At 41.3% G+C, this 72,089-nt stretch overlaps 4 protein-coding genes and 1 long non-coding RNA gene across 6 annotated transcripts; 3 read left to right on the forward strand and 2 right to left on the reverse strand.

The window, feature by feature from the left end:
• Positions 1–3,627: 3,627 nt before the first annotated feature.
• Positions 3,628–4,032, forward strand: LOC143857414 (uncharacterized). The gene has a single exon (XM_077367840.1). It carries the CDS (start codon positions 3,628–3,630, stop codon positions 4,030–4,032), a length of 405 nt encoding a protein of 134 aa, XP_077223955.1.
• Positions 4,033–15,065: 11,033 nt separating this feature from the next.
• On the reverse strand, positions 15,066–37,232 carry LOC143857377 (F-box/FBD/LRR-repeat protein At1g13570-like). 2 transcript variants are annotated; one of them, XM_077367809.1, is made up of 4 exons: positions 37,034–37,214; positions 15,901–16,658; positions 15,665–15,820; positions 15,066–15,599 (listed from the first exon to the last, which is right to left on the reverse strand). In XM_077367809.1, the coding sequence occupies exons 2-4, from the start codon at positions 15,964–15,966 to the stop codon at positions 15,315–15,317; spliced, it is 507 nt and encodes a 168-aa protein (XP_077223924.1). In that variant the 5' UTR covers positions 15,967–16,658; positions 37,034–37,214; the 3' UTR covers positions 15,066–15,314. The 2 variants fall into 2 exon arrangements, with proteins under 2 accessions (XP_077223924.1, XP_077223923.1); XM_077367808.1 differs by lacking the exons at positions 15,066–15,599; positions 15,665–15,820; positions 15,901–16,658 and adding exons at positions 23,805–26,741; positions 26,984–28,206 and having other exon boundaries at positions 37,034–37,232.
• On the reverse strand, positions 16,094–16,630 carry LOC143857415 (F-box/FBD/LRR-repeat protein At1g13570-like). Its single transcript, XM_077367841.1, has one exon. It carries the CDS (start codon positions 16,628–16,630, stop codon positions 16,094–16,096), a length of 537 nt encoding a protein of 178 aa, XP_077223956.1.
• Positions 37,233–55,598: 18,366 nt separating the features above from the next.
• On the forward strand, positions 55,599–58,195 carry LOC143857416 (uncharacterized). Its single transcript, XM_077367842.1, has 2 exons — positions 55,599–57,799; positions 57,883–58,195. The coding sequence occupies exons 1-2, from the start codon at positions 55,599–55,601 to the stop codon at positions 58,193–58,195; spliced, it is 2,514 nt and encodes an 837-aa protein (XP_077223957.1).
• Positions 58,196–62,900: 4,705 nt separating this feature from the next.
• Positions 62,901–63,513, forward strand: LOC143856900 (uncharacterized). Its single transcript, XR_013238423.1, has 3 exons — positions 62,901–62,937; positions 63,027–63,097; positions 63,381–63,513. It is a non-coding gene; the product is annotated as an uncharacterized LOC143856900 (long non-coding RNA).
• Positions 63,514–72,089: the final 8,576 nt, after the last annotated feature.

Here is a 72,089-nt window from a genome sequence, read left to right on the forward strand (position 1 = left end):
CCTGGTTCCCTACTGGTTGCACCCTGGTTCCCTGCTGGTTGCACCCTGGTTCCCTATTGGTTCGCACCCTGGTTCGATATTGGTTCGCACCCTGGTTCCCTGCTGGTTCGCACTCTGGTTAGACCCTGGTTGCACCCAGGTTCGCTGCTGGTTGCACCCAGGTTCCCTGCTGGTTGCACCCTGGTTCCCCTGCTGGTTCGCACCCTGGTTCCCTGCTGGTTTGCACCCAGGTTCGCTGCTGGTTGCACCCAGGTTCCCTGCTGGTTGCACCCTGGTTCCCCTGCTGGTTGCACCCTGGTTCCCCTGCTGGTTCGCACCCTGGTTCCCTGCTGGTTGCACCCTGGTTCCCCTGCTGGTTCGCACCCTGGTTCCCTGCTGGTTCGCACCCTGGTTCCCTGCTGGTTCGCACCCTGGTGCACCCTGGTCCGCACCCTGGTTTGTACCCTGCTTCCTCCTAGTTAGACCATGGCTAGTCTCGGGTTTGCTCATAACTTAGACCCGACTCACTTGACCCTAACCATTAACCCAATCCAACCAAGTCATATCCCAACACAATCCGAGTCGCATGTCTGAATCCATTTGGCCGAATCTCATAAGCCCGCCCACTTTGAATTCCGAAAATTCAAACCCTTGATGATTCCAATATGCTCAATTCTTTGATGCAAATTCCCAATTCCAAAATCCCATTGCTATATCAATGTTTTTGAATCTCAAGTCCAATGCTCAAATACAAACCCGATTCCTGATCCAAATACCAAACCTGTTTTCCAAAATCCAAGCAACCTCCCCAGTGGAACTACGTGTGGCTTGATCCCCATCACGGGGTACGTAGGCAATTTGGCACTCCCAAGTTCAGTCGCACCTTTCTCTATCTTTCCCATTCCCTCACACTATTCATCATCTCGATTCATCTCGTGTCTCTCGGAACCATTGGATTATGGTTTCCGTCGTAAGAACCCTTAGAGCCCAATTTAGGAACAATGGTGTCGTGTCGTGTTGTGTCCTAAGTTTTAGGGAGTCCTAGAGTTAGGAGTCCAGCCTCATCACGGACGCTTGCTATGTATAGCAACCGTGCCATAGGTCAAGTTACACTAGTCATCCAGTTTTTCCCTAGGACAAGCCTAGTAAACTAGGATGTAGGCTAACCTGCATTAGTCTAAGGGACAACTTGCATTTAGATAGGATCATATAGCATCTTCGATGAAATCCTAAGATAATAAAATCCTCAACTTGAATTAAATAACTTCTCTTAAAACTGTTGAAACAGTCAATCCCGTCTAGGTCGGTGTCTTAGTTGAGTTAGGCATATGTAACTTAGCTTAGGTGCACCGAACTACGTCGACTCTGATCCCAGTGAGGCTTGGGTACGTAGGCAGCTTGGATGTCTGATGGCATACCACCCGCGAGTCGGCACCACAACAAATTGTGGTGTTTTGTATATTAATTTTCTTGTAAATACTTAATCAAATCACTTAGGACTTTCCATGAAATTAGAATTCTAGGAGAACCTTCACTTAGATTGAATCCAGACAAATTAATAAATCAAGATACACATTTAGGATTCTCATTGAAATTAGATCATAGGATGCATGTCACTTAGTTCGCACATTAACATAGAGTTGAATGAGCCATTTAAAATAAATTTAAAAGAGTTAGCTTTTGGAATCGAAGACCGATTATCGGGCAGGAATGGTGCATGTGGCGGATAACTCCCCATACCTTCCATTCTCGTAACCAGGTAGCGAGTCTAGATTTCTGGTTAATTTTGGGTCCTAGATCCCACATCTAGGTGGCGACTCTGTCAGTCTCTTTCGTGTGGAATTCGGATTGCCTTAGTGATCCCAAGTTCACATGAAAGACGAATTCAAATCAATAATTAAATGCACACGCCAATCGCGTGGGTACGGGAGACCAAGAGAGAGAGCGTGGCGGCTCGCGCCCCACCCCTCTCGCGGGATCAGGTACCACACGTAGATGTCTTTTGTGGGTCCCTGTGAACATGCCTGGCATAAATTCCAAAATCAACACTCATAAACTCGGTGTTGATCCCACTTGCAAGCCTGAAAAGCAAAAAAGAAGACATTTCGCCCCAGAGAGGTGACAAGCCATCAAAGAGGAAGTGGAGAGGCTCTTGAGGGCCGACTTCATTCAAAAAATCCAGTATCCTAACTGGCTCGCAAACGTTGTCATGGTAAAGAAAGCCAACGGCAAATGGAGAACTTGCATCAACTTCACTGATTTGAACAAGGCCTGCCCGAAAGACAGTTACCCGCTTTCAAAAATCGATCAATTAATCGATGCGACCGCAGGTCATGAGCTACTGAGCTTTATGGACGCCTTTTCCGGGTACAATCATATCAGAATGTACGAATCGGACATACTGAAAACATCCTTCGTTACAGATCAGGGGACGTACTATTATCGCATCATGTCATTCGGTCTAAAAAATGCCGGAGCAACATACCAGAGACTCATAAACAAACTCTTCAGGGACCAGATCGGAAGGAATATGGAGGTTTACGTTGATGACATGTTGGTCAAAAGCAAAAAGGCGTCGGATCACATATCCGACTTGAAGGAGACATTCCAAATTCTAAGAGAACACAATATGAAGCTCAACCCGACCAAGTGCACGTTCGGAGTTACCGCTGGGAAGTTCCTGGTCTTCATTGTAAGCCAAAGGGGAATCGAGGCAAACCCTGAGAAAATCAAGGCGCTGGTTGGACTGAGCCTGCCGACCACAATAAGGAAAGTTCAGCGGCTTTCTGGAATGATGGCCCCGCTAGGACGCTTTGTTTCAAAATCCGCGGAAAGATGCCTCCCATTCTTTAATGCTATTAAGGGGATCAAAACAGCCCCCTGGACACTGGAGTGCCAAGTCGCGTTTGAAGAACTGAAGCAGTACCTAGCTTCCCCACCACTGTTGACCAAGCCCAAGCCGGGAGAAGAGTTAGTATTGTATCTATCCGTGAGCCCCCTGGCGCTAGCAGCAGTGTTGATCCGAGAGGAGCATAACCAACAAAAACCAATCTACTACGTCAGCAAGGTCCTACATGAAGCCAAGACCAGATACCAGCAGGTGGAAAAATTGGCGTATGCCCTTATCATGGCGGCCAAAAAACTAAGGCCGTATTTTCAAGCGCACACAATAAAGGTCCTGACGGATCAGCCACTCCGACAAATCCTTCACAGACCAGACACATCGGGGCGACTTGTAAAGTGGGCCGTGGAACTCAGCGAGTTCGACATCCGATACCTTCCGAGGCTGGCAATAAAAGCCCAAGTACTGCAGACTTTGTCGCGGAGTGCACCATGCCCACATTGGATGCTACGCCAGGAACAGAGACAATCCAACCTCCAGGTGGAGAATTAACTACACTTGGGAGGCAAGTCCGGACAGAGGAAGCTCATCCCGTGGACTTGGAAATGGCGATTGCACCCGAAGAGCAGAATCCATCGCATGAACAACCGCTCTGGAAATTGTATGTGGACGGGTCTTCAAACAAGCTAGGCAATGGCACTAGCCTGATTCTCACCGGACTCGAAGACTTCGTTGTGGATTATGCAGTAAGGTTCAGATTCCGTGCATCTAACAACGAGGCGGAGTAAGAAGCTCTTATTACCAGAATGAACTTAGCAGTACAGACTCATGCCCAGAGGCTCAATGCTTACTCCGATTCTCAGCTGGTCGTCAACCAAGTTCAGGTAACGTACGAAGCCCGCGATGAGCGGATGATCAGGTACCTAGCAAAGGTCTGCCAGCTAGTTGACAAGTTTAAAAACTTTGAGGTCGTCAGGATCCCCAGAACGGAAAATACAAAAGCAGATGTACTTTCCAAACTAGCAGCCTCAGGCTACACCGCTCTCGGGAATATATGCATGGAATTCCTGAAGAATTCCATCATTGAATGCGAGGTTGTCGAAGTAATGCAGGTCGATAATGAGCCATGTTGGATGGACGAAATAATCGACTACCTGCGTGAAGGGAAGCTTCCTGGAGATAAGAAAGAAGCCTGCGAGGTTCTCCCATGATGGTGAGAACCTGTACAAAAGGTCATATAGCCTCCCCTACTTGAAATGCCTCCGGCCCGGCGACGCATCGTACTCTTTACAAGAAACACACGAGGTAATCTGCGGGGAACACTTGGGGGGCAAGGCCCTGGCCATCAAGGTGCTTTTGCGAGGCCTATATTGGCCGACCTTAAGGCAAGACGTGTTGGACCTTGTCAAAAAATACGAGAAGTGTCAGAAGTTCTCTCCCACCATTCATCAACCGGTTGTGCTAATGGCCGCGATCGTCAGTTCACTCACTTTTACAGTATGGGGGATGGACATCCTAAGACCTTTCCCACCAGCCTCCGGAGGACGCGAATTTGTCGTAGTCTCTATAGACTACTTCACCAAGTGGGCGGAGGCTGAACCTCTGGCCAAGATCACGGAGCAAAATATACAGACATTCTTCTGGAAGTCGGTGGTTTGCAGGTTCAGGGTACCTCGCATCCTGATAACAGACAACGACAAGCAGTTTGACAGCCGCAGCTTCAGAAAGTTTTGTTCGGATCTGAAAATCGAGCAGAGGTTCACGTCTATAGCGTACCCCCAAACCAATGGGCAGACAGAAGTCACAAACAGGATTATCCTCCAGGGGATCAAAAAGAGGTTGGATGATAAAGCGGAACGATGGGCAGAGGAGCTGTACCATGTCCTGTGGGCCTACCGAACCACTCTGCGTACAGCAACTGGGGAGCCACCCTTCAACTTGACTTTTGGAACCGAGGCAGTAATCCCAATTGACATCGTGTCCCTTCCCCCCTGGTCAACAACTTCAGTGAGCAGTTAAACGAGGACGGGCCCCGCACGAACTTAGATCTGCTAGAAGAAGTCCGAGAGGAATCCTTCATCAGAGTAGCAGCCTATAAACAGAAAGTGTCTAATTACCACGACGCGAAAATACGCCCAAGAGAACATCGCGTGGGTGATCTAGTCTTGAGAAAGGCGGTTGTATCCCAACCCAGGAGGGTGGGCAAACTCTCCTCGACCTGGGAGGGGCCATACCAAGTAAAAGAAGTCATACGACCAAGAAGTTACAGACTGGAGACACTAGACGAGCACCAGCTCCCCCACACCTGGAATTCAAAAAACCTGAGGAGATACTACCAATAGACTGGAGACACAAGGCGATCACCAGATCCCATTGTAATTCCACCAAAACTTGTAGTAAATGAAAAAGGATACATCTGTTGCAAGCTCTCTATGTGTTTCAGTGCGGGTTAACTGCTTGGTCCACTCCGGTTCATCCTAGTAGGACCGGGAGTCAACTCCTGGTCGGGAACAAATCGTGGCAGAAAACCAACATTCCAAATGAAAATCCAAGTTCTTAAGCTCGGGTTAACTGCTTGGTCCACTCCGGTTCATCCCAGTAAGACCGGGAGTCAACTCTTGGTCGGGAACAAACCGTGGTAGAAAATCAACATCCCAAATGAAAATCCAAGTTCTTAAGCTAGGGTTAACTGCTTGGTCCACTCCGATTCATCCCAGTAAGACCGGGAGACAACTTTTGGTCAGAAACAAACCATGGCAGAAAACCAACATCCCAAATGAAAATCCAAGTTCTTAAGCTTGGGTTAACTGCTTGGTCCACTCCGGTTCATCCCAGTAAGACCGGAAGTCAACTCCTGGTCAGGAACAAACCGTGGCAGAAAACCAACATCCCAAATGAAAATCCAAGTTATTAAGCTCGGGTTAACAGCTTGGTTCACTCCGGTTCATCCCAGTAAGATCGGGAGTCAACTCCTGGTCGGGAACAAACCGGGGCAGAAAACCAACATTCCAAATAAAAATCCAAGTTATTAAGCTTGGGTTAACTGCTTGGTTCACTCTTGTTCATCCTAGTAAGCCCTCTTGGTCGGGAACAAACCGTGGCAGAACCAACATTCTAATAGGATTTAAGTTCTTAAGCTCGGGTTAACTGCTTGGTTCACTCCGGGAGTGAACCAAGTGTGATCAGTTTTGAGCGTATACGATCACAAGCGAAAGCAAAGAAGTCCAGCACTTGTAAGACATTCAGAACATTCTCTATTCATAAAAGCCCAGACGGGCAGATGTACAAAAAATGACCCCCCAAGGGCAGTAACAAAAAGAATTCACCACATGGGTCAAGACAGGCAAAAAGAGAACGAGAAGATCAGGGATCCTCATGACTCGTTCCCCTGAGGGTCATTTGCCTCCGAAACACCCCTGGCTGGAAGGGTGTTCTGCTCGTCCGCCTCCCCGGCCTCCATCTCTGGCATGGTAATGCCTTCTAGGATGACATTTGGGTTAGCCCCCTTGACCTGATCGAGGCAGTCTATGAAACCCAGCTTGTACGACTCAGTGGACAGATTGATGAGCTTGTCTTCCTTCTTCTGAACGGCCTCCCTCTGCCTATTTTGGGCTCTCTCTGCTTGTGGAGGGCGTCAAGAGCCTTCTCCCCTTGGGCGGTCATTTCACTGTTTAGCCTCTTGATCTCCTTGTCCCTCTCATCAATGGACCTTTTCAGCTCCTTGGCTTCCTGCTTCAGCCTACCGTTTTCAGCCTCGGATCGGGTGATTGTTGTGGAGAAGCCCTTGCTCTTCTCGCAGATGTCATTATAGTAACATCCGATCTGTGAATAAAAGGAAAAAGATATGAGCAATAGGACATGCAGCAAACGAACATGAGCAATAGGATTTAAGTTTTCAGCTCCTTGCCTCCTCGGCCGTGCCTGGAGGCTCTTTCAGGACCTTGAGGTTGTCCTCCTTCAGCAAGCCCTTGGTGATTAACTCCCCAGCAACCCAGCTGTCCCCCAAGCCAGTGTTGCTTTTCTGAACGGCCCAGTTGGGGCGGAAAACATTGTCCCCGGGCCGTACAGGAGTAGACGGGACGCCAAGGACAGCGCTCTGCCCGGATCCAGCTCCCCAGCCATAGACGCCGACGATCTTTATAGTTGGCTTACTCCCTTTGGGCGGTGCGTCCTGGACTGGTGCAGGACTGGAAGTTTCGGGAGCCTTCCTTTTCTGGCCCCTGCCAAAGGCATTCTGTCTCACCTTCTCCAGTGCGGATCGCTTCTGCATCTCTGAAATTCAACAGGAACAAAGCCAACGTCAGTAACAATGAAAGAAAAAGAAAGCTTAGGAATAAGGCTAGCCTAAAGCCACCTACGTGCCCGGGTCACAGTACTAATGCCCAGCTCGACCAGGATCTCTTCCCTTGAGAACTCCGAGCAATAGATCAGGCCCTCTCATTGCAGCTCCTCATAGATTTGGGCAAACATGAGCTTATCCTCGCCCTCCAGTAACGGCTTGCGACTCAACACAAGCATGTCAAGGGTGGACCATTTTAAGGGAACCAGCCAGGGCCTAGTAGGCTCGCTGTCCACGACATAGAGGAACCTGTTTTTCCAATTATGTATGGAGGTTGAGATGCCAATGATCATCTTCACCTCAGGACGCTGGCTGATATAGATCCAACCTCCATCCTTATGCCTCTTCAAATGCGTGCACATACGGAACAACGGTACGGGCAAATTTCTTTGGAGGCGACCTCAGACCAGGAACATAAAGCCGACTAGAGTTCTCCATGAGTTCGGCGCAACCTGAGCCGGGGCCAGGCCGTAATATCGGAGAATCTCAGTAAAAAAGAGATGTAAGAGGAACCTAAGTCCAGCCCTTATGGCCTCGTCCTAAACACAGACATCGGTACTGTTGTTACTAGCCCTATCTCCCTTTATTGCCGCTCTCAAACTGAACCGCTCAGGAATGCAATACATATCCCTAATCTCCCCTAGTTTGGACTCATCAAGGATGTTCTCCTTGTAAAGAGCCTGAATATTGTACTCGGGATTGGCGTCCATCCGAGCTTCAGCTACGACCTCTGCAGCCCGCCCCGGAATAAAAGAGGTGGACGCATCGGCCACATAACCCCCATCATCTCGCCTCTGCCCGGTATAGGCTATCTGCTCGGACTAGGATGGTGTTTAAGTCTAAAATCACATCGTCCCCACTATCTATGAGCTCGTCAAGTTCAACTACATCCCCCCTATGGCTAGCCATTGATGGGCCGGGAATCCTGGTCAGATTAGATGAACTTGACCCTGAACTGCTATCAGAAGCGGATTCCCCCGATGACGACCCAGAGCCTGACTCAGAACTAGAGCTACTACTGGACATCAAGAATACAAAAAAAGGGAGACGGAGAAAGCCAAAGACAAATGGAAAAGACGCACTAAAAAGAACCGGTCTGAAGGCACCTAACGCAGCAACGACCACAACCACATGGCTAATCACAGACCCGAGCAGGCGGAGTGGAAGCGAGGCAGAGGGAAAGTAAAAGTGAATGGGTAAGTCACCGCTACTTATAGCCTTGGAGGCATGAGGCGGTTCGCATTCACGAACCAAAGGCGATGTGTCCCTCATTAATGAGGCAGGGTGCACAATGCGAGGCGACGCGTATGAACACGTACAGGGATACGAATAATACATACGTGTATAGTGTATATATGTACTTTGTGTGTATACACGTACAACATGAGTATGAAAAATTGTTCGTCTCTGATTTGGCCGGCCAGGATATGGTGCGTGCACAAAACAACAAAAATCTGGTCGTCCCAAGCCGGCAAGGATATGGTATGTTGTACAAAATGACAAAAATCGGGTCGTCCAAAGCCAGCCAGGATATGGCGCGTTGTACAAAACGACAAAAATCTGGTCGTCCCAAACCGGCCAGGATATAGCGCGTGCAGAAAACGACAAAAATCTGGTCGTCCCAAGCCGGCCAGGATATGGCGTGTTGCACAAAACGACAAAAATCTGGTCATCTCAGGCCGGCCAGGATATGGCGCATGCTCAAAATGACAAAAATCTGGTTGTCCCAGGCCGGCCAGGATATGGCGCGTTGTACAAAACGACAAAAATTTGGTCATCCCAAGTCGTGCAAAATATGGCGCATTGTACAAAACGACAAAAATCTGGTCGTCCCAGGCCGTGTGCAGAGGGCTTGGCTGGTCAGAGAATTTCACTTTCTATTTTTGGTCGTCCCAGGCCAGCCAGAGTTCACTTTCTATTTCTGGTCGTCCCAGGCCGTGCAAAGGGCTTGGCCGGCCAGAGTTCACTTGATATTTCTGGTCGTCCCAGGTCGTGCAGAGGGCTTGGCCGGCCAGAGAATTTCACTTCCTATTTCTAGTCGTCCCAGGCCGTGCAGATTGCTTGGCCGCCCAGAGTTCACTTGATATTTTTGGTCGTCCCAGGCCATGCAGAGGGCTTGGCCGGCCAGAGAATTTCACTCCCTATTTCTGGTCGTCCCAGGCCGTGCAGATTGCTTGGCCGACCAGAGTTCAATTGATGTTTCTGGTCGTCCCAGGCCGTGTAGAGGGCTTGGCCGGCCAGAGAATTTCACTTCCTATTTTTTGTCGTCCCAGGCCGTGCAGAGGGCTTGGCCGGCCAGAGTTTTTCACTCCCTATTCCACTTCGTATTTTTGGTCGCCTCCGATTAGGCAAGACGCAGGAAGCTAGCCGACGTGCTTCATCCCGAACCTCGGCTCACTCAACCGCTCAGGAATGCAATCTCTCATGCTTCCCCAAGTCACTACAATGACTTGGAGAACCGGGGGGCAAATGATGGGATATGGAAAGCCACATCCAACCAGCTGTGGACACGTGGCCCCCGAAGGGCCCACCATGGAGTTGACACGGCCCCAAGGGCAACCTAGTAATCTGCCAATAGCAGGTAAAAACAAGCCCACACATGGGCCGACACTTGTCCCGGGGTAGGTGATCCAACCACCCCAGAGCTCTCACCATAAATAGCCTTCACTCATGCTAAGGTGGGAGATATAGAAAAATTCTTAAGCTATAACTCCAAGCTCTAGCTTTACTCTTCTGCTCATACTGACTTGAGTGTCGAAGGGCCCGTCCGGAGCAACGACTCCAGGTTCGTCTTCTAACCTTGTGCGCTACTGTGCAGGACATTTTTAAGTCAACTTGGACCAAGTAGGTCAGCTCTTTCGTCACTGCCGTATCTGTTACCAATTTTGGGCCTAACACTATGGAAAGGGATGATAATAGAAGATTCTATTCTAGCCTCATTCCTAATTCAATCTAATTGCTTAATATAGCTACGTTACCTCTCTTAACCTACTTGACTAATATACACCAAGACGATCCAACGGTGAATCACAATCCAATCCAACGACTCACATATTCTAACATGCCCTCAAACTTATGTGGATTAAGGCTCCACAAAAAATCGGCCAAACTGATAAATTGAACTGAACCGGGCCTTTTCGGTTTGGTTTGGTTTTTCTCGGCATTGGTTCGGTCACGGTTTAGAATTTTACCGAACCATTCCCATTGATTCAGTTCACGATTTTAGATTTTTAAACCGAAAATTAACCGAACCGAACCAGAAATGGAGGAAAAGACTTATGATTTTGTGTCATTATTAAATCGAAGGTGAGTTATTTCATTTGCAAAGAGAAGAGGGGTGATTTAAACAAGGGAGGTGTGTCTATATCAATTCCTTGTATTCTAAAGTAAAGAATACATTCACCCCTTTCCCTTAGACCACCCCTTAGAAGTATAAAAATAATAGTCATAAATACTTAGAGAGGCTGTCCAAGAGAAGAAAATGGGGGGGGGGGGGGGGGGGGGATATATCATCCCCTTTATAAGGCCCTCGGTGAGGGTTAGAGAGGGAGGGATCTTTTCATTTTTTGTTTCGTGAGAGAGAGAGAGAGAGAGAGAGAGAGAGAGAGAGAGAGAGAGAGAGAGAGAGAGAGAGCGCTTACTTAGAAAGATTGATGGTCTCGTTGCACACCGTTGATGGTCGATTCGAATAGATAAACCTCTTTTTTTTATATAGATAAATGTATTTAACTACTTGATTTGGATTTGTACCGGATAAACCGTGAACCAAACCGAACCGAACCGGTCAAAATCGGTTTGGTTTGGTTCGGTTATACCCCCCATCGGTTTGGTTATGGTTTGGATTTTCTCCAAACCGATGTAATTGGTTCGGTTAAAAAAAAACTCCCTAAACCGAACCGGTCCGAACCGTGTGCAGCCCTAATGTGGATTGAAAAATCGACATACATTTGATTACAATAAAATTTCCAAGGTAAAATTCCCCAATACGAAAATTGAAGTTTTTCACTAGAATCTCCCTAAAATATAGAATGAAATCTTGGATACCATGACAAATTTAGGAGTTTCACTAAACTTGGATAGATTACGAAGAGAATTGATGAATTTAGGAATTTCACATTACTTGCATTATAAATGTAGAATGAAATCAAGATAACTATGGAAAGTGATGATAATAGAAGATTCGATTCTAGCCTAATTTCCAATTCAATTTTATTGCTTAATCTAGCTAGGTTACTTCTCTTAACCAACTTGCCTAATCTACATCAAGACGATCCAACGGTGAACCACAATCTAATCCGACTCACATATTCTAATAATATTTGATCGAACTGCAGCTTCACAAAGGTGAGTTGCTGTTGGATCCAATATCAAAGATGGGATGTGGAGTACGTGTTAGTATGCCATTTCATCATATAATTTCTAGTTTTAAACTATTTTTTTTTGGGAGTAAATAAAGTAGGAAATTTTAGAAATCTGTTTCCTTTCCAAACTTTTCCAAAAAAAAGTCCACTGAGAGATTTGTGCTAAGAGATTTGATTCGTGGGCCCATTGAGAGATTTGATTTGTGCATTTATGATGGGCCCACTAAGGGATTTGATTTGTGAATATTGCTAGGTTGTATGTAGTGGTGTAACTTCGCTGTCTCAGGTTGAGCTTTTGCTAAAAAATGAACTCGAATCAACCCAAACCCTACCCGATTTATAGTTAAAGCTCAACCTGTATTCCAAAAAATCAACTCGAATTGCCCCCCTACTTATATGTTTAGGCCAAGAAAATCAAGTTTTAGTATTAATAATCTATACTTTATAAGAGAAAAGTGTTCCTGCGCAGTTGCTCAGATAGCTTATCTGAGCAGTTGCTTCAAAAACTCATGTGGCCCCACATTTTTTGGGTGATCCAAAGCATTCATTTGGAAGGCCCTTCCATAGATAGAGTGTGTACAAAAAATGAGCCCTTTAGGATCATCCTAACCCTGCCATTTGTGGAGGGAAAAAATGGTCAGAAACAGTATCTGTCCATTTTCCCCTCCACCTTTGATTGGGTTAGGATGATCCTATAGGGAGCTGCTCAGCTATCTGAGCAACTGTGCAGGAACACTATTCTCACTTTATAATTATCCATAGTCATTGTTACATAATATAATTTTTAAGCAGTAAAATTGGATTGTTTCTTGAAAAAAGTGAAACTTACATAAAATATGAAATTCTAAAAAATAGGATTTATACAAAAAATATATGTTAGCTTTGCTAAAGCACAGGGTTTGGGTCTGGGAAAAATAGACATTAAGAAAAAAAAATCTAGGGTTGTTACATTTTAGAAAACAGTAGAAAAATAAATTTGAAAATTAATTCTATGAAATCAAGACTTTGATGATGTAGAACATAATGACATGACTCACATGGTCTTGATCCCATCGCAAATGGACATCCCACCCATAAGATTAAGGACTACAAAAAATCACAGTTAAGCATTTTTATTTTTTTTTATTTTTTTTTGCGGAATCTTATACAAGCCTCGACCAATCAAGGGCCTGGGATCATCCGATTAAGGTTCTTTCAATGGCATTTGGCTGGAATTATAGTTTCTGACCGGAATTATAGTTTCCATTTGGATCAACAGATCTGATCACACAAATTAGGCAAAAGTTGGGCCCAATAAGTGTAATTTAAAAAGGCATAAAAGTGATCTTTCTTCTTAGCTTCTTTTTTTTCATTATAATATATAGAGGAATGCTAGACTCACAGGAGCCCTTGCAAAAAAACAGGAAAATGGCGCCTCCATTGGTCAAAACCAATTTAGGATGAGCAGAAAATCACGTTCATAACTGCCATAAAACAGTTTTCACCAATGAGGGCGCCCTTTCTCTTGTTTTTTGCAAGGGCTCCTGTGAGTCTAGCATTCCTCTAATATATAATGAAACACTATTTTGAAGTCATTCAGAATAAATAAAAAAAAAATGATGAAATCAAAAAATAATTAAAACTTTATTTTTTATGGTTACAAAAAAGCATTGAAACAAGGGTTGATATGCATATAAATTTTGTCTCTGATCGTATAATAATTTTTATACAATTTCCCTTAAAAAATATAAAAAAGGTTGTAATTTCTTATTCCTCAATTTTAATTTTAATTATAGAAATAAGACATTCTAGTGACAATATTTTATTTGGGAAACTCAAATCAAAGATAGGGCTCTTAGCTAAAGAGTGCAACCCTATTTCACTTGCAATGAAATAAATATTACAATCACACTAACCTCTCTCTCTCTCTCTCTCTCTCAAATACCCCAGTAATGCGATTTCCTAACTCTTCAATCTATAGAAGGTCCTAACCATTTATAGATCGGAGGGTTAGGATCAACCTATGGAAATGATTTTTGGGGCAGAACCTATTTAGGCTGTGGCCCATCTAATGAACGGTTTGAATCATCCTATGGTGCTGGCCATACCTTACTTTTTAATAAAGTGAGGAGTGTGATCATCAAAATATGGTAGTGCTGATAACATTTTCCTGTTCAAAACATACTTATAGAGTATGCCATGATCACAAACACAATAGATCCAATCAATACAACATGACAGATATATCTAAATTGATCTATGCAAATAGACTAGAATACAAAGAATAATCAGGAACTTATCTTGATCGGTCATGGGGTGACAAATCAGTGATGAATCTTCTACTACCATTCTCGTCGACCTTATCTCTTACGAGGAAGATCTCCTTTTAGTCAGGTAGATGACATCATAGACCAACCTCATATATTTACAGAATAAACTTCTTAGAGTTCCATAATAGAACTCAAATTAGCTTAATCCAATTAACCAATTACTAATCCTTATGTAGTTGAACTTTTGTCTGCACTAATCATCCATGTCCCAATAAGGATGAGATGCAATGATACGACCCCTTACAAATCACTTTGGTCAATTTGTAACTCTAGTAATTTTACAATCTCATTCATCAATCTAGACCATTGATCTAAGAACAAGGATTTCCTATATAAGATCTTACCACCCAGGGTTAGGGGGCCGTCAATTTAGTGATGATTATGAGCAGGAAATGATAAATGTGCCCCTTTTCATCACATGGGACACCCAATTGCAGTGTACGTGGCAATCAAATCCGTTGAATCCTTCTTACGTGAAGTACATCAGCCCCTCTGTACTCATTGATACACTGGTGGTGGTGCTGCTGCTGGGTGTCCCAAGTGATGAAAAGGGACACCCAGTGGGGAAAATTTATGGGGCATAGCCTCTACCCATGATGGGTGCCAAAAAAATGAAGGGCATATATCATCGAACAAGTGGTTCCCAAAGCACTATCCACCACCCTAGACATAGGATCGGACACCATAAAAGTTTAAAAAGTGGGGTAAAAAAAACCATCAACTGATATTCGCACTACCATGTTTTGATAATGGGCAAACTCGCCTTGTCTTTTATTATTTAACCAGTTGTCAATGGTTATTACAATTCCCAAAAAGCTCACAGAAACTAATTAAAAAGCAATAGCCAGGAGTTCGTCCCATTACCATAACATGGTATTGCCAATATCAATTGCCTAAAAACCCTTAATTCAATCTAATGAAGATGTTATGAGATAGTCTTAGCTTTTATTATTAACCATATGTCAAAGGCTATTAAAATTCCTAAAAAGCTGTTAGCAACCAATTAGACAACAAAAGAGAAGGTGAGTTCGTGCCATTATAAAAAAAATGGTAGTGCCAATATCAGTTGCCTAAAATGGTCATCATCCAATCACATCTTTACACACATTAAGAAATTGTAGACTGAATTTCACTCGATTTTAGGTGAACACATTAGCTTTCATATCTTTATTAAACAATATTACAAAGTTTCATCGTCTAGTTTCCCTCAAAAGACAAACAATTCAGTAAATGTATTCAAGCTAGAAACATCAAGACGCATTTGTGACAAAAGGATCATTACTAAGGTTTTACAAAGATTTATGTGCAATACTAAAGTTTAAACAAGCAAAGATAGCTCAAAATTTTTCCCAAGACTACGTTAATGATAAAAATGCATCATGCAAGAACTATAATTGATAAGATTATACAAAATCATATTAGCCAAAGGCATGATCAAGGAATGCCCACGTTCTGAAGCTGTCAGAAATTGAATTGCAATGACTTTAAGCACTGTATAAGATCTCGGCTTGTACTGAAGCTCTTCGAAATCGAATCAACTTTGCCAAAACCATTACTTCATCCTCGAAATCTTCAATTGCAGTCTTGATAGTCAGTGTCTTAAGCACCGGCGAATTAACGAGAAGCAGTCTTATGAATTCTATTTCCAAATTACTTCCATACATATTAATCATCTTCACGGTTCGGAGGTGTTTTAACATCCAATCCTTGTGTTCTTGTTCTTCCCAGCAGTAGTACTCAGGAAGAATATCGCTATCCCTACAGCATACCTAGAATTTGGAATCTAGGTTAGAGTAGTATCAAAGAAACTAAATCTTACGTTTAGAAAACTCACTTTGATTTTTAGTTTCTGGAGATGGTGCGAGCTTCTAAGCATGCAAAGAATGGCCAAAGTCTCTTTTCTGTTTCCAAAATCCATGTCCAAAGAGAGATTCTTAAGATGCCCAAGTGTATTAAGAACCATCTCCGGTACATCACCAACAGCCAGATCCTATAACACCAAGGAAAAAGAAGAAAATTAATATTTTGGTTTGAAAATGAATTCCAAATTAGGACTTGAAAATTATTTACCTGTAGGAATTGATTGTGCATCACAAGCACCTCAACATTGCGTAAACAACCGAGAACCCTGTGCATCCCAAGCTCCTCAACCGGGGTGTTTTCAAAACGAAGAACTCCGTATAAACCATCAAGGTGTTAGTATCGGAGATTTGGAGAATTGATTGTAAGACTAGCATGATAACATTCTATAAATGTCAAACTCTCAAGAAGTGGAAATTTGGAAATCATTGCAAAGATAAAGGCTCTTGAGATGACTAAAGCCTTCAAATGCGGGAGGTATATTGAAAATGCAGCGCTCCAGTCTCAAATCATATAGCTCTTGACAAGAGAAGAGACACAAAGGCAGCTTATAACGTACTCCATCAAAAAATTCAAGGATTAATTCCTTAATCCCATGTCTTGACAGGAAAAGTATCCACCGATCGAAAGAAGAACAGGAACGAAGATAATCAATACACTCGAACTTGTGAATTGGACCTCTATGCTGCAAAAGAACTTGATCGACAATGTTCACACACTTGAGGGTATAAAATGCCTTGTTCGAAGATGGGATATCACTTGGATAACATCGCCGATCGAATACAATTTGTGGGATTGTAACCCACATATACCTCCATTTGCTTGACAAGATGCTTGTCCTCACAGTATCCTTGATAGGCAAACGCACGAGAATTGCCTCTATGCCATCCCTTGGAAGATTGCTGATCACATCGAAGGTTGAAGCTCGCCGCACTTCCATTTCTGAGGTAGAATTCTATTCTTGTTTTCTTGTGAAATTCAACAAACAAAAATTCAGCCACCTCAAAGTTGCATCAAATATTATATGAAGAAGAAACAAATTGAATCAAAAGCAAATACGCAGCATAAATGAAATTGCAGTATCAAGAATAAGAAAGGATGAATCTTTATAGATGTTAAAAGTCAAAAAGTTAACCACAAACAGAGAACATGAAAGTAGATTTTTTTACTGATATATAGACAAGATATTATAGCAAAGCCTATATTTATAAGGTTGTGTAAGCTTCCTTGGAGTCGTTTGTTGAAAAGAGTTTGCAAAGCCTAAACACTCACTTGGGAATTCAACGGCTAGGATTAAGAAATAAGAATTTATTCTTTGCAGGAAGCCCAAGCATCACTTCCAACCCAACTGCCTGTCTTTTAGAAACTAGTGTACAAAAGCCAAGACACAGAGAATATATCAACATTTTCTTAGCACAGAGGGAGAGAGAGAGAGAGAGAGAGAGAGAGAGAGAGATTTCACATGGCCCACATTGGACCTCGCATAGGTCAAAACAAAGGCCCATAGATGATCATAATAATTTTATAGAAGAGCCTGCATATGGAAAGTGAAAAACTAAAATATGAGCACAATGGTCCACACTCATTGAACAACATTTAAGTTTAATTTGGTCTTTAGGATTGCCCTATTTACATAGATTCGACCCATTGGAGATCCAAGCTATGGCCCACTACGAAGATGATCCCAGTTTACCAAAGATACGCCCCACAAATAGTATTGTTAGGAACATCCGTTTTGGTCTTTAGGATTGCTCTATACTAGTGGGGCCAACCGTGCGATGCACGGGTTGAAAGTAAAATTATATATAAAAAAAAGCAAGTAAATGAAAGACGTAAATTGAATATGGGTTAGGAACGTCCGTTGAAGAGATGGCATACCCACTCATCATGAACTCCACGAGATGAGATTTTTTTGTTCGGGCATATTGGTCGAACTACTGGAGAGCAGTGGCAAAAAAAGCCCATTTGCATTGGCAGAGATGATCGAATTCCAAGAAGATAGATCAGGTTGATGAATTTCAAAAATGATTGGTGGGAACAATTCCAATTGCAAAAAAGATCCAGCAGTAGAGGAGATGGCCAAAAAAAATACATAAATTGAACATGGGTGAGGAAGGTACCCTGAAAAACTATTTTGCAATTTCTGAAAGATGATGACCCACATCTGCTTTCCTAAAGTCTAACCAGAAGTTTTCTTTAATGTTTCCCCGAAGCCTCTAGATTTATCACCTATAGATTTAGTAGAGAGATGACGGGCAGACATGATTAAGGACGTCGGCAAAGAATATTTCAGGAAAAATGACAAAAAAAATCCAGGGGAGAGAGAGAGAGAGAGACCGAACCTGCCGGTCTTTGTTATGTGCATTTCTTATGATGTATGTCGGGTGGATTATGATGTAGTTTTTATTTAGTTATTGCTGTAATTTTTATTTAGTTATGGTTTATGAGTTTTAGGGTAGTGGGTGTTGGTTGTTGCTTATGTGTCCTTTAAGTGGGAAAATGGGTAGTTCATGTGTAACTACCATTGTGTTTGTATTTAATTAGTTGTATTTCAATGAAATGGAGGAAGAAAAGAATTCTACAGCAAAGGAAACTTTGTAGGAGAGTCATGGTTCCTCTCGAATTGAACCTCTAGGAGGTCCGGTTGCCTCGAATCAACCTTCCCTTCTCTTTTCTATTTTCTCTTTGTTTATTTCCATTACGGCCAATTAGGCACGTAACAAGTGGTATCAGAGCCGTCGATATTGTGCCATGGCTGCGCCTTCGGAGTTCTGAGAATCGATATGTGAAGATCTGGAGGAAATTAAAGCATTGGTTTTGAAAATGATGGAAGGACAAAAACGATTTGCAGAGGGCTCGGAAGAAATCAACAAAGCGATTAAGGAAATGCGAAAAGAAGATCAAAAGTTGAAACTTGAGCAAACTGTTGTTCGTGTAGAGAAAAGTTGGAGATTTGATGGCGATGAAGATAGTTTTGTTGAACGTTTTGCCAAGAATCTTAATGATTTTTTCCAGCCATTCAATCATTTCATTATTTCGATGCAGTGCCATGAAAGATCATATTTCTGTTTGAGTTTGATTGCAACAAATTTTGAAGGCTAGGTTATATTAATCATGACCATTAAGATTTGGGATCCCGGTGGAATAAAGATTTTCTCCAACAAATTCAACCTTGAGGACACAGTTGTTTTAAGGGGGAAGGAATGTTATGTGGGGTGGATTATGATGTAGTTTTTATTTAGTTATTGCTGTAATTTTTATTTAGTTATATTTTATGGGTTTTAGGGTAGTGGGTGTTGGTTGTTGCTTACGTGTCTTTTAAGTGGGAAAATGGGTAGTTCATGTGTAACTACCTTTGTGTTTGTATTTAATTAGTTGTATTTCAATGAAATGGAGGAAGAAAAGACTTCTACAGCAAAGGAAACTTTGTAGGAGAGTCATGGTTCCTCTCGAATTGAAGCGCTAGGAGGTCCGGTTGCCTCGAATCAACCTCCCTTCCCTTCCCTTTTCTATTTTCCCTTTGTTTATTTCCGTTACGGCCAATTAGGCACGTAATAGTCTTAAACCACCCACTCCACCGCTGTCGTTGTCCCATGTTGCTGTTTCAATCATTGATTGCCCCCACCAGAGACCATGGGGAGAGAGAGAGAGAGTTTGCACTAAATTAAATTGGTAAAGAGAGAGAGGGTTTTGCACTGAATTAAATTGGATTTTATGGCTTGATTTAATGGGGTGTCTCATATATAGATGAATGGAAGAAACAACCGGTAGAAGAGGGAATGTTGCCGGGAACGGTTAAGAGAATATGGTTGTTTCAATTAGGGGAAGAGCTGTATGACCATTCGAATATTTGTTGTTTGGAAATAAATGCAAAACAATTTAGCTTGGCTTTCAAAGGGATAAACTCGGCAATAAACTCAGGAATAACTACTCGCTTGAGGGCCATGTTGGATGGAGAATGCCGAGTAGTTTTGAGGGACGACCTTTTGAGCTTCTAATGCCACGTAGGATTTGAGGCTGGGTTGGCAAAATAGGGGACTGTCCACCTCAGCAAAAAGCTATCATCTTTAATATAAAAGATGTAATATCTTGGGCACGCTTCTATTCCCCGTTTCCTTTCCTCTTAGGATTTTCCAAAAAATCTGAGAAAATTTCTCTCTCTCTCTCTCTCTCTCTCTCTCTCTCTCTCTCTCTCTCTCTCTCTCTCTCCCCGATTGAGAACTCAAACTGAAGCCCTGGGCTCGAATTCTACCGTCGATATCTTCCAAAGAGTGGATAATTGAAGCCCATAACATCACAGGTAAGTAAAATCACATGTTTATTTCCTATAATTCTACCGTCGATATCTTCAAAAGAGTGGATAATTGAAGCCCATAACATCACAGGTAAGTAAAATCACATGTTTATTTCCTATAATCCGCGAAAAATCTCAGAACAACATTTTTTTTTTTTTTCTTTATCCTGAAAAAAGCTGCTGATTATGTATGGATTTTCTTATTCTGTGTTTTCTCTATTTGGTTATTTGAATTTCCACACAAGAATAGGGATACCCATCTGAATAATTGCCGATTATTTTAGTTGGACTCATTAAAATTGCTTACTTTTGCTGAGAGAACTGGGGTTTCTATTCATATCTGCATGCATTGTGGGGGCTTCTCAGCCTTCTCTTCACAGGCGTGATGTTTGGTTGGGCTGGAACCGAAGAACGGAAAATTCTCCGGAGGGCGATCGAATTGAGGGTAGTTTGGTCATTTAGATACAATAAATTTCGACACAAAAATCTGCGGAATTTAGAAAAAATCTGCAAAAATATCTCTCTTCGTTATCATCCATCCTAGGTGGAAACCAATCATGATTAAGTTCACAAAAAACACAGAAACCTACTCAATTTCATTATAGACAAAAAATCTGAGAAAATTTCTCTCTTCTCTATCTATGAACACATCCATCCTAGCATGGAAACCAACCATGATTTAGTTATCTAACAAATGTGGGATTAGTTTCCTCACAAATAGAGGATACCTTTCTACCCACGTTTCATGTCTATAAAAGGCATGCAGTCTTTCTTATCCCCATCTATCTCTCAATATCTTTGTTTTCCTTATTCAAGGCCACTTTAAGATTCTCCTCCAAGGTAAATAATACTTGAGACATTTCTGATTTCATTTTCACTTTTTCTTATTTAGTTTTCAGATATATCTTCAATTCTGTTTTGGCTAATGTATGCTAAAATATTAACTCAGTGTATATATCACCCTTTATGATGTGTCCTCTCTTCCCAGTCGAACTCCTCTCTCTACCCAAAATCCTAAACATTCATGGGTTTGATTTGGCAATTACAGAATCCATAATATCTAGAAATTGTCATCATCATCATTCACTAAGGAGGTTTCAAGAAATTTCAATGAAGGATAATAAATAGGGAGTCTAGAAAATTTAGGAGGTTAGTTTTCCTTAAATTCTATTGGTTTAGTTAGGGTGTAAAGTACGAAATTTTAGAAATATGTTTCCTTTCCAAATGTTTTCATAAAATCCCAGTAATCCGAACAGAGCTTAACAGGGATTTTTTTTTTCACATTAAAGTTGCCACGTTTATTGTTCTTTCTTGGCTTTCTAAAATCTTTGAAAATAGTCCCGTGCATCGCACGGGGTTATTTCTAGCCTAAATATATAAAGTGTGGCGTGAATAGGACCTTCTGTCTACTCCTAATTACTCTCTAATTATATCACTATCATTGATGGCAGGAAAACATGAGACAAATAGAGTTGAAAACCTATCATAAAGGGGTCTCGGATATGAGGTGGAGAGAGCCTGTGATTCCATCAATCTGGCCATCAGACATTGATCAGATCAGTAGTACTCCATCAAAGATCACAAATGTTGCTCCATCACAGATCATAAACGTTGCAGGGAGTGCTATCTCCACCTAAGTGGATTATTGATCGGAGAACATACACCAGGATCTAGTCATCATGGCCGGAGGTGAGTTTCAACCAAGGTTTCAAATTTCGGTTTTGGAATGCATTTCGTTCCTCACCGAAACCGAAATTTCAGACGAAATCAAATAAAATAATATTTTATCTCGTACAAAATTTCGAACGAATTTACGGAAATTTCAGGAAAATATTAAATAAAGAATAAAACCCAGATTTCTTTGGAGATTTTCCTTAAATTTCGGAGGAAAACGACCGAAATTTCATAACGTTTCGAGTTTTACCCAATTTTGGTTCGGGGTTGACAGAAACCCGAAATTTCGGATTTCGGTTGAAATTTAAAACCCAACACATTACTCTAAGGCCCCGTTCGTTTCAGATTATGATAAGAGATTGTCAGCCCTAAACCTATTAATTTGAGACCAATAATCGGTTAGGGCTGACAATTGGTTGTCATAATCTGAAACGAACAGGGCCTAAATCATAGATAACAGTCGGTGTCGGTATCAGAGCCAACTCACGGTCTTTGGTGAGTGATTCAACTGGATTAATTGATTTTCTGTTTTTTATGATTTTCGGATTAAATTCTCATTATAAGTGTCATTATCACTAACAAGTAACTCTGACCACTTTCTTCTCATTACACCTATTGGATACATAGCACATACAATAATAAAGCTGATCATTTCATCTTTCAGCCAAAGGTTTCAAAAAGAAAAAGATAGTTGTCACTACTATGACAGAAATGAACTCTCACATAAAGATATAAATTCAACACCCAATATGTCCATTAACCTTGGTCCTGTTTTGACAGTGTAATGGAGGAAACAATAGAATTACTTGTCTACAAGCTTTGATGAATTTCAACTTCCCAATCAAATAAAATAAATGGCAAACAAAGTAAGCCAAATGATGATCATCATTAATTATAGTTGATCTACTAAAGCCCTGTTTGTTTTTGATGTTAAGAACTGATTGCAAGTCCAAAACTGATTATTGGACTCCAAATTTTGAGTCCAATAATCACTTTTGGACTCGAAATCTGTTCTCAAAATCCAAAACAAACAGGGCCTAAGTTTTCGAAGCCAAGGATTCTTTTATCCCTCTAGGTCTGATTTGATTTTGTTTTCCTTTATCTACTGTTCTAATACTGCCAAACGAGGAGATTGGTAGATGCAAAAGACAGTGAATGGTAGAGAAGAGAATCGTGATAGAAGAAGGCTTGTAATTTCTGAGTTTAAATACTGAAAACAGAGGTGAAGTTGTTTATTTGATTTAGAATTCCAGTTAATAAGTTGAGCGTACAATTTGAGTGTAGGTGTGATAGGGGTGGATTTTGTATTTGTCAATAACTGAGGACTATGGACAGCCATAAGGGGATAGAAATTTTCAGACAGCTATTTTGTTCATGTTGCGGCCCCAAGGGGACAGAAATCTCCAGACTACTATTTTGTTCATGCTGTTCGTAAGCCTTCTAATATGGTTTATACGTCTTATTTCACTTCACAATTCTGAATATTTCAGCAGTCAGAAAGTTCGAGCTATCCGAAATTTTCATTTTCGAAAATTTCTGAAAAAAAGGTTTCAGGGATATGAAATTATGTTAATCTGAAAAGCTCAGACGAACGAAATTTTCAAGATAAATTCCACTAAAAACTGAAATTCCTGATTTTATTTAGCAGGTAGCAGCTGTAATTTCAGTTATAGTTCTACGTATGCAAAAAACTGAAACAACAATAAACAAAAATCTGAAACAAAAACTGAAACAACAATAAACAAAATAACTATGATGACATTAATAAGGGATCCAATTTCTCCAACTATAACATGGAGATCTAATAAAGTCTATGGAAAGAGGCGCATCTCAGATACACCCAAGCTATTACCCATCATAACGCACCAAATTGAAATAAAAACAACCAAACCGAAACTCTCAAATTTTTGCCAAGATAAAAGCCCTAAAATCTCTGATTGTTTTAAAGAGAAATACCAAAAAATAATTGAGATGAAATTCAACTAGATGTCTCAATTTTCTTTCAATGTAAACAACCCACGAAATATGTTAAATTACATGGTGTGTGTGTGTGTGTGTGTGTGAGAGAGAGAGAGAGAGAGAGAGAGAGAGAGATACACGAGACAGAGAGAAAGAGAGAGTCGAAAGAATGAGAGAGTTACTCTCCCCTCCCACGAAAAAGTGTTTTTTTTATATTTAATAAAATGAATGACTGAAATACCCTTAATGAAGGGTATATACATCTAACACTCCGCCTCAACTTGGAATGTATATATTATACATTCCTAGCTTGTTACAAGCATCCTTTAACTTAGCTGGCCCCAATGGTTTAGTGAACACATCTGCGAGTTGATCTGCTGATCGAGTGAACATAGTGCATATCTCGCCTCTTTGAATTCTTTGACGAATGAAGGGGCAGTCTACCTCAATATGTTTGGTTTTTTCATGAAAGACTAGATTAGTGGCAATATAAATTGCTAACTTGTTATCACAATATAACCGTGCAGGATCTGGAGATGAAAGACCAATCTCTGACATAAAAGAACGTAACCAAATCAATTCTCCACTGGTGTATGACATAGCTTTGTATTCTGCTTCTGCACTAGATTTAGATACAATGTCTTGCTTCTTGCTTCTCCAAGACACCATATTACCTCCAACGAAGGTGCAATAGCCAGTTGTGGACCTCCTATCTGCTGGAGATCCTGCCCAGTCTGCATCAGTATACCCTTCTACTCTTTCATGACCATATCTCTTGAAACATAGTTCTTTCCCTGGCGTACCTTCCAAGAACCTGATAATCTGAACTACTGCTGCCCAATGAGATGTGCGAGGAGAATGCATGAATTGACTAACAATTCCCACTGCATACGAGATATCATGACGAGTAATTGTCAAATAAATCAGCTTATCGTTCTGGGTTTTCAATCAACTCTCCCTGATCAAGAAAGAGTTTAACATTAGGATCCATAGGTGCTGATGCAGGTTTCACCCCCATAGAGCCTGTCTCTTCCAATATATCTAAAGTGTACTTCCTCTGTGACAGAGAAAGCCCGTAGAGAGAACGTGCTACCTCAATTCCAAGAAAATATCTTAGGGATCCCAAATATTTGGTGGAAAACTCTCCCTGAAGGAAAGTCTTCAATCTCCATATACCAGCTTGATCATTTCCCGTGATCACGATGTCATCTACATATACTATCAAGAAAATATACCCTGCAGTGGACTGATAGCTGAAAACCAAGTGATCAACTGCGCACTGTTTCATGCCAAATCAAAGGACTGCATCACTAAACCTCCTAAACCATGCCCTCGGAGATTGTTTCAGTCCATAAATCGCTTTCCGAAGACGACAAACAAAAGAACCCATCTCCCCCTGAGCAACATACCCAGGAGGTTGCTCCATATACACCTCCTCAATCAGATCGCCATGAAGGAAAGCATTCTTCACATCTAACTGGTACAATGGCCAACCACGATTAACGGCAATCGAGATGAGAACACGTACAGAAGGTATTTCGGCCACAAGGGAGAATGTCTCCAGATAGTTGACCCCAAATGTCTGAGTATATCCTTTGGCCACGAGGCGGGCCTTGAGATGTTCGATTGTGCCATCCGGAAGGTATTTAATAGCAAAGACCCACCTACAGAAGGTAGAGGTACAAGATCCCATGTTTTATTAAACCAAGTGCAGCTATTTCGGCATCCATAGAAGCTCGGCAACCAGGATGAGCAAGAGCATCTGAAACTGTTTTAGGCACAAAAACAGAAGAAACACTAGAAACAAATGAACGAAATGAAGGCAAAAGATGCTCATAAGAAACAAGCTGTGCGATAGGATGTGCAGTCGTATGAGATCAAGTGCGTGAAGCAATGAGAGAATCAGATGCAAGAGGATTACCTGATGAAGAAGTATCCGACTGAGGACAAGGATTAGCTGGTGGAGGCAATGGCAGTCCTGTAGGAAAGACAGTTGATCGGGGCCCTCGAGTGTATAATATAGGTGCAGCTTTAGAAGCGGCCTCTGTAGACTCCAAATCAGGCGCATCGAAAGGAGTCACTATAGCGGGTTCAACAGGAATAGACGACAGCGGAAGCAACAACGATGGTACCTCAACAGGACTCGGAGGTGGAGCAAGAAAATATGAAGTATCCTCAAAGAATGTCATCTCGGCAGAAACAAATGTTTTCCGCAGGTGAGGACTATAACACTTGTATCCTTTTTTAGTACGAGAGTAACCTAAAAAGATACATTTTTCCGCTCGAGGGTCTAGTTTGTCACGACCAGGGCTTAGGTTGTGGACAAAACAAGTGCACCCAAACACACGAGAAGTCAAGGGAAATGGATCACCTGAAGGAAGCAAAACATAAAACGGAGTACTACCAGATAAACTAGAAGGTAGACGATTCACTAGAAAGCAAGCTGTAAGAGCTGCATCGCCCCAAAAATATTTAGGAACTCTCATCTGGAGCATAAGCGTACGAATCATATCTAATAAGTATTGTAACTTCCTCTCGGCAACACCATTCTGCTGTGATGTGTCACACAGGAAGATTGACGCGTAATTCCTCGGGAAGCAAGAAAGTCAGTAAAACCATTAGAGCTAGAAAAGTATTCTTTTGCATTGTCAGTACGCAAACAAGAAATGGAAGACTTAAATTGATTTTCTACCTCAAAGTAAAATAACTCAAATGCATTGAATACTTCGGATCTATCTTTCAACAAAAATAACCATGTTGCACCAGAATAATCATCAACAAAGACAATAAAGTACCGAAAACCAGATAAAGAAAGAGTTCGGATCGGGCTCCAAACATCTGAATGAACAAGTTCAAATAGGCGCGACGACCTACAACTACCACGCGAAGGGAAGGACACTCGATGGTGTTTTCCCACCTCACACGACTCACACGACAACGACTCAACAGAACTAGTAAGAAAAGGAGATTTCTAAAGCTTCTCTGCAAGAGGGTGACCCAATCTGCAATGCCACTGATAAGCATCAACAGATGTTCGAAGAGCAACACCAGCTGTGGTCGAATCAAGATAATACAAGCCACCAACCTCACGGCCCAATCAATTCCTCGTCCCAGTCTTCATATCCTGAAATATACAATAAGATGGAAAGAAAGAAACAGAACAATTTAGATATTTAGTTAATTGACGTACAGATAGCAAATTGACAGGAAATGAAGGAACATGCAGAACTGAAGATAAATGAATATCATTAGAGATGGACACCATACCAACCCTAGAGACAGGGGACTTGGTTCTATCTGCTAATGTAACAGTAGGAGGGAGCCTAGAGATATCTAACTGGAAGGATGAAAGAATATGAGAATTACCAGTCATGTGGTGAGATGCTGAACAATAAGCCATGATCCAGGGGTAGAACCAGAAAGAAAACAGGACGAGCTACCTGGTTGAGCAAATGTGGCCATAGGTTGCTTGCCTTTATCACGAATGCGTAGAAGTTCCTCATAGTCAGCACGACTAACCACCATGGAGTCACTGGAAGGTGATCCTGTAGGAGCAGGGTGGGGAGGGTGGGTATCATCAGAAGCAGCTACCAAAGCAGTAGAATTACGGCGGCGACGGAGCTCTGGATGTAGATCATAACAATAATCAATACTGTGGCCATCCATACGACAATGGGTACAATAACGAGACCCACGACCACGACCTCCCCCTGAATCACGACCACGACCACGGCCAGCACCGTCATAGCCACGGCCACGACTACCACCATTACGACCACGGCCAAACCTACCAAGACCACGGCCAAACCTACGAAAACCACCTCCTCGATCACCACCAGTATAAGTAGCAAGTGCAGACCCATCAATATGTGGAGACGGAAGAGAGCCAGAGCCGACGATCTGTTGGCGTAGTTGAAGATAGTCGGAGCCCAGAGAGTCAAGATAGCGAACAATACGTAAATTCTCCTGACGCTTGGCAAGAACAACAGGATCTACTGTGAATGGCATGAGCAGGTCAAGCTGCTGACAAAGAGCCACATAAGAACTGTAATGATCTGCAGTGGTCATCTCCCCACGATTGAAAGCAAGCCAGTCAGAGAAAAGACAGCACATCCGTGTGACGTTATCGGCGCCAGAGTACAAAGTTGCTGCATGGTCCCAAACCTCCTTAGAGGAACCAAGATACATCATATTAGCAACCACCTGGGATTCCATAACACTCAACAGAAAAGAACGAATCACAACATCCTCCTGTTCCCATCTCGCATACGAGGGCTCTGTGGTGGCTGGGGAGGCATTCTCAATAAAATGAACTTTACCTCGACCAAGGAGATATGTACGAGCTACCCTCCGCCAAGGAGGATAATTTTGCCCATCAAGCTTTATGGAGGTCATCTGAAGAGGAGCCTCTACAGGAGTATAAGGAGCACTAGATGAAGGGGGAAGACTAGCCCCATCAACCGTCGACTTTGATGAGGAATCTTCTGAAGCCATAATAACCACCAACTACAACAATCTGCAATCGTAATAATAATGGCGAGAACAACCAACAACAAATACCACCAACAAGAGAACGGCTGGTAAAGAATCTGATAACCACCAACAATCAATCACCAAATCATGACCAACAATGCACCGAAAGCACACATAGAGAGCACCAAGTCTCGATGGACATATTCAAACAACCAAGAGGCTACATAACCGAACATATGGCCACCACAGATGAACATCAATAAACAACCAACAATAATCATCCACTACCAATAAAGACACCAACAGTAATCACTCACAACCAACAACACAATCACCACCACTTCCAAATCTAAGGACACTCAACATACAATCAAATCCTTTAACAAATCACGTTTGAAGGCACCAAGACGAGGTTCCGAGACAAATAAAGAAGCAAGAATACCCCAAAAAAACATAGAAGAAAGAGAGGAGAGACACCAACAAACTTCCCGGAACCAACGATGGAATAAAATATAAAGAAGAAACAAGTTTAAACCATGAAAAAAAAAGGAATTTATGGACTGATTTGAGGAGTTAGGGTTAGGGTTGGGTGGAGTAAAGGGGTGAAGTGGTTAGGGTTAAGTTTAGGGTGATAGGTGTCACGGCTATGTTTAGGAATTGCAAAAGAAAGAGTTTTTTTTTTCGGGATATGCGCACAAAAGTTTTGGGTTTTGGGTATACGATATCAAGAAATTGGATATTGGGTTATGTGCATCATGTAAAAGGGCTTTGGGAATTGATTTAGTTATATTGGGAATTGATTTGGGTCGCTTCCAGTGGTGGTGGTTATGGTTGGATTTGAATTTGGCTTTTGGTAATTGATTTAGGTATATTAGGAATTGATTTGGGTCACTTCTAGTGGTGGTGGCTATGGTTGGGTTTGGGTTTGGGTTTTGGGAATTGATTTGGGTATATTAGGAATTGATTTGGGTCACTTCTAGTGGTGGTGGCTATGGCTGGGTTTGGGTTTGGGTTTTGGGAATTGATTTGGGTATATTAGGAATTGATTTGGGTCACTTCTAGTGGTGGTGGCTATGGTTTGGTTTGGGTTTTGGGTTTTGGGTTTGGGTTTGGGTTTTTGAAGTTAGGGTTTTGGGAATTGAGGAGAGGGGATAAGGGTGGAGTGTTAGGGATTTTTTTTTTCTTTTTTAGGATCAGGGTTTAGATCTTACCTTGAAGCTCTGATACCATGTTAAATTACATGGTGTAAGAATGTGTGAAAGAGAGAGAGAGATACACGAGTAGGGAGAAAGAGAAACACGAGAAAAAGAGAAAGAGAGAGTCGTAAGAATGAGAGAGTTACTCTCCCCTCCCACGAAAAAGTGTTTTTATTATATTTAATAAAATGAATGACTGAAATACCCTTAATGAAGGGTATATACGTCTAACAAAATATTTGATATTTTTTAAGATACAAAACCCCGAACTCTCACACAAAAATCAAACCAGAAATCTCAGACTTTGTGACAAGATATAAAACCGAGAAATATGATTTTGGTCAAGATAAACAACCAAAAGAGTTTGTTAATTTTACCAATAAAACCGCCCAAATATCAGCCAAAAAAAACCGACAAATCACATAACTTTGTCAATATAAACAACCTAGAAATTCAAAGTAGATAGAGAAGTAAGTAAGAAAGAGAAGAACAACTCAAGGGCTTCGAGAGCGAGATTTAATTCAATAGGGGTTGTGAATCGCAGAAAAAACCTTCTAAAGTTAGGTTATTTTTCCCAGATCGGTGATTTCTTTTGAATTGCAGAAATGGCAAGAGCAAAATCAAGGAAGAAAACAAGAAGAAATCAAGCAGGAGAGCTGACCATTGTGTGAGGAGAGGAAGAAGCAGAAAGTTTTCAGTGCCAAACATATAGCCTTTTATATATGGGAAACAGTTTTCAATGGGTCCCATATAAGCAGAAAGTCTTCAATGCCAAACAGTGTATATATATATATATATATATATATATATATATATATATATATAGAGAGAGAGAGAGAGAGAGAGACATATATATAGAGAGAGAGATGGCCAGTGTGAGAAGAGGGAGAATGAACTAGGAGGATTAAAGGAGGGCTGTTCGATCGTCGTCAGAGTGGGGAAGGGGAAGATAGGGGGCATGGACTTGAGGGGGAGAAGTGAAGAGAGGATCGTGATGCAAAATACAATCTATTTTAGGGCGGCTATTCATTGCTCATAATTTATTTATATGGGGAACTCTAAAGGCACTCTATCCTATAAGTCTGCACATTTAGGAAATGTGCGACTAAGGAAGAATTTTAGAGCTCTCCAAATAAAGGTACACACCACTAACACCAGACTCTTTAAATTCACAAAGATCGTGCAAAACCCTTTCCACTTAACCCCTCCAAACGCTGGGAAGGATGTCTATGGGGTCATGCTGAAGATCAAAGAGGAGATCAGGTGGTTGCTAGCTGTTGAATTCATTCAGCCAATCAGATGCACCGACTGGCTACGAAACGTGGTCCTGGTGATCAAGAAAATGAGAAGATGAGGGTCTACAGACTTTAGAATCTTCAACTTGTCTACCCCGAAAGACCGGTACGCCATGTCCATGGTCTATTTACCAGTTGACAACGCGGCTAAGCATAGAATATTCTCCTTCATGGACAGTGGTCCAGCTAAAACCAAATATTCATATTTGGAGAAGGCATCCATAAGATAGTTTTCAGATGTGCTCGTGAGATAGGGACATTTTGCTAGAAGGTCACGCCATTTGGCCTAAAGAACAATGAAAGAACTTAACAACAGGCAATGAATGTGATATTCCACGACATGATTAGAAGATTCGTGAAAATAAACATCAATGAAAATGTTCTAAAATCAGAACACACGACAAATCATGTCAAAGAGCTGAGACAAGCATCTGTGCACATGAATGAGCAGAAAGTGGAGATAATTCCTCTGAAGTGTGTCATTAATGTGGTAGCTGTGAATTTCCTGGGTTTCCTATCCACTAGAGGGACACAGAAAATGACTGAAGTAAAGATCGCGCTATCATCGAGGCTCGCCCTCCTACCAACACGGAGTTACAGAGGTTCATGGCGTTTCTGGATTTCATATGGTGGTTCTTCCCTAACCTAGTGGGAAGGTTAGCAAGTTTTTAAGACTCTTAAAGCTTTGGTTATCAGAAGGGTTCCTTGGGACGAAAGCATCAGGAGGTGTTCAAAGCAGGGAAGAAATACATGGCCACATTGCCGGTATTGATCCCCACATAGAGGTGCATTTTAACCGATCCACAGCCAGATCATTCAAATTGGTGACCGGATATTTACAGGCCCTCGGATCAACCATCGGATGAGCTGAATCGACGATCAAGGAAAGACCGTAGTAGAAGAGTATTATCTGATGGCCTAGGAATCCCAGATTACCAGGAGAAGGAAGTGATTACAATCAATGGCCCTCGTTTATTACAAAGTTTCACAAGAGTCCTAGTTTTAGTTTGCTTTTAATTAGAATTTCTTTTTATTTTGAGTTGGTCGTCCAAGAGGGAGAGAGTTTTAAGGAGCTAGAGAAATTTTCTCCAAGTATTGAATGTGTGGAAGTTGGAGAAATTTTAAGAGTCAATGAGTTCATCCTTGGTTTTAGAAGTTGACGTGCACGTTAAAGAAGTTTTTGGGATGATACTTTTGAGGATTTTAGAAGTTAGTGGACTTTTGTTACTCGTTTTAGTCGAAATAGGTGGTTGAGTTTGGGCAGAAATCAGACACACCAAAACTCTCTAAATATATGCTTTTGTAATGAGAAATCCAAGATTGATTTATGGAATAAAATTTTGTGTTTTGAGTCGAGATGACTAAATTATATCTCTTTTCTTAGAGCAAAGTGGAAACTTGAAACCTAGTACGATTCTAAGGGTTTCTTCGAAGGATCCCAGTCTACTAAGCCAAAGCTTGAAGAAAATCTGTCATGCCTTATTCGACAAACCTATGTTTCCTAAATAGAGAGATTTACAAAAGGAAACAATCTCTCCTAAATAGAGAGAGTTACAAAAAGGAAACAACTAATATAGAAGTCCCAGAAGCAATAAACTCTAAAAAGAAACCAACCAAACTAAGGAACTACACATTAAATGAAATAAAAACAAACTAGGAAGGTGCATATTAAGCAGATCCTCTAGACCTTCTAGCCGGTCCAACATGTCCAAGTAGGCGCTGATAAACCAGACCGTAACATTTGTCTAGGTTTGGATCCTTAGGGTCATGGACTCATGGCTGCTACCAAAACCAGTTTGCAGTTAGTTTCATTCTTTCCCATCTCCTCATCTCTTGTCTAGTGAAGGTTTACCACCCTTTCCACCCTCTACAAGCAGTCTTTTTCCTGCTTCATTTTGCATGACACCATCAAGAAAGCAATCGCCACGCTCAGTAGTTAGTTGCTATAGACTGTCAGTTCTGATCGTGGATACAGGATCAGACATCATTGTTCGTGCTTCTTCTTGCTTGTTCCATGAAAGGAAACAACAATTTTTGTCTATAAAATTCAGAGGGTGTGGAATTTCCACCACCCAAAGCAGCCGCATATTGCAGCCCACTTTCATGCCAAATCTTTTCCTGAACTTTATCTCCTACCTCCCGCAGACTAGTTTTTTGGTTTCACCGCAGCCACTTGTTCCTAAAACTAACTGGTCCTAGCTTTCCCGAAGCCTCTTAAAATTCACCCGAAAACCACCACCCGAAACCCATCACAAAATTTGTTTTCCCTTTCCCTACATAATAGCCACACAAAACCACCCATTATTTAGCCAATCTTTATCCCTCTCCTTTTCCTATTATTTAGGCGTAAAACCCTCTATTTTAAGCGCCCCTCTCTTCATATTGTAATTCCTATAACTTAGTCACAAGGCCCCACTTTTCCTTAAAATTTAGGCACCACAATCACCACTTTCCTCTTTAACAAAAGTCCTTTAACACCAATCTTTTAGCCGCCCCTTCCCTCCCTTTGATTGCCCATCCTTTTACATCATAGCTACCCTTTTTGCACAATTTCCACTCCCCTTTCCCTTCCCTTTTCCACAATTTCCACATCCCTTTTCCACATCAACACCCATATTACACCGCCAATGTTACAAAATGAGGATGCGGGTCAAAATGCAGTCGAAGAAATCCTAGTCGATTCAACACGACATGATCGAGTACTCGGTTGACGCAGTTGAGTACTCGGTTGACGCGGCTTAGTACTCGGGAGAGTCAAAGGAATATTTAATGACTATGTAGGGAAAAAAGCAGAACACGACAGCAAAATGCAGAACCCATGCACATTTCCAATATTCCAGCCGCCACTTTATCCCATAAACGAGCCCCTTAAACCCAAAACTAAACCAAACCATATTCCCATCTTTCATGCCCATATTACCCTTTTACCTTACTATAATTAACCCACCACCTTTGATCTCACCTCTCATTCACCACATTCTACAGTGCAAAATATCAAGTTGATAACAAAGCTTCGACGACTCTTATCCTGCATTATTTTAATATCAAAACCTAGTTCCAGGAGATTCCATCTCTCATGTCATTCTAGACGAAGCGATATGACAAGTAGAGCTAGAAGGTATCGATTCTCCAAACCTATGTACTACAAAAGGATGCCCTACTTCTATAGCAATGAACAAGAAGAGTGAGGTGATTGAATGAACACCATACGAGTCCTATTCTGTAGACAAAGATCTGAATCATAAGAAGATGATCAAGTATGATCAAGTGTGTAAAAAATTATAAGAGGGCAAGCCCAATATTGGTGGGTATCGCTAGAAGAGGATCAACCCGCAATGGCGGGAGCCTCGTGCACTGGGCGCTTTTTTTTTATCACTAGAAGAGGATCAACACTTCTTTGGAGAACTGCCTTTCAGACGTTGGGAGAAGTCCGTGATATGTTCTCAAAAAGATTAGCGCTGCAAACTTTTAAAAGGCCCCTAAAGCTCAAGGCTAGACGACTACATGAGGAGAACACCTGATAAACCAAAGCTCGAGCCATCTCTGCAAAAGGATGCTACTCCTTTGCTGATCTTGGCCCCAGGCGCCAGACATACTTCCATGTACCTCCACAAAAAGCTCCGAAAGAGGAACAAAGTATTGAACTACCCTTAGAACCTCGAAGGTTCCAGATCTAACTCAATTGTTAGAGGGGATAGTTCAGTACCAACGATAACAAGAGGAGATAATTCGAAAGCTGGATATGATGAACCGCCGTGTTGAGGAACTTTGCCTGAGCCGAGCATAAATTCTGGTCATCCCTAAAGAGAAAGATTCATTGGATACGCTAGGAGAAGAAATCCTTAAGTATTTCCTAGAGGAAGAGGAATAAGAGTCACAGGAGAACCTCCCCTCTACTTGCATAGAAACACAACATCCACCACTATCACAAAGGGGCATAGATGTCGTCGATGAGGAGCAAATTGAAAGCGAGGAAATATATGCAGAAGATGAGGCCGCAGATGATGAAGTTGCAGCAGAGGATACCTGTGATATAATACCGATTACGCCACGGTTTTATCTCATCCCTTGGACGAACAAAGATTGCCCCACCTCAATGATTGCCTTGTTAATGAGAGGGGGTAAAGTGAAAGATTCACCAGGTGCGAAGTCCCATCGTATTTGAGGAGTCAAGGATTTGCTGGGAATTCTGAATCAAAGGTGCAGATCTAAATATGGAGTGGAAAACCCAGACCGATACGAATGGAAGATGCCTCTAGAACTTGTTTTTCTTGGGCCTGTACATGATTGGGCAAAATAAGCAAACTTCACTCAAGACTAAGGGCAATAACTGACTAATAAGGATGTGTAGGCCTAACTACGTTTAGGGGGCCCATCACGTAAGGGGGGCCCTATGCCACCCTTAATAGTATAATACAAGTGTTTCCATAGCACACGAACTAGCTAAAGCATAGATGTCGTCAACAAGGTGTTAGAGTGTATGCCCTAAAACCCAGTTGTATTGAATCAATTATTATTAATGAAAATATCTCATTTCATGACATTTATTGGGTATTATACATGAGCGTGTGATGTGCTTTACACACATGCCCATGAATTCACAGATCCTAAGGGGCAAGGAGATATGACCTTCCGGTCTTTGCAGACCTTGAAGTTCCTGGTTGTGGTTGAGATTGGACATCCTGTATTTGCACACAACGAGCATCAAACCCGCCTCCACACACGCATTGGGGTGGCTTATCTCGGCCATTGGGGTAGTGGACTCTAAGTAGGTAGGAATGGGTGCGCTGAATGGTTCACGCACTAAACGGGATCATTTTACACAATTGCCTCTGGACAAAGATATGGATAAGGTTATTCTATCATCAGGACCCTTTATATATCCTTTGACTTGAGGGGTTGTTTTGGTCTGTGGGTCTACCTTGTGGCTTTGAGGTCCAGAATTGCTTACGAGTAGTGAAGGGTCATCGGGTAACCCATGGGATCAATAGTGATACCCAACAAGGAATCCTCAACCTCAGAATAGAGGAAAGTAATTTACAGTGTTGATCTGTGGGTTTGTGATTGTTGCGGTTGATTGTTTCACAAAGTGGGTAGAAGTTGTTCATATAAAAAAGGTTGAACATCTCGACATCATCAACTTCATCAAGGAGCACATCGTGCACCAATTTGGACTGCAAGAGACCATAACTACAGACATAGGTATTGTATTCACGGGGGCAAGTGAGGGCAATTGCTGAGGAATAAGGTATCAGAATTGTCAACTTAACTTTTTATTATGGACAAGCCCAGTCTACTAACAAGACGTTAAAAAACTTCTTGCGAAAGATGATTGATGAGTGGATGAGAAAATGGAATAATAAGTTGGCAGAAGTGCTATGGCATAGAAGACATCTTACAAGACTAGCATCGGTACTACCCCATATGCCTTAAACAGTCGGCCACAATGCCTTCCTCCCATTGGAAGTGACGGTGACATCCCTTAGGACAAATCTCAAGACAAGCTGACACTGCGAATGGATGATAGTCCAACTCCATTTCAAAAAAAAAGATAGTCCAACTGGAGGGAATATACGAAGAAAGTGCGAAGGAATTCAACACCCTGCAAATATCTAGAAACAGGAATTACAACTATGGGCTCCTGCCCGGGCATGCTCTCATGAATCGTGGTTTATGCGCATTTTTTGTTTTAATTTGTGATTTTTCTCTTTTAGAGGCAATTCTTCCATCGACCTGGATGAACCACCTTTTCCCTCCATAAAAATCAAGGCAAAAACCTGGGTTTTATGGAGATTGACTAGAGTCGCCACGTACGAGAGGGCCTACGACCCAAGAGTGATCCTAAAGTTATGATATGTGTCTCCATTGATTGGGTTTGTTGCCTAGTTACGAGAACAGAAGGTGTTAGGCACCGTCCCTGGCCGGTAAAGACATGTCTCCGTACTTGAGCCTTATTTATGTTTAAATATTACTCAAATTTGTTTTAACTAATTTTTCATCTACGAACCCGAGACAGCAACGAACAAGATCATAAGCTTCATAAGTTGCGACTCTTGTGAATGGCCACCTAAGAGTTGTGGTCACAGGCATTCTGACAATTTATTCTTGATTTTCATATCTTCTTCATTTCTCATCAATTAAGGCTACGTAAGGGAAAAGAGAAAGGGACTTAATTAATTATTTATGAATGGAATCAATGAACTTGGATCATGGGTCTCAGATTTCCCCAAAAAATTTAATGAAAGATAAGATAGTATAAAGAAATTTAAATCATAAACAAATGAAAGCAAATCGAGCATCCTAAACTAGCATGATTCGCACACTACCAGTTTTATTGTTTGCAACAAAACCTTAAACCTCATAGTTTCCCCTCACCTAGGCATTGTTAAACCTACTTTGCACTACAAGAATTTAAACCTAACTATAAGTTGAAAAGAAGGGGAAGGATATACCTGATCCTTTGAACGTGGGGAAATAATCTCATTCTTCTCCGTCTTCTCACCTTGCCATAGCTCATGGGGTTTAAGAATAACAAGGGGTCATAGGGTAGTGATGGTTTTATAGTGCAGATGAAGGATGGGTTTGAGGTGAGCTAATGCGAGTTAAAAGCCTAAAATTAGCGAGTTTAGTGGTGTAAGATGGCGAGGGTCGTTCCATTTGTAGAGCGTGGGGCTCAACTTGGGTCGGGTTTTACCCGACCCGCATCGACCCGACCCAATAATAACATGGGCCGGGTTTAGAAATCATTGGTCTTGGTAGGGTTGGGTTTTAAATTGGAAAATCCGACTCAATCTTAGGTAGGGCCAGGTTTAAAGAAAAAAAAACCGAAAGCTGAAACCCAAACCCAACCCGACTCATATGGGTGTACAGCGACTTTCTTAAATATCTCTTGAATAACATAGGAAATTATTTTCCAATAAATTGATACAATTGTTTTCATTGAGGTGATCATGTCTGATATGTGAAAATAGTGTCCTCCATAAATTTATACAGTTGATGACATAAATTTAGAGATTTTTGGTGTGAAGATTTTTTTTCCCTACAGTCTTTAAAATTAGTCGCTATCTTACGCTAAAAAATGAAAACCTGACCCAACCCGAGAAACTATCTTGCGTAGGGTCAGATTTTCGAATCTCAGGTTTTCCTGTAAAAAATTAGACCGACCAAACCAAAGATAATTCTCGAGTGGCGTAGGGTTTTGGAAGACCCGATCCGCCCTACCCGAGTTGCACCCTTAGTAGAGGGGCATGAGCTTTTAAAGTTTTGGGTAAACTAGGAAATAGGAAATCAATGACTAGAATTCAGGATCGGGTTCTTGGTGTTTGGTCTAAAATGCCACCGGCATGGCCCGTCAGCGCACTGTGTGTGGGGTGTGTGTGATGATGGGCAAGCGATGCCAACCTCCAAAGAGGCAAGTGCCCGGCCTTTTTAGTCAAAGATGTGATGTGTGAGTGAGTGTATGTGTGTATATGCGTTTGTGTGGCATGCCAGCCTTTCGTCGGAAACTCAATTCAAGGGGGTCAAAGAACGAAATGTTTCTGTCCCCTGGGATTGGATTTCAGACGACCAGGAAGAAGAGGGAACAACACTTATTCCTCGGGTTCCTCTTCCTTTACATAGATGGAAAAGACTATTTAAGCGTGAAGCGCGATGTTAAAGAAAAAGAACGAAAGAGCCAAACAGGTGCCCACACGTGCAGGGTGTGGAAGACACCTAGGGTCGACGGACCATCCAACTTAGACCGACAAAACAAGCACAAACCAGGCGCCATTGCGAGTGATAAAACGAACTAAAGAGATAGACTCACCTGAGAAGATGAATTCATTGCCCTAAGCTACAACTACTTAAAGTAATGGATACAAGTGCTAGAAAAGTAAAATAAATATGTTTGGATTTGGTTATGAGACCTCTTCGTTGGAGACATACGCCTCCTTATATAGTTTTATTCAGGTAATCGCTCCTCATTACCCCATGTTCTTCTAGGAGAGAAACTTTTTGGCAACTACGCATGATGGGCTACCTTATTATCATGCCCTCCATAGTTCAGGTGGTTACTATCCACCTTCTCACGATTAGCAACAACCGTGCCACATCTTTCAATCGTCCCAAACAATACACCTCTGAAACATTAATTTGGGATGTTTGTAGCATGATCAATACCTTAGTTGTTGATCCGATTAATTCTTTTCCACTACCAATCGGATGATCGTGACATCCAGTTAAGTTCCTGGTAGAGGAATGTTTTGGGTTTTTTTGGGTTTTTTATGCTAAAACGATTTGATCTATGCATGATATTTTCCAAAACATTTTTATTAAAAATGGTTTTTAACATATTTTTTTTATCAATATCAGTAACTTGGAATAATAATTAAGAGAACATATATGGTGGCCGACCGTGAGATTATAAAGGGCAGAGAGAGAAAACCATCTCTCCCTTGGATTTTAATCCAAGAGAAAGCCCTTTTGTTGACTTTTCCTTGGTTCAAAAACCAAGGAAGCAAGTTTTGTCTCTACCCGCCCTTTATAATCTCACGGTCGGGCATTATATAATTTCTCATTAATTAAAATTAACTATTTTCTAAGATTCTGAAACCCGGCCCTACCTCAGATAGTTTCTCGGGTTGGGTCGGGTTTTCCCACAGTCGCCTCCAACCTCATGCAAGGCTGATTGTCCTAATTTTTCCGAAACCCGCTTTAAACCTGATTTGAACATGATGATAAGATTACCCAAAATATGATTGAAACTTGTCCTAATTCTCAATGTACCGTTGGTAGGAAAATTGTTCTGTTGACATTGATTTACTATTGGGTATGTAAGTATATTTGTTCTCATGCTTAGCTTTCACCAGAAAAGAGGACTGCATGAACTATGCTTGGAATTGAACTATTATCTGGAAAATATGCAAGTATTAAGTTCAAGGGTATTCATCTATTTTTCACTAAAGAAAAAGATGCATAGAAATTGTGTGGCACTCCAGGATACAACCAGTGTCTCCATGTTGGACGAGTGATTGGTCTCGTGACAGAATGTATGGTGTTTATTGTTGTTTATAGACGTAGGCGATCATGATCTTCTTTATCCTGGGATGCTATCAAATGGACCACAATGCACCAAATATTATCCAGTGTGTCGGCTATATTATTCACACTTCAACATGGTCAATTGGAAGATTTACCCTCTGTAGGACCCACTATTCCAAATGTCCAGAAGTCAGTTCAGTAAATATTTGAAGATAATATTCCATGTCACTATTCCATTTTCGTGTGTAAGCTTTCAAAGATAATTCCCTAACCCCACCCTACCCAAATCATGTCCACTAGCATTCTGATCTTTTGGATCCATCTTGGCTCCATTGATAGCCCTGACAAATTCATTCTTAAAACTACAAACAGAAAACTCCATTTTTTCCACTTGCTTTCATTTTCAGCACTCTCCAACTCCTATCATGCATACAATCAAGATTCTTCTGTCAATTGGAATTTTCCAAAAACAAACCGGAACAACACGTTTCCTATCCCCAAAACAACCCTATTTTTTGATAAAAAAATCTCTTTTATCTTTCCTCCACAAAATTTAAATACAAGGGAAGAAACCCCACTAAGTGAAATTCCTTTCCAGTTTCTTGAAGGGAAAGACAATGGAGAAAAAACCCACATCCTTCAAAGCAGAAAAAGAAGAACAAGTTGGGTTGTTTTCATGTTGGGGTCGTTTGAGGCTTAGATTTCCATGGAAAAAGAGAAGTTATAGGCAACAAAAGCGAGGTAGTTTCAGGTATGATCCTCTAAGCTATGCTCAGAACTTTGATGAGGGTGGTTTGGACGAAGAGAATGAGAATTCGAGTCGTGGGTTTTCTGCTAGATTTGTTTCTCCTTCATCAAAACCTCTTCAAGAGCTATGAAGAAAGCTGAAAGCATGGAAAAAGTAAATTGTATTTTGATTAAAGTTTTTCTTTTCCATGATTTTTCAGCCTTTTCTCACCCTCTCCTTATTCATGCCTTATCTAGTCTCTCCTTCTCTCGCCCTCTCTAGCAGTCTCTCACATCTGATAAGCTAAAATTCCGAAGAAAAATTTTCCTTGTCAGCAAACATGGCGGAAATGATTTCTGCGCTAAGTGTTTTGATAAACATGCGCTCCACTTATTTGTCGTGTAGCATTTAAAGGGATGTCAGAGGATATTACGGTTCTCAAAAAGCTCTTAAAACCCTTTAAATACTACACGACAAACAAGTGAGTGCATGTTTATCAAAACATTGGAGGGCTGAAATCATTTCCCCCAAAGGAATATATCTTTCCATTATTTTTAGGGAAATGTTATCAGCACTACTGTATTTTGATGATGACACTCCTCACTTTATTAAAAGTACAGTATGGCCCGCACCATAGGATGATCCAAACCATCCACTAGATGGGCCACAACCTAAATAGGTTGTGCCCCAAAAATTATTTCCATAGGTTGATCCTAACCCTCCGATCTATAGAGGGTTAGGATCAACCCTCTAACATTTAGTCCCTCTACAGATCGGAGGGTTAGGATCAACCTATGGAAATGATTTTTGGGGCACAACCTATTTAGGCTGTGGCCCCATCTGATGGATGGTTTGGGCCATCCTATGGTGCGGGCCATACCGCACTTTTAATAAAGTGAGGACTATGATCATCAAAATAGAGTAGTGCGGATAACAGTTCCCTATTTTTATTAGTATGTAAGTATGCATACAGTATACAGAGATAAAATACATCCATGTTCCATTGTTTGCTTATGATAATATTATGTTTATATAATATGAGATAATATGAGTAATGATAATAGTATTCAGGGCCCATGCTATGCATGGGTGTAAAATAGTGGGCCCCACACAATAAAAAAATCATGATGTAAAAAGTGGGCCCCACCTCATTGAAAAGGGACTTGTAAAATGGTAGGCCACACCCCATAGAAAATATGGAGGCCTCATCCCATCGATAACATGAGGTAAAAAATGGTGGACCCCACACTAATGCATAGGTTTAAGGTGTAAAGTGTTGGGGCCCACTCATCATAGCATGAGGTGTAAAATGGTGGGCCCCACTATATGCATTGGGTTGGATAGATATTGTTGGCCCACCCATGCAATGCGGGTATGAAATGTTGGCCCCCATTCTTTCGAAACAAAACATGAGATACAAAGAAAAGGTTTTCCAATATAAAATAGCGAATGACAAGGGAAAGAAACATACTTAGTATATATTATTGGTAGATAGATAGATTATAGATAGATAAATAAATTATAGAGTATGATTATATAACATGGTAGTCTCAGGAAAAGTTAAACTCAAGGATGGAGATGCTATCCTTTGTTGGAAAGAAGAGAAGGGCCCATCAAAAGAAAAAGAAGAGAAGGGTGGAAATGAATAAATGTTGGAAAAGGGGGTGGAAATATCATTTTCCTTACAATATGTAGGGAGCTGATATATGCACCTACTTTCATTAATTATGGCAACCCACACTACATTGAATGTGTTTCAGATGGAATGGTGATAATTTTTGGGGTATAGATACAATGGAATGACAAATTGAAACACCCTTTCAAAGACCAGCCACAGGGAGCTCCTATTAGACCATCTCACCAAAGTGCATTAATAATGCCACAAAATATAAAATTAAATGAATAATAAATGCTTTGTAGCTGATTTTTTGCAAGGGTGCCTTCAGTTTAGCATTCGTCGTGAAAAACCTTCAATAGCTTATTAGAAAAGTATAAATAAAGGACGAATGCCACTACCCGTACATCTCCGGGCGCTTTCTCTAATAAGTCCCGTGCGGGCGGTACCGCCCTTGATTTGATCCAACATCAGCTCACATTTTAAGAGGCTGCTTTGATGTTGGATCAAACATCAAGGTGGTACTTTTATGGAACCACTCACGCGGAACTTCATGCGTGGGGACCACATAATTTCTCATTGAAAAAAGCGAGTGAAGATATCCTAATATTTAAGAAAGAATTGCTAACGTCCATCGCAAAAGGCATTTCACAGCTGGACATGCGACAGACCAAGTGCCTTTTGTCATGGACCCGTGCAAATCCCTATTTAATTAAGATAGTATAAGATTGGGGAACAAAGAGGAGTGGCATTATTGAAACAAGAGAGATGCAAACATGAGCGGAGCCAGGGGGCAATTGCTCCCCTAAAATTCAGGATTTTTTCTGTTTTCCCTGTAGTTGCCTCTCTCTCTCTCTCTCTCTCTCTCTCTCTCGCTAACCCCTAAAATTCAGGATTTCCTTAATGATAGGTTTAGTTGGAATATTTTTTTGTAGAAGTTGCCCCTCTATATGGTGTGTGCACCAAAAGTCCAGTAACTTTCAAAAAGTATTGCGGGCCCACTTCATAGGATGATCCAAACCGTTCATTTGTTGGGCCACAACGTAAATAGGCTGCACCGAGAAAATCATCTCCATAGGATGATCTTAACCCTCAGATCTACAATGGGATTAACTGTTACAAAATCCTCTACGGATCGGAGGGTTAAGATCATCCTATGGAAATGATTTGCATGGTGCAGCTTATTACGTTGTGGCCCTACAAATGAACAGTCTGGATCATCCTATAAAGTCGGTCCTATGGTATTTTTTTGTAAAATATTAGACTTCACATGTACACAACATATAAAATCCCAGTTAAATCCCTAACATTCTTGGGCCTTGCTATGCATGGGTGTAAAATAGTAGGCCCCACCCATAAAAAGATGAGTGGTAATAGTGAGCCCCACTGCATCAAAATATGGTAAATAGTGAGCCCCACTGAAACAAGGAAGAGCATATATCATTTCTCTACTCTATATATAGAGAGAAAACTGTTGGTGAGCTTATGCGCACCATTTTTTTTGGTGCGCTTAAGTTGTTATAACGCCTTCCATTGGTGCGCTTAAGCGGGACCCAGCGGGACCCAAACATTTAAACGAATGGGAGGCGTTATAACAACTTAAGCGCACCAAAAAAATGGTGAGCTTAAGCGCACCAACAGTTTTCTCATATATATATATATATATATATATATATATATATATATATATATATATATATATATATATATATAGGATGGGATTTGCCAGGAAATTTAACGGAAAGCCATTTTGCAGCCCACTTTTGCAGAAGCGAACAACCAACTAAAATGAATTAAAGGAATAAGACAAAGGGCGGTGATAAATTCCCCATTTTCTAAGATAAACTCACCCCGTACAATATTAGTACAACCGGTACTCTCTCTCCAACACGTACCATGGGTGGTGGGGCCCAACAATTGATTTGTTTAAATCTTTGAACAATGTATGCTCGCCCATACTTATCGTCACGAGATTTTATATGTTGCAAGCCCGTAAACCAATATTTTTCAAAATCGATTGTACAGCCTAATCGGGGTAAAAATTGACACCCAATAAAAAGTGAACACGTGGCAGACATAGGGCCAAACATGCCAAGGGTAAAAGGGTAATACTGTAACTCTTGTGGAAGCCCTAGAAACCCTAATCCTAAAGTTGCAGCTCCCAAGCTATAGGCGTCAGAGATAAACTTGGAAACCCAATATTCCAGGAAACTTACCTAATCCGGGAAAGGAGTCCAACCAATCAGGAAAGAGTCCTCCAGAGGCAACTTTCCCTCCTTTCCCAGGGCTCTCCTCCTATAAAAAGTACCCTAATGCTCAAAGGTACGGGTTCAACAACCATTATTCTTCTTCTCCTACGTATCTATTGTTGGTCACTAACTTAGGTATCGGAGGGCCTTCCCGGAGAACAAACTCGGGTGGGTTTCTTACCATTTGTTTGTATGCACAGGCAATGCTTCTTCTCCTTCGGTGCCATCTCAGCATCCATCCATATTTCAGCCGCAATACGGCCCACACCATAGGATGATCCAAACTGTCCATTTGATGGGCCACAATGCAAATAGAGAGGGCTGGCATCATCCTATGAAAATGATTTTGGGGCACAACCTATTTGCATTGTAGCCCATCAATGGATGGCTTGGATCATCCTATGGTGTGGGCCATAATGTCGATTTTGAAAAATGCTTGACTATATGGGCTTACACCATACAAAAACTTGATTCTCTCTCTCTCTCTCTCTCTCTCTCTCTCTCTCTCTCTCTCTCTCTCTCTCTCTCTCTCTCTCTCGTATCTTTGAACGCGAATCCCTAGAGGGGCCAATGATGAATAGTTTAGATCTTTAATTGAAGAAGGTGGGCACCATAAACAAGTACTATTTTAAAAATAAACACTTGGGATTACTTTGTTTGTATCCAAACCATTTGTCGAGCTTCAACGTATATAGTTTGTGCCCCAAAAATTCCCCAAAAATCATCTAGATGGTCCTAACCCTCTGGTATAATACAACGACACCATATATGAATCTCCATGGATCGAAGAGTTAGGATCATCCTAGGGAGATGTCTTTTCGCACTTATGAACTTAGTACAAAAGTTTTTATGTACGAAGTTCATACACGTGTTTGTGCGTTTGAAGTTCGTACACAAGTTCGCACGTGTGAGCTTTGTACACAAGTTCGTACATATGAAGTTCGTACGCAAGCTTGTACGAAATTTGTACACAAGTTCGTACATACGTACACAAGTCCTATAGAAAAGGAGCTGCAAGTTTGCAACAATTTTCACCTTGGTTTGTTTTACATCCACTGTGGACCAACTGTATTGTGTATCCTCAAGAACACAACTCTGCATTGCCCGCACATGAGGTTTATATTTAACAATCTTATCATAACTCTGCACTATTGCATATAAGGTGTATCTCTCTCTCTCTCTATATATACCGTTCAGATCGACAAACTCATTCCGTCGGGTTGTGGAGGAAGGACAAGAAGTAGTTGACTCATTGAGAAAAGATATTCATGCTATCCCACTAACTAGTTTAGAGACTTATTGTAGGACACAGACGGTGGGCCCCATGTGCTGGGATGGGTTTTAGCACTTTAGTTGTTTTGGCTTGTCTTTTGATCAAAGGGTGCGGATGCTAATACTCGCTTCTTTCCTTGCATGCTGAAAATCTATAAAATAAAAGAAATCGACCATAAGGAGTAATTCATATAACTTCATACTCCACCCAACACCTATATTCATCCTTTAAAAGATGCAAAAGGTATCGAAATGTCACATAGAAAGCTTACCCTCTTCCACACATTAGCGGTGGATGCTAAAGCCGTTGTCACTTTTGCTGCAGGCCCATTCATAATACAGAGAGTCTAGTTACTCCATTTCAACTAGAACAGAACATAAAAAGATTCCTTGAACACGAACCAAAGTCCAAAGGGGAATCAAATAGACTCGCCACCAAGGATAAGGGCCTAATACCCTATGAATGACTCTGTGTCTATGGCCCATGTACCCAAAGGGTGGGTCCGTTGCTTGGTTACCAATGAGGAAGGTGTTAGGCACCTCACTAGCCCGGAAGATTTCCGGTGATCTCTATGCTGATTTTTACCTATTTTGAAAATTTTAAAGGAAAATGTGTAAGAATAGAAAATTTGATAATCCATGGATCAAAACTGACATAAATCACCTCCGATCATGTTTTCTCATAGACATACACACAGGAAATTCACAAAAAATTCTCTCTTGAAAACGTCCATATTTTCTCTCTTCTTCTCCTTCTAGTTCTCAACTTCTAGTTCTTGTTTTTTTTTAAGAAAAACCTCAAAGCTCTCCATGATACTGATATGACCAATACATACAATTGAATAAAAGTTATTCAATTTCCCTTCATGCAATTTGAAGGAATCCATTCGTTCAACTTGAAGGTACACGGCATTGGGAACGATCGTGGCCGTTTGAGGAGTAGATCAAGTAGAGATGTTGTTATTGCGGACAACCAAAAAGATATTTTTATATTCTATGTTTTAATTTGAATCACTATCAGATAATCAAGACACTAGGATCCTAGGTTTACGGGCAAAAATCGTTGGAAAATTTTTGTTCTATATGATTTCCAATTCCGCTACACAGTGATTTTGCCCTAGGGGTGCAAACCCTTCTAATAGTATATAATTTTGGGGTTTTAGCACTGGAAGTGATAATAGGAAGGCACCCATGAGAAATCATCTCCTCCTCCTTATCATCATCTTCAGGTGGCCAAAATATACTGCTAAAGGATGTGTTAGACAAACTGCTCTCAAATCTTGTAGACCAAGTTGGAAATGAAGTTGCTCTAGTTGTGTCAGTGGCACTCGCATGCGTACATGCATATCCACAAACTCGGCCAACCATGCAACACATCTCTAGAAAGTTCTCTGGCCGAACGCCACATTTTCCAAATCCATTCCAAACAATTAAAGGGAAATGATAAATGAGCCCCCTTTTCATTACTTGGGACACCCAGCTAGAGTGTATCTATGACTGCAAAGGGGCTTATTTACTTCACATCTGAAGGAAAGAAGTGACTTGATTGCCACACACAATGCAGCTGGGTGTCCCGAGTGATGAAAAGGGGCGCATTTATCATTTCGCCAATTAAATAGTCTCAACTAATGGAATCTCAAGTATGAATGGGTTGAGTCCACATAATCAGTTGTATTGCTATATATGTGGAATTTGCTACACAGTTTAGCAGAAAGCCATTTCACAGCTCACTTTTGCACGAGAGAGCAACAACTAGGCCCATTTTTAGCAGATTTTGTCTTATTCAATTAATTCATTTGAGATGGCTGTTCTCTTCGGCCAAAAAGGTGAGACACGCGCTTCATGATTTGGCATTCAACTCATCTGAAACGGGCTTTGTGACTCATGGTCTGATTGTCTGGATTTTGTTGCTTTTTCTCATTCACCGCCCTTAGAAAGCGGTTGAAACCATATCATTCGGAAAAAAACTTGGCTCCAGACTGGTTTGGAGGAACTTCCTCTAGACCCTTTGCTATAATAGCCTAATAGCAAGGGGTGTGGAAATATCAATTCCTTCTGAAAATATAAAGTGAGCATGGAATTGATATTCCCACACCCCTAGCTATTAGAGGAGGGGTCGGAGGAAGTTACTCCAGACCGGTCTGGAGCCAAGCTTTGTTCATTTCAATAATGGTTGCCGCCCCTAGTCTTTTGATAGGCATTTATTATTGCATGAACTAAAGTAGATCAAATACACTAAAAATAACGAATTGATCAATGTAGTTTCCTTGTTTTGATAATGGCACACTTTGCTTTACTATATACGTTTTGATTGTTTGTCGACAGCTTTTTGGGAATTGTAGGAAACCAGCAACAATTAATGCATGGTTGGCAACCATGAAAAAAAAGATTTCATGAATGTTAGTAGGCCATGTTGTAAGAGATGGTTGGAGAGGGAGAGACTTGGGGGCGTGGGAGACTAGGAGTCAACCCTCAACTATGGAGGCAGATTATTGATATTACAAAGATGGTCTCTGTAGATTTTCCTTGAGCGTATAAGCCTAACAGCAATATTTGTTTGGATTCGGGTCCTAGGTCTTCACCTCCAATTTAGGACAACCCATAACCTCAACAAAATAGCCACTAAAATTAGAAAGTCCCTTTATATGGATAGTCTTTGATGGGGTATGAAAAGCAACGACCAATTAGTTATCGACACGTGGCTCTTAAAGGACCCACCAAGAATTCGGCACTTGCCCAGGGATAGTCTGGTAATCTGCCAAGAGCAGATAAACCTAAACCCACAAATGGGCCGACACCTGTCCTGGGGTAGGTAATTCAACCACCCCAGAGCTCTCTCTATAAAAGGCCTCCTAAGGCTCAAAGAATGGGGGTAATAACTTCTGAACTACCACTTTTAAGATTCTGGCTCTGCACTTCTGCTCATACTGACTTGAGTGTCGAAGGGCCCGTCCGGAGCAACGACTCCGGGTTGGTCTTTTGGCCTCGTGCGGTCTTGTGCAGGGCTTAGTTCCTTCAGTCCAGCCCCTTGAGCCCACCAGATCAGCTCTTTTGTCACTGCCGTATCTGTTACCAATTTTAGGCATAACAGATTGGCGTCATCCGTGGGACCCTGAACTAAAGGCTGTTCAAATCCCCCCTTTACGAAAATGGCAGGACGGAGGAGTGCCTGGATACCAACTGCCCTGACAGCCCGAGCTGAAGTGCCTCGCAGGATTCGAAGCGAACGAATGGCCTCACAGATAGTGGCTCCTTCAGCTATAGCAGAACAGAGTCCGGCTCATTCGGAGCATCTGAACCCTGCTCCTACTCCTGAACAAATCCAAACTCTCTTTTAACAAATGACTACTCTTGTTAGTCAATATCAAAACCTGATCCAAGCGCCTCTCCAGCATCCTCCGGAGGCTCCGCGACCTGCGCAGGAAAGGACGACTGCCCACAAGGGCGGAACCGGCACCTCCCAGCAGGGACCGAACCCACCACTCCACAAGGCGAGTACATCATTCGAGAACCAGGCATGCCCATACAGAGCCTCACCAGCGCCGGAGGTCACGATCTCGCTCCATGCAGAGGCACCGAGCTAAGGAAGATCGTGCGCCGTGGGAAAGATCCCGGCATCGTCGAGGGAGTTCGAAGAGTCACTCCGGCTCTGCAGCGCGCCCCTCAGTGGAGAAAAATAGGTTCGCAGACCGAGTGAATAAGGTGGCTGATCCGATGCTGAGAAGGATCGAAGAAATAGACCACCGAATAGAATAACTGGCGAAAGATCAAGGCATGTCTACTTCGAAGATATTCTCGAGCATACCACAGTTCACAGATAATGTTATGAGCGTGTCGGCACCCAAAGGGTTAAAAATGCCACCTGTTCCGCAATATGATGGAACCACTGACCCGGTCGACCATCTGGAGACATTCCGAACAATGATGCTCCTCCACGGTGCTTCCGATGGCTTTCTCTGCAGGGCCTTCCCCACCACCCTAACGGGTGCAGCGTGAGACTGGTATTCGCGGATTAAGCCAAACTCCATCAACAACTTCGACGACTTTGGGGACAATCTGGTCCACCATTTCATGAGCAGCAGGAGACCAAGGAAAACCATGGCATCCCTAATGAAGATAACGAACCTCTAATAACATTCGTGAGCCGTTTCAACAGGGAGGCCCTCCAGGTACCAAACTTGGATCCTTCAGCCGCCACAAATGTGCTCCTCGCAGGCGCCAAATCCAACGACTTCCGGCGAGCAGTTGCTTGCCGAAATCTGCACTCACTGGTAGATCTGATGGCGGGGGCCGAGGAGTACATATCCGCGGAGGAGACGCTCACCGCCTTAGATTCAAACCAGAGGATAACATCCGAAGAAAAAAAAACCTACTAAGCAGCGTAGGGACAATAAAGCCCCAAGGAGAGAGAGATCCCCCCAGAGGAGGGAAGAAAATTACACCCCCCTCAACACCTCCAGGAAACACATATTGGCCGCAATTAAGGGAGAAGAATTCGTGAGGTGGCCGGCCATGATGATCTCAAAAGGAAACAAAAGAGATAAGTCGATGTATTGTCGGTTCCACAGGGACCACGGGCACGACACTGATGAGTGCTGGCACCTCAAAGAAGAAATCGAGCTGCTGATCAATCGGGGATACTTGAAAAAGTATGTTAAAGATGACATCGACAGAAGAGAGCGCAGAGGGAGAAGCCAACAGGGCCAAAGCCCCCAATGCCTCGGGCCGCCGTCTCCTGTGCAGAACAAATCTCTTCCCCAGGTAAACCCACAGCCGGAGGCGCGTCTACCCCAGCCTAATGAGGTCATAAACACCATTATGGGAGGACCGGCCGCCAGAGGCACGTCATCAAGCGCTCGAAAGGCCTATGCGCGCAGAGTCAATGTCGTGCACACAGGCAGTAAAAATATGAAGATAGATAATGAGATCTCCTTCTCAGATGCAGATCTCGACAACTTGATATTGCCCCATGACGACGCTCTGGTCATAACTATGCTCGTCGCTAACTGGGAGTTAAAGAAAATCCTTGTCGATAACGGAAGTTCGGCCGACATACTCTACTACCATGCTTTTAGCCAGATGATGATAGGAGATGACCGCTTGAAGCCGGCGAACTCCGATTTGTTCGGTTTCAAGGGAAAATTGTTAAAGTGGAAGGGCAGATTGAACTCCCAGTCCTCATAGGGGAACCGCCCTGTCAAGCTTTCACAATGGTCAACTTCCTGGTAGTGAGGGCCACTTCGGTCTATAACGCTATCTTGGGACGACCCGACCAGAACCTCATCCAGGCCGTCGCCTCAGCATATCACCAGAAAATGAAGTTTATAACACCAAACAGTGTGGGAGAAATCAGAGGAGATCAACCACAGTCCAGGGAGTGCTATGCCATGGCACTCAAAGGCAAAAATGTATCAGAATCAATGCCGATTGAGCTACTTGATCTGAGGGACGAAGCCCAGGTGAATGAACCAGCCGAAGACCTCATCTCCATTCCTCTGCGCGAAAGCGATAGTGACAAGGTCATTCAAATCGGCTCCTCCTTAGACAGTAGCACTCGGCAGAACCTCACCCAGTTCCTTCAAGACAACACATACGTCTTCAGATGGGCTCCTGCAGACATGCATGGCATAGATCCAGAGATCAGCACACACAGACTCGGTGTTGACCCCACCTGCAGACCTGTGAAGCAAAAGAGGAGACACTTCGCCCTGGAGAGGCGCCAAGCGATCAAGGAAGAAGTGGAGAGACTCTTGAGGGCTGACTTCATTCGAGAAATTCAATATCCGGACTGGCTGGCGAACATGGTCCTAGTAAAGAAAGCCAACGAGAAGTGAAGGACCTGCGTTGATTTCACCGACCTAAACAAAGCCTGTCCCAAGGACAGCTATCCACTCCCAAAGATCGATCAGTTGATAGACGCCACCGTTGGTCACGAAGTTCTGAGCTTCATGGATGCCTTTTTCGAGTACAATCAAATCAGAATGTATGAATCAGATATACCAAAAACATCCTTTGTAACGGACCAGGGAACCTACTGTTACTGTGTTATGCCCTTGGGTCTGAAAAATGCAGGAGCAACATACCAGAGACTTGTAAATAAGCTCTTCAAAGAACAGATTGGGCGCAATATGGAAGTATATGTGGATGATATGCTGGTCAAGAGCCGGAGCGCGAAAAATCATATTTCCGACCTGAAAGAGATGTTCCAGGTCCTAAAAGAGCATAACATGAAACTTAACCCGACAAAATGTACTTTCAGTGTTGGTGAGCCAAAGAGGAATAGAAGCAAATCCGGAGAAGATCAAGGTGGTAGTGGAGCTCACTCCACCAAAGACTATTAGAGAGGTGCAACGGCTAACCGGAATGATTACCGCACTGGGACGCTTCGTCTCAAAATCTGCAAAAAGATGCTTGCCTTTCTTCAACGCAGTAAAAGGAATCAAAACAGCACCCTGGACATCGGAGTGTCAAGTTGCGTTCTAGGAGCTGAAGCAGTACTTATCCTCCCCACCGTTGCTGACTAAATCGGAACCGGGAGAAGAGCTACTCCTGTACTTATCGGCAAGTCCTTTGGCACTGGCGGCCGTGCTAATTCGAGAAGGTACAACCAGCAGAAACCAATCTACTATGTCAGCAAGGTCCTACATGATGCTGAGATCAGATACCAGCGAGTAGAAAATTCACTACAACAAACGTGAGATTTAGGAGCGGACATTTAGCAGCGGTCATAAAAGCCGCCACCAAATGGGTATTTGCCAGCGGTCTAAACCGCTGTTGAATGTCCCTCGAAGGACTAAATTTTGCAGTGGTCATGACCGCTACTAAATATAGAATATGACCACTCGTATATACGAGCAAGTTGGGCGCGAAAATTTTCCCCGTCCCGCGAGTATTTTCTTCGTCGCGCGCGAATTTTTCCCCATTTCTTCGTCGCTCGCTCTTCTCCCTTCCCACCATCGCCGAACCACCCAAACTCATCTTCCCCTGTTAAATCCCTGCTCAAACCCTCTTCTTCATTTTCTTCTTCCTCTAAAATTCCATCAGCCACCTCTACGCCCCTCAAACCCTCTAAAATCCCATTCCCATTTTCGCCCAAATCAACCACGATTAAACCTTCCTCCATTTCTCTGAAGCTTAAACCCTCTTTTCATCTCTCCCGTTTAACCTCCATCTGCCACCACCTCTGCAAATCACCGTCACAGCCCTTCTAACATCTCCTCTGAAATTTCGGTTTATCATCTCTATCAATATCTTTCTCAACTTTTAGGGTTCAGCAAAAAGGGGGAAAAGCTTTTGAAGAGAGGGTTTTTGTAGAGAAAGAAAGGAGGATGCAATTCCTTTTAGGGTTTGGCTGAGGAGAAATAGGAGGAAGAAAAAAGAGAAAGGCATCGATCGGCTCTGTGCTCAATCCCCTCTATCCTATTCTCTCTTTCATTCCACCTCTCTTCTCTTCTTGTTCATGTAGGGTTTCTTCTTGTTACTTCTTTCCCTCTCTATCATCATCTCAACCGACAACTATTTCGCCTTTCCCTCTCTTTCGATATTGCCCTAAAAATATCGCTCTGTTTTGGAATTTCGTAGAAGAAATCCGTGGATTTTGGATAAAGGTAATCATCTCTAGTGTTTCCATATTTATTTTATAGGATTTCTTCTGTTATTTCTTTTTTATTGTCTCATTTCTTCTCTGATTTTTTGTTTTTCTCTTTTCAGGGTCTTCAGGGTCTTCAGGGTTTAGGGTTTGAAGAAGAAGAAGAAGAAGGTATGTTTCCTATTAAATCAAAGAGGTGACACAAACATTCATGTCATGGTGATGTTCAGCATGTTTCAGGTTTCTTGTTTTCGCAAGCTCGTCCAAGAATTTTTTTTCCTTCTTTTATTAATACAATGAAGTCATTCATTTTCTCAATAATTGTACATTGCTGGGAACTTAATTACTATTTTTTTTTTTTGAATGGTAACCAATGGAAAAACACAACTTAATTACTACTGTTATTGTCACACGATTGATGTGGTGGGGCTCCCTGAGTTGTGACCTTTCATGTAAAATAGATAATATTAGGAAAACAACAGAAATTTTAGACCATGGACCTATGTTGCTTATGTATTCCCCTAATCCTCTTCGTGGTCCAACAGCCTGTTAGTTATTCTAAGAACCAGCTCCAGACCATTTTGGTCAACTAGTAACATAAGAGGGGCCCCTATTAACAAGGGCCTTTTCAAATAGAAACTTATGAACCTTATTCTTTATTGTGCTAGGTGGTAAATGTGATTTTCTTGCGATTGTCTCTTTTGAGATTTTTTCCTAGAGATGGCTATGTGGACTACACAATTCGAAAGTTATATATATCCAAAAGTATATGTCTAACCTTTGTCTAACTTTGGGTGAGATGTCAACATTATGGGTTTGCTTCCCTACTATGTTTCAAGCTTCAATTTAGGAGTTGAGTCTCGAGATTGAGGATTCATGGTAGTGGGCTCGTCATAAAAAAAATAAAAAATAAAAAATCTGACTCCTCATGCCCGTAATAACACGCAGTCGATGCGTACTAACTCCAAAAGGCTTCCCTGACCGAGACCAGTATTAGCAGAAACTTGAATGCCTGACCCTTTTTACATTCAAATCAGTGTTGAGTTAGGTTCTGGAGTGAAAGAGGATCCCCTGCCATAGGGCAGCTACACGGGTTATACCCAGCCAGACAGCCACAAAAGAACCTAATGGGTTATGTCATTACTTGAGTAGAACCGATACGGTCCTATTGGGAGGATGATGGGGAAAGTGGTTGCAACATCCATCATCCCTGCCCTTTCCCAATTCAATTCCCCAAACTCATGCACTAATTTTTCTACCCTTTCTCTCTGAATCCTTTAATAAGTCTACATCCTCCCCAACAATCCTTAGATCATTATAAAGGTCGTATTTTAGATATGGGTTCTTGTGTCTTTTTTCCATACCCATGTTTACAATGAATTTGATCTCCTTTTCTATCTCCTTCCAAAGAGAGGAATTTCTTCGTTTGGTTCTACTATTTCTCCCCGCTCTGGAAGGGGTGGAAGCTAGTGAGATAAGGTGGCATAGTTCTGAACATGGTTTGAAATTTCGACCGAAATCTGAAATTTCGGATTGCGGTCAACACCGACACCAAAACGACCGAAATCCGAAATTTACGAAATCTACAAGGAAATTTCGGTCGAATATTTGGAAATTTCGGTAATTTCGGCGAAATATGACATAAAAGGGTTTTTCTAAAGATGCTTTTTCATTTTCTTCTTCTTCTCTATGTTTTTTATTCTCTTCATGTTGTTGGTTCAGACCTTCATCTAGTAGTAATTCTTCTTCTTCTTCATCATCAGCTATCTTTAGTGAGAGATCTTTTTGCATGCTCTCTCTCTCTCTCTCTCTCTCTCTCTCTCTCAATCTCTTTGAAGGTATTAATGGCATTCTGGAGGTACCAAAGTCAATTCTCACATATCTAAGACGTAGTTATTATGTATAGAAGGAAGCATCTTAGTCTTGACTTTACTTGATTATATAAAGAGGGAATTGTATATATGTTGTTTCTTCTTCGTTGGAATACGGTTGAACTGTAGAAGCATTGGCTGTGGTGCATTTTGTTGTTCGTATGATGCATAAAGAAGTTTTTAAATCTCATTTTTATTTCCCCTTGTGTTGATACATGTGCTTTGGATCACAAAATTCCAACAAGTTAATTATTCTTAGAGACAATCATTTACTTCTTCAGTGAATACCCATGATATTAGGGACAATCATATCCGGGTTGACCATCCGACCGGATCTCCGTGGTGGTTTCAGTTGTACGCTTTTCTTCCCATCATTTTCTTCTGTTCTGGAGAAAATTAGAAAAACAATTATGGATAGAAGTTGGATTCAACTTCCAAGGTATGGCCACCTGAAGCTTTAGTTTTCCAAATATAGTATAAATTAGAAAGGAGATGCATTATTTTACGATGTCTAATGTGTGTCTGGATTTGAATAAAATAGGAATGACCCAGCGTACGAGGAAGGTGTTGTTCAATTTCTTAACTTCGCATTTGCTCATGGAGCTGTTGAAGGAAAGATATTCTGCCCGTGTACGAAATGTGGCAACAATTGAAGGGTTGATAAAGATGACGCCATGGCACATTTGCTATGGCATGGGATGTTGTCGGGCTACACTAGATGGATTTATCATGGGGAAAGGTCAACTCTTGGTAGGGATGATAATGCTAATCGAGTGGTCGATGAACCAATTATAGAAGATGAAATGCATGAAGTGTTACATGATTTATATCCAAGGTCGAACCACGATGATGATGGACAAGCAGATGAGGACGTTGAGCTAGCAGATGCAAGTAGGGACGGGCCTTGTGGAGATGCAGAGAAGTTTTATAAATTATTACAAGATGCCGAGCATGAATTATACCCTGGAAGCAAGTTCACAAAATTATCTTTCGTGGTTCGGTTGTTTCACATAAAGTGTCTGAATGGGTGGAGTAACAAGTCATTTACCATGTTGCTTGAATTGTTGAAAGAGGTACTTCCCGAGGGTGCTGCACTGCCGAAATCCTTTTATGAAACGAAGAAGATTGTTGGGGATTTGGGCCTCCATTACGATAAAATCGATGCATGCCCTAATGACTGTATGCTATACTGGAAGGAAGCCTCCAACGAGGAGACATGTCGCATGTGTGGGGCTTCAAGGTGGAAAACAACTGAATGGTATTCGGAAGATCAGGGAACTCATTCATCCTCTACATACCCAAAAGTTCCTGCAAAGATTCTGCGTCACTTTCCTTTAAAGCCGAGGTTGCAGAGGCTATACATGTCTACCAAAACAGCTTCTTTCATGACATGGCATCATGACAACCGTACGAAAGATGATATATTAAGGCATCCTGCAGACTCTGCATCATGGCAAACTTTTGACTACATTCACCAGTGGTTTTCCTCAGAGCCTCGCAATATCAGACTTGGGTTAGCAAGCGACGGATTCAATCCATTTAGGACGATGAGTATTGCTCATAGCACATGGCCTGTTGTGCTCATTCCATATAACTTGCCACCATGGATGTGCATGAAGCAACCATATATAATGATGTCGTTGCTAATTCCTGGCCCATCTAGTCCAGGAAATGATATTGATGTCTACTTACAACCCTTGGTTGAAGAGTTGAGGGAACTATGGGAGACAGGTTTGCAGACCTATGATGCATCGAAGAAAGAGAATTTTCAAATGCATGCAGCACTTTTGTGGACGATTAGTGACTTTCCTGCATATGCTAACTTGTCGGGATGGAGCACCAAAGGAAAACTTGCATGTCCTTCTTGTAGTAAGGACACTTGTTCTCTTCGTTTGAAGCATGGAAGAAAATTTTGTTACATGGGTCACCGGCGTTTCTTAGAGGAGAACCACAAATTTAGGTTTGAAAAGTTTGCTTTTGATGGCACTGTAGAAAAGAGGTCAGCTCCGATCCCCCTGTCAGGGACACAGGTATTTTATCAATTACAAAGTATTAACACAACATTTGGCAAAAAGAAAGATATCGATCCGAAGAAGAAAAGCACCCGTCGGAAAAAAAGTGGAACTGAGGAGAATACATTGGACCAAGGAAGTTCTAATTCTGCATCTAAGAAAAAAGAGAAGCATCCCAAGGAACACAATTGGAAGAAGAAAAGTATATTTTTCAGTCTGCCGTACTGGGAAACACTCCTACTGCGCCACAACCTAGATGTGATGCATATTGAGAAGAATGTATGTGACAGTGTAATTGGGACATTACTGAATATTGAAGGAAAAACAAAGGACACTGTAAAAGCACGGCTAGATTTGCAAGAAATGAAACTAAGAAGAACACTTCACCCGATGAATAATGAGAGGAACAAAACATACTTGCCCCCAGCATGTTTCACAATGTCTCCAAAGGAGAAAGAAGTTCTTTGCAACATCCTGAAGGACATCAAAGTTCCAGATGGCTATTCGTCTAATATCTCGCGGCGTGTGAATGTTCGAGAGCGTAAGCTTTCCGGGTTAAAGAGCCATGACTGTCATGTTTTGATGCAGCAACTACTTCCGTTAGCTGTACGCTCATCATTGCCTAAGAATGTCAGCTCGGTATTGATTGAACTATGTAACTTTTTCCGAGAGTTATGTTCAAAAGTCCTTAATGTAAGTGACCTCCTCCAACTCCAAGATCGGATTGCACTAACACTTTGTCATATGGAAAAGATATTCCCTCCTGCCTTTTTTGATATCATGGTGCACCTACCTATACATTTAGCAGACGAGGCAGTGTTGGCTGGACCGGTACAGTACCGATGGATGTACCCCATAGAGAGGTATGCATAGTTCATGAAATTGTTTTTCATACTTGAAAATTTATTCGTATTAGTGAAAGTAATGAAAAGTTGTTTTCGTTTAGGTACCTGCTCACATTAAAGTCGTATGTGCGCAATAGAAGTCGTCCCGAGGGATCTATTGCAGAGGGGTACCTGGCAGAAGAATGTATGACATTTTGCTCGAGATATTTTGAAGGTGTTGAATCAAAGTTGAATCGACCAGATAGAAATGATGAGGATATTCCGAGTGAAATAGAAGAAGGATTCACTATTTTTTCCGTAGCAGGACGCCCTATAGGCAACGCTAAGACGTGTGCCTTAGATCAAGTCATTGTTGATCAAGCACATCGATATGTTCTCTTCAACTGCCCTGTAGTTGAACCATTTATTGAGTAAGTCAATTAAATTGTCTAATCATTTATTGAGCAAATACGTTAAAGCTCTTTTCTCTAACAAACATTAATTTCTATGCAGAGAACACCTTAAACATATTCAAACGCAGCATCCTCGTGGTAGACCAAGGGTTATAGAAAACATTCACAACAAAAAATTTCCAACTTGGTTCCGCACACATGTAAGTTTGTTATGAACCATACGCAAATCTTCAAGTTTATTTAGCAAAAATGTTGATCTTTGTAATTGAACGATCAAATTCTAAATAGGTTCAAGAGTTGCATCGTTCAAGAAGTGAGCAGCTATCAGAAAAGCTTAGATGGTTAGCCGGAGGTCCATCGACCGTCGTTACGAAATACAAAGGGTTTATTAGTAAAGGTTTCCGCTTTCACACGAAAAGTCGCGAACGGTTAAGAAAAACACAAAATAGCGGGGTTGTTGTCACTGCAAGTACAAGAAGTTTTTCAAGCTCTAGGGATCGGAATCCAATGGAAGGAGATGTTAGTTATTACGGTGTTTTGATAGATATCTTGGAACTTAACTATTACGGAAGACTGAAGGCATTACTTTTCAAGTGTGATTGGTTTGATGTTCTGACACCGGACAGGGGAATGAAAATAGATGAGTTCGGCTATACGGTTGTAAATATGGCACGACAAATGTATAAAGATGAGCCTTTTGTATTTGCATCTCAAGCTGAGCAGGTATTCTACGTGCAAGATCACCCCAGCAAAAAAGATTGGCACGTGGTTGTGAAGACGAAACCTAGGGACTTGTATGACGTGGGTGGGGAAAATGAGGAAGCATATGTCCAGACCGAGGCAGTGGAAATCCAAAATTTGGAAGACATTGGTAGATGGGAACGGACAGATATAGTTGGGACAATATTTGATGAACCGTTGGAAACCTTGACCCAGAAAATTCAAGATGATGACGAAGAATGTGATAGTGAATCAGATGGTAGTGACGAAGATGATACTGACGATGCTAATGTTGACATGGATGATCTAGAGTATTGTCACTACACTCTATCAATTTTATTTAGTTGGCAAAACTGTAAATTATTATTTTCAATTGGCTGTTAGTTTCATGAAGGAGCATCCACTAGAATATCTACAATTGGCCCTTTCATGCTTATTATTGTAGTATTTTTTTTCATTTGATGCATTAGCCTCACGAGTAGGTTAGTTTGTTTATTTGATGCATTAACCTAGGGACTTGTTATATTATTATTCATACCATCAACATTTTAAATTATTATTCATTGTTGTTATTTCTATAATTTTGTTCTCTCATTGTTATTTGACCCACTTTTAAATTGTGAAATTGTTATCTTTTTTTACACTAGTTGTATGTTTTTTAATTTAAATACTAATCTCAATTGATAATCTTGTGCAGGTAATTAGAGATGACACGACAAAATCTCTTGAGGCCATCGTCACAGTTACAGGATCAAGATTCATCTGATGATGCTCAGGATCACTACCAAGATGACCTGGCTCAGCACTTGGATGAGCTGTCACACTCCCAGCCCTCAGAGACACAAGATGTTCCCTCCTCGTCGAGGAGGACTCGGGGTCCGACTTATTGCAAAGATACGTGGGGAAAACAAGGCCCGAAGAAGAGAGTGAAGTTCAATGGGCTGAGCCAGCCTATAGGTAAAACAGGGAAAAAATTCACGAGTTTCCTAGGCTCTGTTGCGAGAATTGGTCCTAAGTTGTCCATTGACTATCTTGATTGGAGACAAATGCCGAATGAAAACAAAGAAGATGTGTGGGATATTGTTCAGGTACGATGAAAATGGAATTTATGTTAGATTTTCTTATTGCATTCATTTTAATTCCATCATATTATTAACATTTTACATGACCTTTTAGCAAACTTACGATGTTCATGAGATACATAAGAGTTGGGTGATTAGTAATATCGGTCTGAAATGGAAAAATTGGAAGTGTAAGATAAAAAAACAGTACTTCGATGAAAATATGCCATGCACAGAGCCGAGAGTAGAACAATCGCAGTGGACGAAACTTTGCATCCATTGGCGTTCCCCGCTAGGTCAGGTAAGATGTGATATTATTGTTTTGGTTTTCCTGTGATTTCATTCAAGCTCGAGATTTATAATTTATATTATATTAATTCTAAATTGCAGGAGCTGAGTAAAACCAATAAGGCTAATAGGTCCAAACAAAAAAGTATGCATACTGCGGGAAGTAAGAGTTTCGCAATGATACATAGTGAGGCGGGTGGGAATCTTAGCCGCATCGAAATGTTTAAGCGTACTCATACGAAGAAGAATGGGAAGCCTGTTGATCCAGCCTCAGAGGAACTGATGGTATGTTAGGGTATAAAATGTTTATATTTATATATTTCTTGGTTTAACTGGGTAGTTTTCTTATAAGTTATCTTTATTTTACTTTCAGAACAAATTTAAAGAGTATGAGACACAACATCCAGAGGCTACCACTACCGGCATTGTTGCTAGGGACGACGGCTTTGCCCAGTGTGTGGGATCAGAAAGGCGTGGCCGAGTGCGGATGATGGGATATGGTGCAAACTTGACTAACACATTTGGGTCATCCTCAAGTCGCATGAATTACTGTACACAGATCGAACAACAAAGAGATGTAATTGAACAACTTAGGGAGGAGAATAGCCAGTTTAAGGAGGCTATTACCCAAAAGATTGATGATTTCATATCAACTTACATGCGCAGCCAGGTAAAATTTGAATTTTGTTCGTTAGGAGATAGTTATAAATATGTGATATGATGCTTTTGAATGATGGATCTACCTTAAAATATTTAAGGCTCCCGCTGAGGGGACACCTACACGAATGGATGCTTCGTCCCCCTCTAGTATCAATATAGATCGCTCCCGCCCTGAGGTATAAATGGTTTTTACGTTTTCATCCAATTAATCATGTGTTTTCTTTACTATTATAATTTTGGAGTATAAATGTACTTGGCTTCATTTCTTTAATGTTGCTAAGGTTATTTTGATGAGCATGAAAGAATCGGGGCTTGAAGTGGCCAAGGGACTTCTTGTGAGTGATGATCCGATGACTCTAGTTGATGGCAAACCAATGGGAGATGGATTCTCTCTGGTTAGTATCAGGGTTGCAATGGTGGGTACTGAACCTCTAATAAGACCATCAGGACGACGCAGGAGGACATGTGCCATGGGTTTCTTCCTTTGTAAGTATATGATATTTTTATTTATTAATAAATTTATTTCGACTTTGTTGAATCTGTCACTTATTCTAAAATATTTTTTTTGCAGGTCAAACGAACAGGAAGCACTTAAGCCAGTTTCTTGTGTCTTTTCTATTTCTGTTCTTTAGTACATGCATGGATTTTGGTAACTTTTTGTATGGGGTTTTGATGTACTTAACCAAACACGAAGCACTTCAGTCCCTTTGTCTTATTCCATTTCTATGGTTGATGTATGAACCTTTATATTTCATTTCTAAGTTTGAAGTAGTGCATCATTACAGTCAATCTCAACCTTTATATAGAGATGATGGTTGTTGGGATGTATTGGAGAGGGGGCTGATGGTGGATTGTTGAAGGAGGTGATGTTGAGATGGAGGAGAGGAGGCTGATGGTGGATTGTTGAAGGAGGTAATGTTGAGATGGAGGAGAGGAGATGTGTAGGCAGGGAACTACGAGTTCCATCATGACATGTAACAGATGACTTTTAGAGCATGGAACTTTGATGAATTTAACTTGATTTCCCTATACATACTTTAGTTGTTCTCTTCATTGTGTGATGGTTTTGCCAAACAGGCACTGTTAATTCAGCCTATGATGTCATACTTGAAAGAGATGGTTTAGTCAATGTGAACTGTGAAGTGTTCACTTCATTTCTGATATAAATTGATGCCATAATTTCTGCTTTGATATCTTTTCCATCTGCAGGGATGTCATTGACGCTAGGGACTTGGAATATAAAGCATGGGCCCACGTTCAAAGTCTTAAGTCTTCTCTTGATGAGCACAACTTGGAGTGGCAACAATCCCAGTTAGTTCAGCCTAGCATGTGACTGAAGTTGTGCCCACTTCACCTTTCCTGTATCCATTCCCCTTGCCAGGGTCACTGAACTTCTAATTTATTTGATCATTCACTACAGCTTTAGATATCCAGATATCTTTGTTGCACGATCATATACTATTGTTTGGTTTATGTGTGGCTACTCACTGGTCTTTATGGGTCATTCTAATGCAACTATTGGCACGAAATACCACTGATAGACAATCAATTTATTTTGTGTGTGTGAGCCATTTACTTTCTTTTGCAGCTGAAAATGTGGTCAGAGCAGGTTGGAAAACTTACAGATGATGGGCGACAGAGTTCAGTGGCTTTGGAGAGTACTAGAAGTAGACTATTGGATGTACAGAAAGTATCTCAGGAGCTAAGGCAATCTTTGGATGTATCACAATCCAAAGTTCAGAGAAGCAGTCTCAATGTTGCAGAGCTGCAAATAGAACTAGAGAAGGAGCGGTAATCAATTATTTAGGAAGAGTCTTTTCCAGCTTGGAATTGCTGGTTGTATAAATGGATGTACATGGGACACGGGTTGTACTCTTTTTTTCTTCTTCTTTTAATTCATGTTATTTCCTTTAGGTTATCTTTTGATGTTGTGATATCTAATGCATTCAGATAGTACCGATGAAATACAACCCAAGAGATGAAAATTCAATCAAGGCAGTGATGGCAAAGGCAAATGTTGTTCTTAATCTTATTGGTTTGTATTCTTATGTAGGATTTGCTCTTTTTGAGCTATTTTTTGGGGGATATATCATGCTGATAAACATAAACAATTTGTGCTGGCAGGACGGGAGTATGAGACAAGAAACTATAGTTTTGAGGAAGTGAACCATGCTATGGCAGAACAGCTTGCAATGGTTGGTAAAATCTCAGGTCTCACTTTTATATTCACATTCATGCCTTTTTATCTATTGAATAATATAAGTGTCAATTTTCATGTATAGAGGTTTCTAAGGCATCCTTTAGCAATTCATGATGTTTATTGATTTATTTATTTTTGAACTGGATGATCTTTGTAGCTTTGACTGTGGCATAGCATATCCATTTATCATCTTCCACAATGGGCATGATCCAATCTGCTGTTTGGTTGCATTTTTTCAATTTAATTATATAACTGGACTTTCTTGCTTACACATCCAGATCGCCAAAGAACATGGCGGCATCATGAGATTTATACAAGTTTCTTGCTTAGGTGCATCTTCATCATCTCCATCAAGAATGCTAAGAGCTAAAGCATCTGCAGAGGAAGCTATTTTGAGAGAATTACCTGAGGTCATACTTTTCTTCTATTTGTCATGCTAAGAGCTAAAGCATCTGCACATTTTGAACCCACAAATCAGCCCTGCTACTATCATTTCAGCCCATGAATATGCTCCCTGCTAGCACATTTCAGCCCATAGATATACTCACTGTTTTAGCACAATTCTGTCCTTGGATTCAGCCTTAGTTTTTAGCACAATTCTGTCCTTGGATTCAGCCTTAGTTTTTAGCACAATTCTGTCCATAGTTCACCCCCCGAATCAGTCCCAGTTCTTTCACAATTCAGTCCTTTGATTCAGCCCATGTTTTGCACTGATTCAGCCCTTGTTACGCACAGTACAAGTCTATTTTTTTTAAATCCCAATTTTAGCACAATTCAGTCTATGTTTCAGTCCCCATTACATGCTAAGTATGAGATAGTTGCGACTGTGTCACCTTTGGATTTTGTACCCATGAGATCATTTGAGGTAGGTATCAAATGTTAATGAGGAGTTGTTTGGTTAGGATCAGAGTAGCGCACATGAGAAGTCACTCATGTCATCCTTTTTATAGTTGAATATCAACATAAGTGAATGGTCATGTCAATGCTATTTTAGGCCCTTATGAGGAGACAGTGATAAATCGGGTCGTGGCGATGATGACAGCCCTAGAAGCGATCAAAGGTCTGGCACCTCCGATAATCCAGCCTCTAGCACTGGTGAGTGAGACCATGAAATAATCGCGGACGGAGGATGATGATTTTCTCTACAGTGTTGGAACAAGAGGCTTTAGTCCATGCAAGAGTAGAACAGTCCGTGCTAGTCCCAACAGCCCACAAGAAGGGATGCCAGTCTAGACAGGCACAACAGCCCACTAAGAGACCACAACAGCCACACTAAGACACAACAGTCTTCCCGCAAACCATGGCTGCTACACAGGCACACTAGGCTTTAGACAATGGCATACCAGTTCACAGCTTAAGTGCAGCAATACCACTGTCCAGTCCTCATGAAGACAGCTTCATTGCACATCTTACTTCTTAATTTAACTCCGAAAGAGTAGATCAACTGGAGGACTCTAGAGTGCAACAAACATTGAGCATCCATGAGTTTTCTGTTCACCAAAAAAAAAAAACAGAGAAGAGAACAAGAAAAGGAAACCTATCCATGGGTGTGGATAGGATTAAGATTTATGGAATCAAATTGGTGAGGGATGGGTTGGTGTTTAAGGTTTCAATTGGTGAGGGATGGTCTAGGGTTTTAAATTGCGTAGGTATAGGGGTTAGGGTTTTGAGTTGAATGAGAATGAGGTTAGGGTTTAGAGATAGCGTTAGGGTTTCAACAGATGCATGGGAATTCTAGCATGTTAGTGTGCAAACTTTTACATGGTTCTATTTATGCAAATGTACATGTCTTTTTTACTAGTCATCTTAATGTGTGGTTTATTACCTTTGATGTAGAGCTTGGGTAATTTCGTCCAATTACCCAAGGCCAGTTTCAGGGAGAGCAGATTTGTGGGTCAGTTGAAGTGCCATTTAGTATCTGGTATTAAATAAAGTCATTCTGATAATCCTGTTCTCAATTGTTTCTTTTTTCCTTTTTTGTTTGAAATTTGTTGGGCATCTTTGATTCTTTGTGGCACTCTTGAAATCATGGTTATTCCTGCAACTGAAATTCTCAACATAATTTTCACGATTTCATTTTACAAAAGGGCTCCCTTCCCTTTGGTTTCTTTGTTCTCAGTGTTCTCCTCCTTTAAGAGGAAAAAAGAGTGGCTGATGCCACTTGACTGTGTTGTTGAGTCTGTTTCGACAACAAAATTACAATGTGGTGGTTTTGAATTTGTGTAGCATTTATGTGACTAATGATTGTTGCCAAATATAACCATGGAATAGATTGATGTTTAAGATATCAGTGTTGGGCTATGGTACATGACTACTTCTGACCCAGAGAATTACCCATGTTGAAGATGTGTCGGATTCCAATACTTTATGATTCACTGACACTTCTAGATCTCTTTGTTTTTTTCTAAATACTCCAACAAATTTACAATTGTAACATGCTATCTATCCTAATAGTAAGTTTTTTATATATGAAAATAGAACATTACATACAGTTAATCTACCAAAAATTTCCAATATATAACCATATTATCTTCTAAAAGAATTAAAATTAGCCGAATCCACAAACCTTTGTTATTTTGGTTAGCCAAATCTGACACTCGATAGTCGATACCCATATCAGATTACGACTCTCGCATCCGTACTCATGCAACATAGGTGTTGGGAATTTTGTTACAGATTGCACAATCCCTACTCAAAAGTCAATATTGATTATTGGACACCAATACTTTAGGATTCACTGGGACACTTCTAGATCTCTTTAATCTGTTTTTTATAAACACTGCAACAAATTTGCCATTATAATACTAATAATAATTTTTTATATGAAAATAGAACATTACACTTACTTAACTCAACTCAACTCAACAAAACCTTTGCCCCAAACTAGTTGGGGTCGGCTAAATGAGTCCTTTAGAAAAATTTCATGAAAAAAGTCAAAGGAATCTACTCAGCTCTAATCCTGGCTCTAGTTGGCTTCTTCTATGCAGATCTTTTTCTTCCATTCTATCCTATCCAAGGTCATGTTCTCTGTTATGACCTTGGATAACATAGAACATGAATCCTTCAAAATTTTCCAATATATAACCATTTATATTATAAAAGAAATAAAATTAGCCGAATCCATGATTCCTTTTTTGAGGTTAGCCGAATCCGACAATCAATATCCTTGTCAAATTCCGACACTAGTATCCATACTCATGCATGTAACATAGGTGCTGTGAATTTTGTTGCTGACTACCCAATCCCTACCCACATAAGGGTCAATATTGATTATTGGAAGTATATGGATGCTTACAATGGTGACTGGTGCAAATGAAATGGTCTCAAAGTGTTGCCTTGTATTTTAAACTCCATGCATAGACACACCAGATTAATTTTCATACTTTCAGGTTCTTCATGGGTTGGATGAAGTGCAAAAGCCATCGAAAACAATCTTTATAGCATGTGAAGAAGACATGGAGGAGGCATTGGCAGCGGCAAAGAAAGGGGTGTGTGCTTACACCAGCGACTGGGTCATGAATTGTGTTATGAGACAAGAGCTTGATTTGGATGCTGCTCAGTTCGCAGAATCTTTGTAAGTCACATGCTCTACTCACTGTAAGAAACTTGCCCATACATGTATATATGTGCTTATACTTTCTATACATACATGTCTTTCGTTTTTAAGTTAAACTCTCCTGCAAAGTTGGCAGCAAGATCTGTGGCTGTTGGAAATGTTAGATCTAACTATACTGTTCCAGAGCCATTTGCTCTGGCCACTGAAAAGCGTGCCTTGTGTGGAGCTTGACTTACTGGAGCTGATTGAAATAGTACAGTTTCTGGTTTTTATAAATGTGATGTGTATATGACAGGTTCTAATTGTAAAACAGGTGTATCAAACAAATTTTATATTCCCGTGTTTAGGGATCTGCTGAAAATTAAATTTTTTAAAAAAAAACTGTAACTTTTAGCGGCGGTCATGACCGTCGCTGTATGGTGCAAAACCCAGTCCAGTGTTAGATCTTTAGTCACGGTGACAACAACTTCAGCAGCGGTCTTAACCGCTGCTATATGAAGATATTTAGCAGCGGTCTTAACCGCTGCTATATTCAGACAACTTCCGCAGCGGTTTTAACCGCTGCTATATTCAGATATTTAGCAGCGGTCTGAACCGATATTTAGCGGCGGTTTAAGACCGCCGCTATATTGGCGAACCTAGACTATTAAGACTTGAAAACAGTAGCGGTGATGACCGCTGCTACATAGTTCCATACACAAGCGGTCCATATAGCAGCGGTTTTCACCGTTGCTGTAAGATATAGCGACGAGAGATTTAGTAGCGGTTGGATAACCGCTACTAAAGGTAATTGTAGCGGTTTTGGCGTCTTTGAGCAGCGGTCTTGCCCGCTGCTAAAAACCATTTTTGTTGGCCCATGCTTTCATCATGGCATCCAGAAAACTGAGGCCGTATTTCCAAGCCCACACAATAAAGGTCTTAACCGATCAACCACTCAAAGTAGTAAGAAGGCAGAACTGGAGGAATCCAATGTATCCCACATAGAATTACAGGAAAAGGACAAGAAAAGGATAGGAAGAACGGAGTCGCCCTCTGTGGACCCCGATCCGGAGAGGACGAGTGCGGCGAGGGACGCGAGGTCCCCACAGCAATCCTCTAAGATCTCCACAATGTGAAGGAGAGCTCTGCCAAGGAACTCTCGAAACGGATGCCACCCTCACAGCATAGCACGAGTGGCGATACAAAACGAAAGAGATATGTCTTGATCCGGAACCGGGGTTCGAAACCGAGACATACCTATAATAACTCAGAGTCGCCATCCATGGATAGGCCATGGAACCCTAAAATCAAATCCTCTGTGCAATGGATAACCAGAAATATATATGGGTTCGTGCCTGGTTACGAATGGGGAAGGTCTGAGAGCACCCCCAATTCGCCCGAGTGCAAGCACTTGGTCTCTTATGCCATTTTCATTAATTCCAAAGAAGTTTGAGTAAAAATCATGTGAAATGGGAACAATCCTCAGGAATCGTCTACCTAAGCATGCATTTCCTGAGAATAGAGAAATAAACACGTAAAATGAAATGAAAAATGTGTCACCTAAGCAAAGCTAGGTTATGAGTGACATGCCTAATGGGTGTCTAAGTTTCTGGTGGACACGCACATGCAAGCTACAACCAAAGGTATAGTATCAGTACAAGAAAGTAAGAAAACATATCAAAACATGAGACACAAATCTATGCTATGTATGACGGGACAAGACAAGTCCTAACTCTAATGCAGGACTGGACTCGGACCAGAATGGCCATCCATCCTAGCTGCACTACGTATCCCGGCCTCGGGAAGAATCGGAGCCCACGTAGTTCGATGCCCTATTCAAAATTATGATGCCTAAGACACCTAGACCTCTATCCTAGACTCGATCTAAAAGACCGAACCAGTTATTAAAGCTTCTTGTATGATTATTAAAATTCCAGTGAATTGTGGATTTTAGGACACCCTATATGCCCTAACTAATGCAAGTTGATTAGCCTTAGGCTAATGCAGGTGGTTCCTACAATCCTATGTGTAACTAGGCTGTGCAACCTAATGAAAACCACGGGCTGACTATATGCCTAGTCTAGCCATCGGTTCGACTAAATGTCTAACCGATCGACTCGAGGCCTCCTAACTCTAGGGACACTCACACGACAGGACATACCATATCAATACAAATCAAGACAAACTCCTAACTCTAGAACACAACCTAAACAGCTAGGACATACTCCTAACTCTAGAGGAAGATCTTTTTGAAAATGGTTTGAATATTTTTGTAACTTTGAAAGATTTAAAATTTTTATTTTTAAAGGTTTGGCTGGACTTGGGATGTGGATCCCAAGCTGCACTACGTACCTCGTGGAAGAGGATCAAGCCAACGTAGTTCGAAACGAACTCTCTAACTATCAAACACTTACAGCAAATCAATTATTTTTTATGTTTTCACCCTTTTGGCCAAAGACCGGAGGGAATATACAAAACAACATCCTAGGGACAAACCCTAGGGTGTACAGGAGAAACTTTGCTCTAATAATACTATTATAAGAGCAAATGAGTCAAAGACTCTCTAATGACAGTAACTGAAGAATAAATGAGTCAAAGACTCTCTAATAAAAGCGACTAAAGGATAAACGAGTCAAAGACTCTCTAATAAGAGCAACTGATAACACTGAAATAAGATAACGAAGTCAAAGACTCTCTAATAATACTGCAAATGAAACAGATGAGTCAAAGACTCTCTAAAAACGGAAACACGAGTCAAAGACTCCAATGACACCAACTAAAAGATAAATGAGTCAAAGACTCTCTAAAGGAAAAGAAACACGAGTCAAAGACTCCACTCACACCAACTAAAGGATTAATGAGTCAAAGATTCTCTAAAAGAGATGAAAACACGAGTCAAAGACTCCACTAACACCAACTAAAGGATATATGAGTCAAAGACTCTCTAAAGGAAAAAAAACACGAGTCAAAGACTCTACTGACAACAACTAAAGGATAAATGAGTCAAAGACTCTCTAAAAGAGATGAAAACACGAGTCAAAGACACGAGTCAAAGACTCCACTAACACCAACTAAAGGATATATGAGTCAAAGACTCCCTAAAAGAAAAGGAATACGAGTCAAAGACTCTAATAACACCAACTAAAGACAGATGAGTCAAAAGACTCTCTAAAAGAGATGGAAACGCGATCGAATCATATAATAGAAGATTGAAAATCTGTGATCAAGATGAGATGAGATAGCATAAGATTGCTTTCAACGGATGGATCATGAATGACTAATCCTATGAGATTTTTGGAAATGAATGGGATTTACATCCTAACCCCAAAGGAAAAGTTTTTTAATCTTCACACATTTTATCAGTGTTACCTGAAGGCATCAACCCTAACCCTAATCTAGCGGAGTGGAGAAAGGATCTCGACTCATGACTTTGTTTGTGTACCTAGGACCGATCGTAGCCATTGGAAGATGGACTACGGCCTAATCTAGACACAAATGGGTAGGATATCCTAAACTAGGCTCACACACGTGATGCACATGTGTTCGTATACTACATGCATGTGTGGGTTAATCTAGGGGTAAGGCCAAGAGTTCCCTTAGCGCGAATCCATGTTCGATATACTGTACCAGTGTCCGGCGTATCAGTACGTGAACAAGAGATCCGTTTACGTACCATAAAGGTACTGTAGACACCCCATTTTGTTTTGTTTTAATCAATAAATAAATTAGTGTGTTAAATCCATGTGAGAACCCCCTCTATCATTGATTTATATGTTTTAGGTCATTAATATCTTGATCTGACTTTACGGATCATCAATCGGGACAAAATAAGCTAGGGTCACTTCATAGCCCGGACCCTGATTCCATTCCGAGACCCGATTTCCGTAAATCGTTAGATCAATGGCAGATCATGACCTGGTCTAACCATCCAAAACCACCTAACCTCTCCTCTCATCCTAACCATTCAAACCTCACCTAACCTCACCTAACCTCTCCTCCCATCATAACCATCCAAACCTCACCTAACCTCACCTAACCTCACCTAACATCACCTAACCTCACCTAACCTTACCTAACCTCACCTAACCTCACCTAACCTCCTATCCCATTCTCCTATAAATACCCTCTCATCTCACCAAAGAAAGAAGAGAAGAAAAGAGGAGAGAACCCCTCTCTTAGAAAATTCAAGCCCTCTCTCTAGACCAAATCCCTCTTCTCCATAAGTTTGCATGGAATATCGTCTACAAAAAGGTATGCCTTTTGGAATTTTATTTTCTTTTCTATATTTGTAGGATTGAGTGTTGTTTTGCGTATATTTTGGTTGATGTCATGTTTAATTTCGTACTAGTTTGGCCTTGGTCATGTTCTCACTTATGCTAAATATAATTAATGTGATAGGGTCATTAGAACCTATTTGTGATGGGATTTTGAAATCATTGGCTTGTTAGGGAATTTAGATTTCTTTTGGGAAAACAATTCATTAAAAATTTTGAACATTTACAAGAAAGAAAACTTGAATTTTACGTGAATTATCAAAACCCATTTAATTTGGCTTACAAAATCTCCATCTTTCAATTGATAACAACAGCCCCCACTCCAATTTGATAACAACAGCCCCCACTCAATCTCAAGAACCCAATATCCATACCCCACCTTGCCAAGTAGATAAAAACAACCCCTTTTTCAAACATCCCATTTGAATCTAATCTCAGGCCCATTCAAGCCATTTTTCATATTCACCGTCTTTTAATCACTAAAAAAAATAAGAACTATCAAAAGAAAACATGGGGGTGCCAATATCATTCCCGTCATAGTGCTAGCTGTTAGACTTTAAACAGATTTTTCGACCTCTAAACAACAGAATCGTGGGAAATGGTTAACTACAAAGTCGTAGATATTTTCGTGCCGTTTCCAACGAGTATTCGTGCTAGATCAGACGGCGAGTGGTTAAAAAGTTAAGTCCAAAATGGTTGCGGCACACCTTTAGGCATTTCCAGTTTAATGTTGCTGTCCTTTTGTTTGCAACACAAATTCGAACCTCTAAATCACAGATTTACAAACAATGGAGAACTACAAAGTTGTAGCCCTATAAAAGATCTTTCCAACGCATGTTTGTACGTTGAATTTGGCCAAGCGGTTAAAGAGTTACGACAGTTTTAGTGGGCTGCATTTGTCAGATCTTTTAATGGTCAATGGTTTGTCGAATTTGTGCAATTGTCAAAACTTGGTTGTGTTAACGTCATTTTCCAAACCAAAATCGAAAGACATTAATCTAAAGTACATCCAACCTAAAATTAACAAAACTAAAATTCACCCATTTAAAATCCACTGATAAAAATCCGTTAAAAGCCATTAACCAAAAGACCACTAAAAATTTCAAATGAAACTAAAACCTTCTAAATAAACAACTTTAAAAGCTACCAAACACACTAAATACCTTCAGATAATAAAA

Source organism: Tasmannia lanceolata, unplaced genomic scaffold (genome assembly GCF_043159265.1).
Source record: "Tasmannia lanceolata isolate RefF3 unplaced genomic scaffold, GAP_Taslan_0.1 ptg000024l, whole genome shotgun sequence".
Taxonomy (NCBI): domain Eukaryota; kingdom Viridiplantae; phylum Streptophyta; class Magnoliopsida; order Canellales; family Winteraceae; genus Tasmannia; species Tasmannia lanceolata.

Bases quoted from the DNA above. Each gene is read 5' to 3' on its own strand.
- LOC143857377 (XM_077367808.1), bottom strand. From the start codon at position 28,111: ATGGCTTCAGAAGATTCCTCATCAAAGTCGACGGTTGATGGGGCTAGT.
- LOC143857415 (XM_077367841.1), bottom strand. From the start codon at position 16,630: ATGGAAGTGCGGCGAGCTTCAACCTTCGATGTGATCAGCAATCTTCCA.
- LOC143857416 (XM_077367842.1), top strand. From the start codon at position 55,599: ATGGCACATTTGCTATGGCATGGGATGTTGTCGGGCTACACTAGATGG. The intron at 57,800-57,882 runs GTATGCATAGTT...GTTTTCGTTTAG, and splicing joins TGGATGTACCCCATAGAGAG to GTACCTGCTCACATTAAAGT.
- LOC143857414 (XM_077367840.1), top strand. From the start codon at position 3,628: ATGAACTTAGCAGTACAGACTCATGCCCAGAGGCTCAATGCTTACTCC.